This window comes from Mirounga leonina, unplaced genomic scaffold (genome assembly GCF_011800145.1).
Source record: "Mirounga leonina isolate KUSES-001 unplaced genomic scaffold, KU_Mleo_1.0 Mir_418, whole genome shotgun sequence".
Taxonomy (NCBI): Eukaryota; Metazoa; Chordata; class Mammalia; order Carnivora; family Phocidae; genus Mirounga; species Mirounga leonina.
The window spans coordinates 20,159,952-20,232,040 of NW_023270739.1; the positions used below are offsets into that span (position 1 = coordinate 20,159,952).

The window sequence follows — 72,089 nt, forward strand, 5'->3', positions numbered from 1 at the left end:
GAGATAATCCTGTTTAAAAGAACGGGTGCATCAGCTGTGAACCACTTTCCTGGCTTTTTCTAATCCTCATAGACCTTCGCTACTCCAACCGAGTTCTTACAATAGGAAATCTCAATGACACAAAATGTTATGGAGGTTTAGGTTAAAACAACATTATATCATTTTAGGAACTTAATCCCCCCTATTGTCTGTGATTATGCCATTCATCTCATTGTTTCTATCCATAATGTTCACTGCGTTCAAAAGTTATTGATTTGGAGGAAGCAAATGTTAACCATATTGGAATAGCAGCAGAAAGACTTAAATTCATTACTTTGTTCACTTGATAAGTATATATTGAGTGCCCATTACGTACCAGATACTAGGAGGGGAGAGATGCAAAGTCAAAGAAAAAAAGAGAGTCTCTCTCATGAGCATAACACTCTCTTCCGAAAATGATGTCCAGAATATAATAAAATAATATCTTAAACCTCCACTTTCAGCTTTTCTTATCAATGTCATTAAATTTTAGTGAAGATCAGAAATGTGTTGAGCCAAATTTTAACCAAAATTTCAACAATTTTTTCTATTATTTGGACACGTAAAGGCTTTAAAATTCACAATCCCATTAAGTGGCTCATTTTTTAAATTTTGAGAATATGAAATTTGACTGTCATATTTTAAAATGAAAATATTCAGAGTATCTAGTCTCCCATGACTAGGAATAAAGCCATGAGAAAGTTTAAACGGGCTTATTAAAAATATACATTGCTATGCATTCATTTGTTTCCAAAATGTTATTTCATTATGTTTAAAAACTGCTATTAACACACACAACGAATGGCATTGGTTAAACAAGCAAACACAAATTTTTGCTTTATTTTTGCCATGGTACAGTGGTCTGGCTGACCACAGAGGGAAGTAAAGAACCTCAGTGTAAGTCCCAATTATACCGCAAATCGATGGCTTTGGTATTCTAGCGGTGGTATGACGCAGCACAAACAGCCCAAACTTCACCTTCCGCATCATTTTTGAGAAACCTTCCTCTCTCTCTGTATTCCAAGGAAGCACACAGCCACGTACACAGGGGCACATGCTCCTCCTCATCAATATCCAAGTTCATTAATTAGCAATATGTGATGGCTCTGGGAAACTCCCCAGAGCCTGAATATTCAATCAAGCAAAGTAAATCACAGTAAAAAGAAAACACAGGTATGACAGTCAATGGCCAGACTGGCACTGAGGAATAGCACATAATTTTAAGACATGCTGGTCTTTCTAAATGTTGTAAAAAGCCCCAATTACTTTGACAAAAGTCAAGACCCCAGCCTTCCTTCTCCCTGCTTTGAGCATTTCTTGAAACTGAAATAGCACCTCTACTTCTTCTATAACTATGCTTGCTTTTTTTCACTCCCATAACTAGGTTGACACAATAGAATAAAGCAGAGCAATGGCTTTTATTGTTGAGCAAAATAAATCCAATGCTACACGATATCAAATGTTCAATTGACATTTGTTAACAAACAGTTATTCTGAAAACTGATAAAGATTAGGCACAATGACAGACAAACCATTGCTTTATATTCTATTCTCTGTATCGAAATCCATTTCATTATATTTCTGAATTTCCAGATTTGGAAAAAAACCCCAAAGCATTCAGAGAATATGCTGTAAATGCTCAAGATGCATATGGATCTTTTTAGGAATCATTTCGGTCACAAAACAAAAAGGAACCCACAAGCCATCAAACAAAAATCTTACTAAGAAAGCCCAGGTGTGGAATTATGAAAAGACAAACAAACAAACAAACATACCTTTGGCTGAACAAGTTCACGATTTCTCATCTTGCCTACACAGCTTTGCCATTCCACCTCGAGTAAAAGTCAACTCCGTGTCCTTTGTGATCTTTGTGACAATGCCATCGTATCACTGGCAAATTTTTCAATTAAACTTTGCAGACATAGGAGCAACTTTGTTAATTATGATATTAGCCAGCTGGAGGGCACAATCAGTCAACCGCTGTAAGCAAGCCAAAGAGACATCTAATCATTGCAACCAGAGCAGATAAATTTTGTTCCTTTCTCATACATGTCACAGATTCTATCCCTTCTGACCCTCTCCTCAGCCATCGACTGTCAAATTTAGATTCTGCGAGCTCCCAGCTTCCCTTTATCCCTGCCTTAGATCTGAAACTCCTGGTTATCAGGAAGACACGCGTCACCAGCTGTCTCGGAGCAGGAAAGCAATCAGGTGAATACTACTTATTATCTTGCATTGCTTTCTGAGGAGTGACAAGATTGATTTGGGACCTAGAATACATTCAGATCTCAGACATGTAGTTCCTAGGGTTTTGAGTTCAAACAGTAGGCTATGTGTAAAGTTGCAACAGAGAGTACTTCAATCCCAGTGTCAAGGATATGGGATATTAGAAATTTCAGGAGAATTAAAAAAAAAAATCCATTAGAGTTCCTTTTTCAGGTGCTTTTGCATTTTCTTTTCCACATCTGTGCTACCTTGGTAATGTCTATCGACAGACCGTTACCCAGCAGAGCAAGCTTCATGGCTAAGTAGCCTTAAGTTAACCCGTGGAAACAGTATTCTGACATTATGAAGTTGTCTCCATCTATCCCCTTTTCATCAACAAGAGTACTCTATAAATTCCCATTCCTGCAACTTATCCTCACATAAAAGTTCAAATCATACTTATAGAGAATAACGTGAGAAACTAATTTGGGCATTGCAGTTAAGAATAACTTACACAACTTTAGACAAAGAGACAGACATCTTTACAACCTAATACAAATTTTCCCTTCAAAAAAAATCTACTCAAATCATATAGAAGTGTGATTGATTGAAATGTATATTCGTAACACGCATAATAACATTCCTATAAAATGACGTTACAGTATTTTTTAAAGTGAAACGTTCAGCTGACCAGTGAAGGGTTTGATCTGCATGGTAAGCCATTAAACCAATGTAATATTTACTAAACAATTATTTTTCCCCATTGAAATGTTTCAACATCAGTGAAGTAAAAACGTTTACACAGCAGACTTTTAAAAAGAGTAATATGGGGCGGCTGGGTGGCTCAGTCATTAAGCATCTGCCTTCGGCTCAAGTCATAATCTCAGGGTCCTGGGGTTGAGCCCCACATCGGGCTCCCTGCTTGGCAGGAAGCCTGCTTCTCTCTCTCCCACTCCCCCTGCTTGTGTTCCCTCTCTCGCTGTGCCTCTCTCTGTCAAACAAATAAATAAAATCTTTTAAAAAGAGTAATATATAATACGATAATAAAATTATACTTATCAACAAATTAGGTCTTTCTGGGATGGAAGAATTTGGTGAAAAGTTAAAATGCAGTTTTGAATTATATTTTAAATAGGAATTCTATATATTTGGTTCCCTAAAAGGAACAAAATGGTTCTCTACCTGTGAAAATTGCAGGTAGAGTGCACTGTATTAATAAATCACGGTATGTATCCTAAATTTACATTTTATTTCCACTTGAGGATGTTCCTGTAATGGAAGATCCAAAGTCCCTGCACTTGGCTTATTTAACAGGAAGTGCTGAAAAGATAAATGTATTTAGATGAAATCTAAGCTATATACAACAGGGATAAGATGATGTAGGGATCCCCAAAACTACAGAGCAAGATACTTTCATTCTAGGAAGATGAAAGCATTTCTTAAATCCTACTAGAACAGAGATGGGAGGCGAAAGAGATGGTTTCAGGAATTCTCAGAACTTATATCTGTGTATATGTCTCTCTGAAAGTAAAATATTCTTTATCCTTCGTGTCTGGGGCTGCATTTAAGAAATACGTCAGAGTCCGTGAAAGCAAAAGAACAAAGGATCCAGAAATATTAGAGGCTGAGGTGGGCTGCTGCAGAGTCTCAAGGACAAAAAAAAAACAACAACCCACAAAAACCCTTAGACGTGACCTTCAGTAATGCTCTGTTAGGAAATGAGCCGGCTGTCACCTTCACCATCACAGGCTTGGTGACCATCATGGGGCCTGGCACACGGTAGTTTCTCAAGAAATGCATGTTGATGAAGAATGAATGCTTTTGTTGCACATACCATCCTTCCCAAAGCCCAATTTATCCATCTTAGAAATTAAGGAATACCAAAAAATCCTTCTTTAGGCCTTGTGTCAGTTACTATACATCAATGATCATATATTCATTCAAAATTGTATCTTTAAAAGTACCAAAAAAAAAAAAAAAAAAAAAAAACAGTTCAGACCTACAAAGAGTTCGAGATACAATTTTTCTTAAGATTCCAAAATAAGTGTTTCAATGTAGCTCACTATTTGCTCCCATGAAAATAATTCTAACTCAGAAAGTTCACATGAGTCAAAAGTTTTTTATTCTTTGACTGAAAGACGTTTTCCTAGGAAATTCAGAGAGGATAAAATATACCACTTATACTGAGTTTTTCATTGCAGTATTATCTATGAGAGAAAATGAAGACAATCTAATATTCCCAAAGAGGGAAATTACTAAATAAATTAGTGGTACACAGTCATTGTGTGAGAATGGGGATGATAGAGAAAATTAACTTCTTACGACTATAGTTAACGAAAAAAGCGGAGTACAGGACTGTACATATACTGATTACTGAGTACATCTGGACAAAGATCGGATAGAGAAATGCCCAAAGAGGAAATATTGTTCTGCGGGACAAGAAAGTGTTTTCTTCTTGCACAGCAGGTTGCTTTGACACCATTATAACTGTTCATCTCAAAAAGTCTGCATAGAAGCCCCCATCTGGGAAATGGGAACAACAAGAATCATATCGTCCTGATAGAGCTCTGGTATTAAATCCGATAATGTGTAGAAAACCTGTTGCATCTTTCTTGACCTGCAGTAAACGCTTGTTACATATCTTTGTTCTTATCTTTACTATAACCCCCATATAAATAATCCTGACACATCGATCTATACCACGTCTTTTATTTTTTTCTATGAAACATCACCAAAGTGTTACTGAATTAAATGGTGCAATCTGAAACAAAGAAAACTCAACAGGCACAGAAATAGAGCCTAGGTGGTAAGACAGATTTATAAAATAATAATGACAAGAATAATTTTAGGTGTACAACATATGGATTCGTTAATTCTGTATGTTACTCCATTCTCACCAAGGGTGCAGTCACCATCTGTCACCACACAAACGAATATAACACTGTATGTCAAATATACATCAATAAAAAACTAATGGCAACAACAATAATAATAATGAATAGATAAATGTGACTTCAGTTACAAATTATACTTTGCATAAGACCTAAGACCTTTATTATTTTATAAGACCGACAGGTCTTAAGAAGCGGGCCCCTGTTCCGACTTAGGTCGTGCCAATAAAGAAGCAGGACTGCTGGAAAAACTGAAGTGGAAATAGGAGAATCTGACCTGGAGGAATCAACAACACCTCGAGGACTCTCAGTGCTCTTCCTTTTCTTTTCCAAAGCTGTGCCTGCTGATTTCTGCTCCCTGTGGGCACACATTCTGACGCAGAGCAGAATCACCTAAGCTGCTCTTTCTCTAGGGCCTGCTAGTGTCACACCTTGCGATGGGTTGTTTATTATATAAATGCAATGCAGGGGTGTGGACTTTTGCACAGACGGAAACAGTCATTGAGAACAAGGCAATCTGGACTTGGAAACACACTGTCCGTGGAGAAGCTTGGACAGGCATCTACTGTGCATCCACACAGACCACTAAATCCTACTTAGGCATTTATCCAAGTACCACGAACCAGCTTCTGCTGGCCCTTGCAACAGCCCTTCCTAGACCCTCTGGTCACTTGAATATGTTTAATTAAATCTCACACGTATATTTATTTCCTTTCTGCCTTCTGGCCCACTGGCTGTAGAAGCAAACGCCTCATCTCCCTTCTCTGTTGTGCCGTGGTCTCAGGAGTCAGACAGCCTGCTTCCATCCCATGCCTGCATCCTCACTTACCAGCTAAGGGATTTTGGGCGTTATCAAAACTCATTAAGACTCTGTTAAAAAAGTAACACCACCCTGTAATGCTATTGTGAAGGTTAAATTATACATGTCAGTTGCTTAGCATACAGTAGGTATTCAATAAATGCTCTGTTATTGCTGAAGTAACAGTGGCATCACTGGGAAGCACCACAGCTCAGCAGTGGGAGCAAGAGATCCACAATAAAGCTTCTTGGGTGAATTTAGATCCTGTTTTCTCACTTCAATGATGAATAGCAACAAACAGTAATAGTAACAATAGTAATAATAACTTCCTCATAGAGTTATGAGTTAAATGACTACTACAAAGTACTCACCACATAGTAAATAATGTTTGCAAGTATTATTATTCTGCCTACTATGCTAATTGGTTATTTCTTCCCCTTTATGTAACTAGTATATAATAAAAACGTAAGGACTTTAAATGTGAAGACCTGAGGATACATATATTAATGTATGTCCATATTCATGTTTATTGCAGCACCATTTGCAACAGCAAAAGCCTGCGAACGATCCAAAAAGTCACCAAAGGTAACTGGTTAGAGAAAGTTACATCTGTACTGTGGAATGCCAGGCAGCCATTAAAATGAATGAAGAAGTACTGATATGAAATCATTTCTATGATCCATCTTAAGGGAAAGAAAAATGGTGCAGAACAGTGTATTGTATGTTATCATTTTGTTTAATAAAGATTTGCACATAATATTTAGAGACTCTGAAAGATCTACAAGAAATCACTAACAGTGGTTGCTTCAGTAGGGAACATGGTGCTTGAGGGACAGGAATGGAAGAACTCTCTTCCTCGCTTTACGATGGAGTTATGTTTTGATAAACCCACTGAAAATTGAAAATATCATAAGTCGAAAATACATCTAATATACTTCATCTACCAAATACCATAGATTAGCCTCGCCTACCTTAACCACACTCAAATCACTTGTATTAGTCTACCATTGGGCAAAACCGTCCAATACAAAGCCTACTTTATAATAAAGTGTTGAATATCTTGTGTAATTTACTGAATACTGTACAGAAAGTGAAAAACAGAATGGTTGTATAGATACAGAACGGCTAAGGGTCGTAAGTGTATGGGTTGTTCACCATCAGTGGCTGACTTGGAGCTGCTGTCCAGCATCAGGAGAGATGATTTTACCATTTTTCTTTAGCCCAGGAAAAGATCAAAATTCAGAATTCAAATTACGGTTTCTACTGAATGTGTATCACTTTTGCACTACCATAAAATAAAAAAATTCTAAGTTGAACCATGGTAAGTCAGGGGCTGTCTGTATATTCTTTGCTACTGTATGAATTTGTGTTCTATATATGTAGCTCTTTTAAAAACATTAAATTTAACAACTTAAAAAAAGTCATTATCTCAACTTGTCAATGAAGTCTGTTTCAGTTTCTTTATAAAAAAGTAGAGACACCCTCCACTTCCCATGCTAGTAGACATGATTCACTAGCTTGCCTGCCCAGTTGATCTGCAGGACACACAGTGCCATGTTTTTTTGCTTTTTTAAGATTTGATTTTATTATTTATAAATTTTTTAGAGAGAGAGTGTGTGTGTTAGCGTGAGCAGGGTGGGGGGGTGCCGTGAGGCCGAGGGAGAGAGAATCTTAAGCAGGCTCCATACCCAGCATGGAGCCCGACATGAGGCTCGATCTCATGACCCTGAAATCATGACCTGAGCTGAAGTCAAGAGGTGGACACTGAACTGACTGAGCCACCCAAGCGCCCCTAAAGATTTTATTTTATTTTTAAATATTTTATTTATTTGTCAGAGAGAGAGCACAAGCAGGGGGAGTGTCAGCCAGAGCAGGCAAGGGAGAAGCAGGCTCCCCACTGAGCAAGGAGCCCGATGCAGGACTCGATCCCAGGACCCTGGGATCATGACCCAAGCCGAAGGCAGCTGCCTAACTGACTGAGCCACTGAGGCACCCCTAAAGATTTTATTTTTAAGTAATCTCTATACCCAACGTGGGGCTCGAACTTAACAACCCAGAGGTCAAGAGTTGCAACTACGGACTGAGCTAGCCAGGCGCCCCCAAAGTGTTGTTTGTTTGCATCATAACATGACCTTTTCCTTTCAACTCTCATTTCAATGCTATTTCAGTAGCATTTGTTGCATGAGTTAATTTTCCACACCCAGTAAATGCCAAAATGTCGATATTCCAGCAGCCTCTCCTTTCTCAAAGGATGTCTTCCTTATAAAACATTAACACAGCACATGGGAGACAAACTGTATTCCTACATTCTGGATGATTCTAGAATCATTTCAAGTAAGGAGTCCTCTTCATGTTACAAATGGACAAATGTTTGTCTTCAGACAGGCAGTTGGCTCTCAAGGCTAGGTTCTCTAGTTGCCAGCAGAATGCCCAGAGCTAAGGGTGTCCAATGGGGCAAAAGTTGCAACTCCCGGCATAGTGTAAACTCTACACTGATAACCTGAAAGTTTGGTATGGGCTTCAAACAAGACTGCTCTTGTCTTTTCAGATATGCAGATTTGAGAACTCATTGCTAATTATAAATGTTATTTATTTATTTTATTTTTTTTTAAGATTTTACTTATTTATTTGACAGAGAGAGACAGCGAGAGAGGGAACACAAGCAGGGGGAGTGGGGGAGGGAGAAGCAGGCCTCCCGCGGAGCAGGGAGCCCAATGTGGGGCTCGATCTCAGGACCCTGGGATCATGACCTGAGCTGAAGGCAGACGCTTAACGACTGAGCCACCCAGGCGCCCCTATAAATGTTATTTAAACAAATATCAATTGATACTTTCATAGGAAGCTTTCATGTGTCGTGTTTCCTCCTTACATGGAATAGTCTCTCCTACTTTTAAAAGGCGCACTACCAGTCGCAGATGTTAGCCATCAGAACGCTTGGATTTACAACAGGTTGAAAGGCAGACTGTGGCCTCTACTGCCTGTCTATAAAGCAGTACTGAACTCATAGGGAAAAGATGATGGTGAAACGGGTTAGTTGATGTGCTAGACACAATGGCCAGCACTTGGGAGCACTTAATAACGGGTGTTCTCATCAGCAGCAACATCACTGTCGTCATCACTAATTTTAAACACCATTAGATGGTCAATTGCTGCACTAGGATATGAAAAACTGCTGGTTCTTGCCACTTGCTAACTTTTCTTTTCCAGAGTAAATGTTATCCATGAAATGAACATAAGTCCATACAGCAATTGGTAATACTCATCCTATATGCCAGTCCTCAAACTTTTATGATCATGTAAATCACTGAGGGATCTTGTTAAAATGCAGATTTTGATTCAGTAGGTTTGTGTGGAGCCTGACATTCCACATTTCTGACAGGTTCTGGAGGGACCCTGCACTGCTGGCCTACCCCGGGGTAAGAATGACAAAGTTGGTAATAAACACAATGAATATTAAACTACATATTTATGTGTGCAACCAAGTAATATTTTTTTCTTCTCTCTTTCATGCTTCTCTCTCTGCATTTACATTTTTCAGTCTTCAAATAAAATGTAGGTGTGCAATAAAAGTACAACTAGGTTCCTCTCTACGCTGACTCCTGCTGGATACAAGGCAAGGGGAAAAAAATCAATTATATCATTCATAAAGGAAGAGTCACATTTATAAAAAAAATTTTTTTTAAGGGAAAAGGTCAAAATTTAAACCTTGAGGTTTTTTTTTTTTTTTTAAGTAGGCTCCATACCCAGCATAGAGCCCAACGAGGGGCTTGAACTCATGACCCTAAGATCAAGACCTGAGGTGAGATCAAGAGTTGGATGCTTAATTAACTGAGCTACCCAGGTGCCCCTAACCTTGAGATATTTTAAAAGAGTGAGTGATAATTGTAATTTCCTTTCTTACCACAACCCAAGCCATTGTTTATATTTATTCTGTTTGACCCCAAAATAAAATACTAACAAAATCCTTTTTTTGAGATCTCTATGCTTCTCTTGTGTAACTAAACATTTACATCAGTTTCTTAAAACAACTACTTAAAGCTAAATGGTTTAATCAGTAAGACTATTGTACCCTCAGTAAGCTGATATGACCTACTCTTAACAATTCTAGAAATATTTGCTAAGTTTTCATTATCATTTCTATTGCTATGAGTTAGTTCTCTTGATTTGCTTGAGGATAACTGGTGAAAAAAAAAAATAGAATTTGAATATGGTAAGACAATACTCTAAATTCTAAAACCCAGCATCCAGACAAATGCTAACAAGGGGTTATATGGTCCAACTCAGGTTTGTTTTTGTTTTTCGGGCTTTTTTTTTTTCAAATTGAGATCCATGGTAAGAAAATATTAACAGCAGAGCTAAATAGCACACACACACTCAGAAAATTTTTGAAAAAATGTGTTCATGAAACAATATTGACTACATTCAGTGTGCTCTGATAATTCTATTCTTTTTATTTTAATATTATTAAAATTATTAAATTATTAATTTTTAATGCTGGCAATGACCTATTCCATTGATTTCATAGCCCACTGATGGGTCATCCAAACTTCCAACCTTGGAAAAGGAACTTTCTCTGGAAGTTCATGGGTACAAGTATTCAAGAACTGAGGCCACGACCAAAGGCCTGGTCAGAGAGGGCATTTTAGTGGCAGTTAATAGTGAGAAACCATATTTCCACCAATACATTCAATACAAATGTTTTCTCCCCTCCCTTGTCTGGAGGATAATGTAAGAAAATCACCTTCACGATTAGGAAGAATAATGGTGTTTAAGTGAATTACCCAATTACTATTAGGAAGTAATAAGGAAGCAAGTGAAGGATGAATATGGGTCAGAATTGATGAATACAAGGGAATGTGCAGGGAGCAATTTAGCTTTTAAATACATTCGAATATAGTGAGCTGCCTTGACCTGGTAGTCACGTCAGTGGACCAAATGGACATTATTCTAACATTACACTGGAACTTTTTTAAAGGACTGGCAAATCACAAGAAGAGCATGGGAACAGAATGAAATTTTGGTTTGTGTTGATCTCTCTTATGTGGGAAAGGCCAAATTGTACCATTCAGAAGTTCAAGCAGCACTGAATTGTTATCAACTATGAGTACAGGCATTTTCTCTTCAATTTTATAGAAGGAAGACAGCAATCAGGTGTGTGAGATAAGAAACTATAGTCAATGAAGTCATGGAACCTAACTGAAGTATATGAAGCCACATGTCAATGCCTGGGTACTGGCTAGATCTTTTCTTACCAATGGAAACACAAGCAAGCAAACAAAGAGAAAGAACACCCCAGTTGGTAGCAAGACAGACAAACTGGTTAGAGGGGAGCATTGCTATCTTTAGTGGGTCTCAGAGTAGTTCTGTGTGAAGAAGGACTGGGTAACCTTTCGTATTTCCTCCTGCACAGTTATTTTCAGATTCCATATGGGGAGTACAAAAATAGTGAAGAAAAATCTCCCTAGTTCAGAGTTGGGTACCATGCAGAGGCTTAAGGATACTTTTCAGTGGAAGAGAGTTATTTTTAAAACAGCAAGATTGTAGAGAGATGATCAGAGATCATATTCCCTATATATTTTATCCCTAAATGTATCTAAGGAAGATGTTTATTCTGACAATTCACTAATAGTTATTAGTATGTTTAGTGTATATATGTTGGGATAAAGATATGTTTAACAAGCTAGAAGGCCATATCATAATATTCTTCCTCTCAGAGAAAGACCTTTTCATAACTCTCTCAAGGGCCTCTGGCTCTTATTAAACATCAGCTTTTTGCTCTCAGCCGAAATTATTCTGACAGCTTTGACATTATATTATCATTACAAGATAGTGGTATACTTAAAGATAAATGAGGACTCATGGAGAATTAAAAATAAAAAGAATACATACAAGTCTCCAAAATACCAGGTTAGAATATCAAAGGTTACTCAGATAAAAATTTGATATTTTCTCATTCAATTAATCATACCTTTCTATGGGTAAGCAAACAACCCATGCTGTTCCGTCAACAACCCTCCATTTCCATCTCACACAAAAACATACATCTCATTTCAAAGATTTGTTTAAAAGAAATGATGATATTTTAACATCCTAGAAAGATTGCTCAATGTGGATTAGTTCTAATTCCAACTGATTTTCTCTGTAACTCAGCCTCCCTCACTCTCATCAAAAAAAGAAATATTCCCAGCAGGATCCTTTAGTTACATAGTAGATTTTTCTAAGAAGATTGTACGCCTTTTGCTCTTATATAGTCTATTAATAAGATATTGCGCCACTATACAATTTACTAAATTGCAAGATCAGTCATTCTTACTTTCTATGCAAATCTGATCCTACAAAGCACTTGCACATTCATACACACATGGTTAAATACTCTCAAATCTGGTGGTCCCTTACAGAGTTACATAATTAAATCATTTTGGGGATTTTTTTCAAGAAAGTTTAGTATGACCAAAAAAAAAAAAAGTTCAAAATGAAAAGTGAAGTTTGTACCTGAGTTTTAAATGGTGATCTTTATTTGTTTATTTGTATAATTATCCATTTATTTTGAGAGTACCAACCAGCTAGAACGGGAGTTTGGAAGACTATGTATTAAGAGGAAAGATGAAACAGATGCAATACACAGTTAAGATCAAAGAGCCCCATCAATTCATTCGGAGAGTCAAAATCCAGCTGAGCCTCAGAGCCCTGTCTGCATAATGAGAAAGGTTGACTAAAACATAAGGATTAAACAGATGAGCTGTCTCCTGCAGAGGCGTGGGAGGGAAGCCCCACTGAGACACTTGTAAAGACACTTGGAAGTGCACACCTGCTCTTCCGCAGTCAAACATACAGAAGACCAGCCTGGCCAAAGACGTTCCACTAATGTACTAAATTGCTAGTTTTAAGAAAAAGGAATATATGTCCTAAGAATGTCTTTTTTTATTTGTCAAGATACTTTCAGTCCAGGAAAATGACAAATTAATAAATCGCCTCCATCTTTCCAAGGTGACGTATCAAGGGCTTGCTTTTCAAAATCGAGAAGAAATAGAGTGCGTATTTTCCTATGTCATGAAACAGTGTTAGGGAGATGCCTACCTCATGACCAATTTCTTTCCAATAAATGGTGCTTTTCTTGAGACCATCCTGAGTAACACTGGTAAATATATGCTAATTCTATTTTTCATTCTCAGGAAATTATCATTTTTAGTAGTATATCCCAATTTTTATGAACACCATGCCAGGTTATAATCAGAGCTATGTTAAATTACACAATTCAGTTCAATATAGCAAGAATACAGCACAGATATCAAATGCACTTAAGGTTCTGGGACCGTGACAAATGGTACATTTATTCTAATGACTTCACCACAATGTTATGTTGTAGCTACTGATAAGAAATTATTCTGAACATAAATACAATTTTCTTTTAAGAAAGCTAAGTACACTGGGCTTTTAGACCCTACTGGGAAAAGATCATATGGAGTTATAACATTAGACTTCAAATAAAATTTAAAAACTTTATCTTTGGTATGGATTAACTTTCTCAAGCACCCCAGCATGTATGGTGATTTAAACATGCAATTAATATATCCAAATATATGGTAAGCATCAGCTTTTGTTTAATTCACCAAAACAAGCAATCCAATTTGCAGTGAGAGCAAGAGTCTCTCAGGAATAGAACGAGTCAAAAAATGTCAGGAAGTGGTTCCGTGGGGTTGAAGCGCAGTCTTTGACCTGCTCCCTAGTAGTCTAATTACATGATCATTCACTCAACCAACCAACCAACCAACCAAGCAACCAAGGTTTTTACAGTGTTGATTACATGTAAGATGCTATGAGGGATACAGAGAATTACACGTGAACCATAAGTAACAATACTAAACCGTAAGTGTCAAATGTGTGACGTGAATAAATACTGTAGAAGCAGAACCTTGTGGGATTAAGAGCTGGAGGTCTTCATTTAAGAGGTGGGATTTGGCTTAGGACAAGAGGGATGAGGTGAAAAGGAGGGAACTGGTTTCTGGGGGAAGTACAGAGAAGAATGTAGAATCTACTTGGAGAGAGAGAGAAAACATTCCATTTGGTTAGGAGATATAGAAACATATGTACGAGGTTAAAAAGGAAAGAAAGGCAGGTGCCTGGTAGCTCAGTGGGTTAAGCCTCCGACTCTTGGTTTCGTCTCAGGTCATAATCTCAGGGTTGTGAGATGGAGTCCCATGTAGGGCTCCCCACTCAGCAGGGAGCCTGCTTGAGATTCTCTCTCCCTCTATCTCTGCCCCTCCCCTCTCTCTCTAAAATAAATAATCTTTAAAAAGATAAAACAAAATAAAAGGGAAAGAAAGGTAATTATGTGGAACCTTTGCTGGTACACAAACCACTTTCCCCCAGTCTTTCCCTATGTGTTCTCTACATGTAGTCTAGAGAATCACATTGCATTTCTATTAAAAACTCATGATCTGACCCACTCCAGACATTGTGGATCAGAATCTTCAGAGATGAGAAGTGAGAAACTGGATCTTTGAACAAGCTCACAAATTATATTATTTTTAAGCTCTTAGAGGCAACAGGGAACCTTTAAAGTTTTTGGGAAGAAGTGAACTGAAGACTATGTTAGAAGGACTTTGGGAAGGGAGGATTGGAGGACAAGAAGAAACTCTGAGCAGGAAGTCCAAATCAGAAGTTTGGTTTTTTTTTAAGATTTATTTTATTTATTTATTTTAGAGAGAGTGCACATGAGCATGAGCAGAGTTGGGGGGGGGGGGCAGAGGGAGAGGATCTCAAGCAGACACTGCCTTGAGTGTGGAGCTGACCTGGGGACCTGGGGATGATCTCAGGACCCTGAGATCATGACCTTGAGCTGAAATCAAGAGTTGGACGCTTAACCAACTGAGCCTCCCAGGCATCCCCAAATCAGAACTTCTTGTTTTAATCTAGATGTGTGGTAAGAATAATCACCTTAGCTCCAAATAAACACCAACATTTCCATTTCTCTCAAAACCAGAAGCCTTTAATCCCAGATCTCATCAGAATTTCCTACATATTAATATTCCAATGTTTTTAAAAATGATTTTTTAAAAAAGATTTTATTTATTTATTTGAGAGACAGAGAGTGAGAGCATGGCGGGGGAGGGAGAGGGAGAGAGAATCTGAAGCCAGAGTCTGCACTGAGCACAGAGTCTGATGTGGGGCTCGATCCCACAACCGAGAGATCATGACCTGAGCCGAAACAAAGAGTTGGACGCTTAACGCTGAGCCACCCAGGCGCCCCTAAAAATGACTTTGAAGTTCAAATTATTTCAGTAAGACATTACTGACACCTTTAAAAAACCTTTTAAAAGTACACTAATCTACTGCTGATCGCTCTACTTCAAGTGCCCATTTTCAGAAGGTCTCACTCAAGTCTGACTCTTCAGATAAATCAGTATTTGTTTTGTTAATCCTTGGAGAAGTCAGCAAATAATCTATTAATGCTATCATATTGGTCAAAAATTAAGACAATAAATAATATTCAGTGCTGGTGAAGGTTCTGAGAAAAGAGGACTATTAATATCTGTTTATGAGTGTTTAAATTTATACACCTATTCAAGGGGCAATTGGTAATGCCTAACAAAAATTTAAATGTCTACACTCTTTAACCACAACAAAAGTACTGCTAGAAGTCTAGCTTAGAAAAGTACCTACAAAAGTGTATAAGGATAGATAGTGCGTGTACACACACATGCTTATATAATCATTAATTTACAGAAAAAATGTGGAAATAATTTACAAGAACCGCAGAAAGGGAATAATTACATCAAGATACATATATATTACAGAAAATGGCACAGTTAGAGTCACAAATTCTGAAACTCTATGTGTGGTTATGGAATAATGTTCAAGATAAATAACTTAAAAACCAAATTATAGAAAAATATGTATAGAATAATCCAATTTTTAATGAAAAAAGCAATGTGTGTTAATAAGTGTATTTATGTATGTTTCTTTGTTTATAGAAAGAGCTCATAAGGGTGCCTAGGTGGCTCAGTCAGCTAAGCATCTGCCTTTTGGCTCAGGTCATGATCCCCGGGGTCCTGGTATCGAGTGGCTCTTTCTGAAATAAATAAATAAAATCTTTAAAAAAAAATCTCATTAACAGTAGTGGGATGGAGGAATAGTACAAGAAATAAAGGCTAGGGTTTTCCCTCTTTAATTTATATATGTCTGTATCACTTATTTCCTTAAATAATAAGCAAAGATTCTTCTGTAACTTAGAAAAAATACCTTAAAATTTATCTTTGAAGTCGCTACAAAAATGAACATAGTGTTTGCAAAATCTATTAAATACTTGCCAAGGATTTTAAATAACTTCTGAAAGTGACACTTCAGAAGTGTCACTTTTGAAGATGGTGTAGAGGGGGAACTGGCTTCCTTTCATTTTGATTAATTAATTCTCAAAATTTAATGGACTTGCAGCCTTTAAAAATCATTCAGAAACGTTAACAATTTATGTATTGACTTCTACTTTATAAAAGCCTTTTCCATTTTAATTATTCTATCAATCTTCCCATCTGATGGAGGAAAACTTTATATTTGCATTTTAAAAGAGGAGAGTCTGAAATAGATACACATAATTAGAGCTTATAGTCTAAATTATGTAATTATGCTACTTGATCATTCATTAGATACACCTCATGAGCGCACCTTCACTCATTCTCTGCTTTAGCACTACTATTAGATACTTGGTTCCCACAAAATACATAACTTATAATATGTGGGAATGCTGAATATGAACACTAGTTTTCATTTAAGTTTAATAGCAATCTGTTTTCAAAATGCTTCCAAATGATGTTGTTTAATTTACCAACTTCATACTATATAAAAGATGGGTTTTTCCCTACACCAATATAGCAATTTTTAAAAATTAACATAAAGCTAATTTTATTTTTTAAAAGTCAGAAAATGTCTTTTCACTCTTAAACATTAGAGAAAATTCTTAAACATTATGGAAAAAAAACATAACTTCATCATGAAATTCTCTACAGTTGAGTAAGATTTATGTATTTCCCAGATCTCATTTTTCAAGTTTTTAGCAATTGGTTTTAATTGGAATTCTAGCTCCTTCCAATTCTAAGAAATATGAAAGGAAAAATAAAATATACAATAGTTGTGGAGTAAATTAAATTACATTTTCACATATTTAATAGCACCAGTGGAACGCATATATCCTTTGCTGACTGTGTATGTTACAGCAAAAGGAATGACTTTACCAAGCCTCTTCAGATAGGAAATAAGGAGAAGACTATTAACTGCAGAGTTTCCTAGAGTTCGATGGTAATTAGCAAGTCTTACAGCTGTTATTCTACTTAAATTACTTTTAAAGTCATGTTTTACAAATGGAGAGAATACTTCAGTAAACATTAAGTTCTTCAGCAAAAGTACCCTTTTCCATAAATGTAAAATTAGGAAGTTCAATAAGATGGCAAAAATAACATAAAATGTCCTCTCTAGATGTATGACCAAAGGACACAGTCAACCACTGTTGGAATAGTTTCTTCATCATTTAAGCATAAATACAATTGGAGTTTTCTCCACTGTCTGGATCAATGACCCAGGACTTTTAGAAACAGTTCAAATACAAAATTATACTCAGGGTGATAGAGAACATCTAGGAAGGACCAAAAATAATTTACCAACAAGGAGCTCATAGAAGAGACAAAGCATATACCTGTGAAACAATTAGAAAATATTTTTCAAATGTTTGAGTGTAACTATGTGTAATACAGTCATAGAATAAGAGGTTGAGCTACAGAAACATCCATAATTTCTCTGGTACTTCTCAAATCCTCAGATATGGTCATTTTTCCTCCTAAGTGTAATAAACATGTAAGCACAGATCTCAGAATATGCATTTATTTTCAGCTTCCCCAATGCTAGTTTCCCTGCATCCACCTCACCCCAGGACTTATCACCTGGTAGCCATGTAAGAATTCCACAAATGAGAGGCAAAAATAGTCAAGTTCCATGACTTTTACTTCTTTCTGCTATCAAGAAAACTTGTTTATTCATTTAACAAATACGGTTGAGCTCTACTATGTGCCGGATACTATGTTTGGTACGATGCTGGGTGATGGGGGAAAGAAGATGAACAAATGGATAAGGTCCCTAAATAGACATGAACTGGCTTTCTTGTTTTTTAAAGCCCCCTCTCCCCCCAAAAGTAATCCAATTATCTTTCCTAGCAATGTCTCCCAGGTCCACCATAGCTTATTTCAACACCTTAAAATACTTACCCTTTGTTTCTTACTTCTGTTTGCTCTAAAAACCGTAGTAGGTAGCCTTTACATGTGCTAGGCTTAGGACATGAGTGCGTGGTTTTTGTCTGTTTCCAAAATACCTTTTAGGTCATAAGGTGAAAGCTATTGAACAGCAAGACAGAACAATACAAACATATTAACATTTGTTCTAGTTTAGGCCTAACTATAAAAAGCTTAGAATGAAAAGGAAACTGGCTCAATTTTAAATTTAGGCTACACAGGTCGTATCAGAAACATAAACTGCTCCCCATAGACTTCTTAATATTTCCAGTTTAGGTGATGTTGATCAAGATTTACTTTTGTCCTGACTTAATTGAAAAGCGTCTTGCAATGTGAATACTATCAGGCAACACTCCAGGTGTGCCAGGGGTTAATGTCATAGCTTTAGATTTGAAAATCATTACTATTAACTTTTCTAAAGGTTTCACAAACCAGCATCTCCAAAGTATTGAAATTCGTCTCAATTCTTCACAGTGATGGTGCAGCTATAGAAATTTTTCTTTTTCTCAAAATACTTTGACTTCATCAGCAACAGGTGAATTCATTAGCTTCATTATTAATTCAAATTATTTTTTCATTTTTGTAAGCTCCAAGGTTGTCTCACTAAGATCAGCTCTCTCTGTGTTCTATAAAATGTAATCAATCGCTATTATAGTCATGAAAATGGTATTTGTCACTTTGCTGAGAAAAAAAAAAATCAATATATCATCCAAGTCTGAACAGGCATTTAATGCAATGAATTGAAGACTGTTATAGAAATTTAGCTAGCCAGGAGTTTAGGACAAGATAATCGAAATCCAGAAAAGTCACAGAAGGTTGGCCAATGAAATACATAGATGTGCCATAGAAATTAATATTTGGGCAGTAGAATAACCTGTCATCTCCAATGCTGATAAGAAAATGGATTTAGACAGGCAGATCTCCAAGTGGTCACCATTTTAAAAAACAAAAGTGAAATCCATACACCAAGAAAACATTTCTTGAATATGGCTGGTAAATAGGATAGGCTTCATTCTCATTTCCTATAAAATGTATCAGGTAGAGGGATGCTTTTAGACCTGCATGAAGGTAAAAAACCTTCAAGGTCAGAAACCTGTAGGGATATTGCTATTGGACATATTTTGGCTCTGAGCTGTATGGGGCTATTCTCGGTTGCAGTGGTTAACTAGAGAATGCAATGGTGTTACAGAATTAGAGAACCCAAAGCACATCTTGCCAGTCTCCTGCTCGGACAGGACCTGGGATCCTGTTCTTCCAGCTTCTCTTGTGTTACCTCCAGCAAAGAGGAAGCTTGCCCCTTGACGACCTCCTATCTGTAGAATAACTCTTCTGAACAGAAAATTCTCTGTCTTGAGCTGAAATCTGTTTCTTAAAAAATTGCCATTCTTTGGTTCTAATCCTATATTTGGAACAACATAAGGTCAGTCTGTTGCCTTTCTTTTGCAGCAGTCCCTTAGATGCTTGAGGTCAGCTATCATTTCTTCTGGACTTTTTCTTTTCTGAACAGCCTATCTAGTTCCTTAACTCATTTCTCCTACTACAGCAACTTACTGTATGCATGGTTATCAGAAAATTCATGGTGAATTCAGAAAATCCTTCCCAAGATACTCCAATTTATCAATATCCCTTTTAATTTGTGCCACCAAAAGTAAACATAAGAAAACAAGTATGTTCAATAAGCATAAAATCCATTAGAGCCCTGATTTACTATGGTTGCCAACTGTAATATAAAAGTGAATTCCTTCTTTCTTTCTCACAGTAGCTTCACTAGATCTGTTTTGGGTTGAATTTATGATCAATTAGAGCAGAAGCTCTAGGGAGGCAGGAATTCTTGTCTGTTTTGTAAACTGTTCCACCTTCAGCACTGAGCACTTGTCTGCACTCAATAAATATTTGGTGAATAAATGTAGGAATAAAAGAGTCATTTAAAGCTGCTAGATCTTTGCTGATTGCACTGTTAACAAGCCATGTCCCTTCCATTCTATACTCATGAAACTGATTTAAAAAGTCCAAATATAGGGCTTTGTATCGGCTGCATATTTTCTTGGATTAGATCAAGGGTTTGCAATATCTAAAACTATAACCAAGTGCATATGCATGAACAAAATGTGACTGTAAAACAATAGCTTTCATTAACTGGTCTATGAGACTTGATGGATTCAAAGCCATTTGGGCATTATCATGGCCTATAGTTTTCAACTACAAAGTAAACATCTCTGTATGTTAATTTCACTTTTTAATCCTGTTATAAGTCATTATTTCATTATTCTTCAAATGATAGTCACCATGTCCTACATGAGACAACTGAGGCATTGCAAAATTAATAACTTGCCTTGGTTCCTACCAGAGTAAATTCCAAGATCAAGATTCATATTCAGATCTCTCAGGACCAAATCCTATGTTTTCCACCATTCCATGCTGCCTGTTTTATAAAATTGAAAGATGACATGAAAGGGAAAATAATGGCAAGGAATTTCTAAAAAGAGATACTCTGTAATAATCTTATCTTCCTGATAGGGAGGAGAAGTACCATTCCAAAGAGTTTATTATAAAAGTTCCCAGTGGAAAATCATTTTTTCTTAAGATATTTTCCCTTCTCTGCTCTATAGTCTCTAACAATGAGAGATTAAAATGCTAAAAGAAATTTTGAAATTTAAATCAATTTTTGAATTTTCACTCCTACAACTGAAGAAACTGGTAGAGGTAGAAAACCATTAAAAAAAAAATTTAGGAGAGGAGAAACAAGATCATGGGCTCCATGTGAATAAACTGTGCTTGCACAATGGCAAATCATCTACTAAATGCAACTTTAAAAAATTGTGCATGAAAAAGAAATTAGCACTTCTACTTGTTTGATGAAAATGAGCCAAAAGAAACTAGTGGTAAATTGAATTTAAAAAATGCTGACCATTTTGGTGGGTGTCACATATAGAGTGAACATACATGACAAATGTTTGTATCACCAGTTGTCCAGAAGTAACTCCCTGTGTGCTAAAAGATCAAGGCAATTTGACCAATGAATTAAAGCAACTGCCAATTTAACAGAAATATTCCCCTCAAATAGGCTAACTAACATTCTACTGAGACAAACTGGATAATCACTTGTTCGAATAATGGCATTATAACCATACAATGTACCAACCTTCTTAACTATATTGAAAATTCAATTTCTTATTAAATAAAAGCACATGATGGTTCATCTTCATTTGCAACAAATCTGTGGATGCTTAATTCATTTCATGACTTGCTCAATTACAAAGTAAATAAGCGACTCATAGAAATCACTTATTAGGTGGCAACAATGAAAACCAAAGATCTTCTTTTCTCTATGGGCTTAAACTGCCCCTCTCTGGTTTTCATGAATAGAATTTTTTAATGCCATCTATTGTTGGCATTTTCTGTAAATGTTGCTTATAGAAGTTTAACCGTAACTTTCACCAAAATTACAAAGTTGCTTCATTTCTGAGGTCACTGAACAAAGCAAGTTAATTAAAATTATTCCTTTGTATTTAACAAAGATTGCAACATTTTAAGAGATAAGTTACACTAAGTCTTCTGTAAATATGTCTCCTCCATTGTTAAGTCTCAGCGTATAAATGTGCTTAGGTTAACTGATCTAACTGTGCTAATTAACTTACTCAACAAACCTTTATTAACCACCCACTATGTGTCAAACACTATGCTACATCATGAGGATTTGAAGCAATAAGGCACAATTCCTTTTCTTCGGGTAGGTACAGTCTAGTGGGTAAGACATAAACATGAGCATAAAATTTCACTGTGGTGGGGTAAAAATAGCATTACAGAGAATTCAGTTCACAGATGTCACCGGTACCCAGAAATGTGACTATCACACAGTAGGCACTCAACAGATATTTGAGGACTAGATGAACAACTGAATGAATCTCAGCTGCATTAGAAATACAGAAGAGGCACCTACATCAAGCACATGTGCTGCAGACTGGAGTGATGGATAAGGAGATGTTTGACTCTACTTTCATGTTTCCAGAATGTTTTGACCTCATTTGGGGAGGAGAAAAGGAGAGGGATCGAGAGAAGATAGAGCCATCTTAACTGTCTCTCTAAGAGGATTTTATTATAAGGTGATTTCTCCTACATGGCAGGCTCTGAGTCTGAACCTTGGAGGAAAGCACAGTTATTTTCATGCTGATCATACTGAAGCCCTAAGTTATAAAGTGACATCTTTGGATTTAAGTGGTTGAGAGCAGAACCGGGCCATCAAGTTCAATATATAGTTCACTATGTCACACCCCAGAGAACATATTAATGAAAGAAGCTTTTTATACTTGAAGGCAGACTTCAACACATTTCTGTGACAGTAAATTAAAGATCTGAATTAAGACACCAACAGAATAGAGTAACTCTAGTATCAGCTGTATGCCTACAATAGAGTCTTTACAAATAAATTTATAATTATCCCTTCTCAAAGGTCTATCTTTATTCTCTCCTACTAACTAGAATGTAAGTGAGAATTCAAGCAATTACAAAGATAGCTATCAGGGGCCCTGCTGATATCTCAAAGGATGACCATGATGTCTACTATTGGAAAGGTCAAGGTCAAGCAACATTTTGGATTTGATCTCGAATGTCCAGACTCACAGGTTGGATTTTGGTCAATTGAAATCCGGCATATGCAGTCTTGGGTTTTTGCATGGGAATTAATGTAATGCTTATAACTGAAAATGAAATCATTCAACCATCTTAAGTCAAACACAAAATAATAAAGAAACATACTGGCCTTGGAAAAAAAAAAAAGTAATAATGGTCTCCTGGTTAAGATTCTATTCAAAGGATGAACTTTCTAAGAACTCATTTTACTATAAAAACCCAAGAAAATTAAGCCAAGGTTTCCTCCACTTATGCGACCTTACACAACGATGAATCTAGTGAAGAGAAGCTGATTCCTGTCTAAATATTTGTCTTCTTTTAAAGCTGACTTAGAATACATTAAGTTTTTCTGCCTAAACTTCCAAGATTGTAGTAAAAAACAAAAGCAATGTTATGTCTCGATTATTTAGTGTCTGCCACCCTACATTATCTGCATTATCACTTTCAGACTTTTATATTTTGCTCCACCGTCCTTCTGTCATATCCCTGGATTAATTTCTAACTTGGAGTAATTTAATTAATAGATTTTCCCTGTTCCTGCTCCAAAGCTATTCAATGATGCTGAAAAACTTTTACCACTGGGCAGATTGATGCCATTACAAGGGGATGCCTTCAGAAACTCCTTCATTTGCACCAATGCATCTCTCTGACCTAGTCCTCAAGAGAGCTCTTACAAATCTTTGCTACTCTTGTCTTGTCCACCCTCAGCTGACTACCCTGCTTCCTACTTCCTAAAGAATAAAAGAGCCCAAGAGGTGTAAATATCTTCATTTTATCAATAGACAATCATCCTTAGCTTCTTTCCTCCTCTCTTGGAGGAGAGAGGTATACATTGTTCTTTCGAAGGTCTCTCCTCCAGGTGGATTAACTTCTTCTACCTCATGGAGTTGCTCCATGAGGTAACCAGCTTGGCTTCTGCTTCTCTCTTTCATTATAAACATCTTTCCCTACAAATGTGCTCAATTATTTTGCTTTTTCAAAAGCTTTCCTTTGATCCTACCACTGCTTGTAGCTACCATCCTATTCCCCTCCTTTCCTTCAACACCCAATGTGTAGAAAACGTAGGCTGCTGGCTATCACTCTTACCCTTCTCAAGTCATGTTCATTATTCCATCCATTGTAATAAGGCTTACATTCCCACTAATTCAGTCTTTCTGAGATGACCATAAACTTATTTCCAACCAAAGGCTGGATCCTTAATATTCATACTGCCTGGCAGCTTAGTGAAATTCGGAAAAAATAAGACTCCCTTCTGCTCAAAATCCACTCTTTTTGTCTTTTTTTTTTTTGCCTTGGCTCCCACTGTGTCATTCTTCCCCAAGGTTCCCTTGCTTCACCTATATGTTTTGATTGACTCTCCCACCCTATTCATCCTTTCAGTGTGAGCTAGTTTGCTAAGTTTGCCTTGGCGGCACTCTTCAATGCTTTCCCTCATTCTCCTGGATTAGAGGTTGAAGGGAAAGGTGCTCTATATAAATACTACCTCTTCTATTCAGCCAACATTCGCCTGCCTCACAGGGTACTCAAAAGGTGTTTCATTCATATAAATGAAACCATCACAACTCTTTTTACTAACTCAGAAATGTTTATTGAATCTAGCCTCTTCATTCTCATTGCCATGCATAAAATCAGCTCCTCATTATTTGGAGGGCTAGAAAACTACAAAATCTTCCTTATCCTTCCCTTCTTGTTCCTCCTTATAGCCAGTATGTATATTTTTTCCATGACTGATAGAGTTAGCCATCTCCAAAAAATAATAATGGGGCATTTCAAATCAAATAAAAAAATAATAACGGGGCATTTCAAAGCCCATTTAAAAAACAAGAGTGCAATCATATACCCTGGTTGGTCATTTTTTACAAAATTAAAAATTCAGATTCCTTTCCTTTGTATTCAAAGCTCATCACAATCTGGCCTCATCGTATCTTTCTAATTCATTGTTGACCTCTCCTCCTTCATATGTACATCTACCCAAAGCCTCACTGTATTGATTTTCCACCGTAATTGTGGGCCAACTTTGCAGGTGTTATATTCTCTGCCTAGAATGATTTCCCCCATATCTTCATTCTGCAGCCTTTAGCAATGAGCCTGAATATCATCTTTTTAGGTAAAACCTTTCCCAGTTACCCCACAGAGTTACTAACGAAATCTTCTTTAATTTTTTGTGTGGCAATTTATCCATTCTCCCATCACTCAGACTTCACAGTGAAGTCCTTAATGACAGAGAATTTATTTCACTCGTCTCTGTATCTCCAGAACCTGACACAGTGCCTAGGAAATAGGAAGTAGTCAGTACATATAAAATTGATAATTTTGATACATACATGTTTTACATTAATCACTGAAAATTAATGATGGGCATTCAGATAGGGAAAGAAACTCACCACTGTTTTCATTTCAACATGTCTATCACGTTAGACACAAAGGCTACCTTTACAAATTAGCTAAACAGGTCATAAAGGAAGTCGATTTTCAAGCCATTTTATAAAGCTATATTTATGGGATAAATTTGGACAGCTAATGAGATAGCCTGTTAACTAATACATTCCTGTGAATTATAATATAAAATCTTACATGGTCATGTGTGTTTATATTTTCCCGTCTATCTGACATATATTAAGAATATAATGTATTGTTAAACGCACTTACTATAAATAGTTTAATGGCTACTTCTATTAAAATAAATGGTTTTTCAATAATAAAATGGCTTCATATATATATAGAAATCAATAAATATTTTAAATGACTCACACCTTCATGTCTTTTTTTTTTTTTTTTAAAGATTTTATTTATTTATTTGAGAGAGAGAGAATGAGAGACAGAGAGCATGAGAGGGAGGAGGGTCAGAGGGAGAAGCAGACTCCCTGCCCAGCTGGGAGCCCGATGCGGGACTCGATCCAGGGACTCCAGGATCATGACCTGAGCCGAAGGCAGTCGCTTAACCAACTGAGCCACCCAGGCGCCCCTCACACCTTCATGTCTTAAATATATTGTGTATTTATCCTCTTGGCAATGTATAAGAAAATAAACTGCTTTTCAGATATTTATACCTGAGCATTTTCTCTCCATCCTGTTTGAAAATTTACAAATCAAATTTTGATTTTTTTATTTTTTTGCAATAAGAATGATACAAGTGGAAGTTTTCCTGAATTTGTTTTAAACACTCTGTCATGGCAGTGATACCAAAAATTAAATCCAGCTCCAAAAATTTTCTTTGGATTATATTGAAAACTCTGGAAGAATAAAAATAAAAGTGATTTTGGTAAAGCAGAAGCCACCCATGTATTGTCCGCTCTATTATCAATATGCATCCACAACTACATACATCTTATTAGTTAATGGAGAAGAAGAATAAGAGAGTAGTGCAGGGCATTGTAACCACCTATATTTATGGTTTTCATGAAAGAAACCATTTGCAATTCACAGTAAAAAGCCTGAAGTATTCATTACTGCAGAAGACAAGTGTTGCTCTCAGTGAGTTTTCACTGTAAACCTTTTCCGTCTTTGTTGTCATAACCGAGCATCTGCTACTCTACAGTAGGAGAAGTCTAAACACAGCCCCATGCAGCTGTCAAGTTCTGTTGAAACTTTTGTCAAAACCCAAATTCTTTGCAAGCATTCATTTGAGATTTTTATTCCTCACTGGTTACCAAGGCATTCCTAACAGTTGCTATGCACACTTGTGATCCTGTAGCATAATCATAGGAGTTAAGTATTAATATTTTTCTAATTGAGTACCTAAAGGGAAACCATCCCATTGATTTTTGCCTCAGAAACCTCTGAATAATTTGCACGCATCTGACAACTAAATTTCACCTGTTTCAAAGTATGAATCCCAGACAGAAATTAGACCTAGTATTTTCCAATTAAAATACTTTCATAGGCCATCAACAGCAAAGTGAAATAAAAGTGAACATAACATGAAGATTAAAATGAGAGGCTCTCAAATGGGGGTGACCAAGGTTTCCAGGAAGGTAATCCTTTTTATATTACTTCCTTTAACACTTCCTTCTCCAATCATAGAGAACAAGTCTAAGAATCATTAATTCCATTTCCAAAGAGTAGAACTCAGTAGAACAAGAACTAAAAAGAAATCACTCATTTTCCTTATCCTCATATCCTGGATATAAAACAAATTGAAGTCTGAAACCCTATGTATTAGGATACCCAAGATATGGTGAAAATAAATATGGAAACAAATATGTGACCCCCTTTTAATGCTTGTAATTTTCTCTAAGAACTTTTCATGTTTCTAAAAAGGAATGCAATACTCAGAGTCCTCCTTTATTGGTAATACAAAAGCCAAAGATAAAAGCTGAGGTTTTATGATATCACACCCATTACATACGCAGGTTATTGTGCTAATAACACTTTTAGGATGATATTTTAATGTTATGATGAAAATGCTGAGATAAAATAAGAAGTGTATTTTAGGAAATGCAGTCATTAAAGTTGGGATTAAACCTAGTCATTAAAGTGTGTGTCTTTGCATTCTTAATCAGGTATTTACATCTTTCAGTTGGCTTGAGATTTAATATAGTTTAATAAGACAGAGCCATAATAATAAATGATTAACAAGACCCACATTTCTTGCTCAGATTAAGAAAATTTCTGTAAGTCCGTGAAAAAAACCTGTAAACTCTGCAATTGTGTATTTGTGGTTTTAAAGAATGCTGGGAGTGGACAGCCAACAAAGTGGGTTCAGAAGGCTCAACGTGCACGGAAAAGAGCACAGAGCTGGCTTTTAGTAAGATGTAGAGAATGAGGAGTAGAACAGAAGGAAGGAATTAGGTGGGATGAGTGAAGACAAAGGGAAGACAAAGCAAGAGAAGGTAGGTGAAGTTTCTATTTGCACTGGATGCATGTGACGGGAGCCACCACTTGAAGTTCTTGAGCAAGGGAGTGGCATATTCAGTACAGAAGTCAGCAAGTAGGGCTCTGCGGGCTGCAGTGGGTTTTATAGAAGGGGAAAAAAAGATGGAAGAGTAAGCAAACGTCTTAGCAGTCCAGTGATAAGGACCATGAAGACTGCCATGTACATCATGCAGTATTCTACCCTAGCATCCTGTCTTTGTGCACCAGAGAATGTGGCTCACTTACATGACATTGATATTAATTTCAAATGATTAGCGATGTATTCACTCTCCGTTATTCATATGAACCCGACATCATAGTCCCTGGGTCAGAATTCACAGCTCTTTGGGGTGTGTGTGGAGGGGGACACTGTTTCACGTTGACCCACAAAGTGGGATTGTTGAGTATTTGAACTAGTCACCAACTAGGTTCACATAAACATTTGAATTTCCAGATTTAAAATTAGAAGGTCTTTAAAAATTTAGAAGTTAAAATTAGAAGACCTGGCATGGCTAGATCGGTATTCTTATATAACAACACAGTATTTTGATTTTCCGATACGGTGTGCCTTCTCCAGTTTGCCAGAGTCCCCACTGTTCTCTATCATTGCTCTGCTTGAGGTCCCTTCATTTTACTGTGTCCTTGCCTGGCTCATTTGAGTTTCTAGTCTTGGATCTAGATCTTCCAAAATGGATTTATATTTTGAGATATTTTCCCCCAAGGGTTTCCCTAGCCATGTAAACTAATAATAAACAAAACCTATCTTCATATATGGTTTATTGCTCCCAAAGAACTTCCCTAATACAATCCACAGGTCACCCAATGAGCGAGGCAAGGTATATATCCTTTCCACCATTTTACAGATGAAAGCAAGGAAACTGTAACAGATCAAGAGATACATGTAAGCTGACCCATGGCAAGTGTCTGAGTTGGCACCGGGTCTCAGGTTTTTTGTCCCCTGGTAATTGGTCTTCCCACTCCTGTGAGCTCCCAGGGCTATAACTCAATTCTTGTATCTAGGGTTTTAGCCAACAGGTCTATGTTATTATGACATCCAACCCTCTCTCTCCAACATTTGCTCAACATTTTTTCCCACTCCATCCTATCCTTGGATTCCAACCTCTGCCCAATCTCAGCCTCTCTTCACTGCTGGCTAGCTTCAATGGATTCTCAGTTCCCACCTGAAACCTCACTCTCTGAGGAAACTTCCCCAAACATACCCCACGACCTGGCTACATCTCTCCTTGTTAGTTACACCCATTGTGCCCTCTAATTACCCTGTTGTCACATGCTTAACACTAGATGATTATCTGTGTCCCTGTATGAGCCATAAGTGCTATAGGATTGGGAATAAGTGTTTCCCATTTTCTGCAGTGTCTCCAATCCTTAGAAGAACCATGCTGGTTGGTACATGTGAAGGCATGGTGTCAAGGTTTTGGTTTTGGCTTTAAAAATAGTGTTTTAATTGTGTCAGTCTATCTTAAATGAATAGCGACTGGTATTTACTGAGCGCTTACTATCAACTTCTTCGGATGTTCAGATGTCTTTATTCATATCAGAGCTGCAGGATTCTGGATGGGGATAGAATGTATGTTTGTACAAAAATAAGATACTGGGATTGACTCTTGCCACTTTTTTGTAGTATATAGGGATATGCTACCTTCATCCTTTAGCTGACATTGACTATAGTGGGGCCACTCCTTGCCAATGACCCTTAAATTCTGTGTGGCCCCACCCAGTATCTAGTTTGCAACTAAACATGGCCAGGCAGCCTATCCTGCTCACGTGGGCAATTTTTTCCTGCTGTTCAGTGTTATCTTTTCTCTTTGTTGGCCATGTCTAGTTTGCCAGTTAGCATTGCATGGTTACAATCTTTAATCTTTCAAGTGTTTTTTTTTTTTTTTTATAAGTACCATTCTTTTTCCCTAGAATTCTAAAAAGAGGGGGAGGAGGAGGAGGAAGAGGAGGAGGAAAAAAGAGGTATTTTAAAACATCTTCTAATCTCCCTACAGATTACTTACTTTCATTTTCTAAAACAAAAGCCCCCATTTTGTCAGGGGCTCCCATAGCTAAAATTGAGTAGGCATAGCTTATTTTTTTTAAAAAATTAAAAGCTATCTTAGATCCTTGAGGCAAGGATAGATCTTGTAGTCTCATAGATCCTTGAGGCAAGGCTAAAGTCTTATTTAATAGATAGGAGCTCATTAACTACTGATGAATTTTATCATAGGGAAAAAAGGAAATAAAACATCATCAGAAATGCTGAGTTTGTGAGACCAGAAGGCAGCTGCTGGTAGTCAGTATGGCAAAGACAGTAGGGAGATGTTGCGAGCATGAATAAAATTTTGCTTTTTTTTTTTTTTAAAGATTTTATTTATTTATTTTTGGGAGAGAGAGAGAGAGAGAGAATGAGCACGAATGGAAGAGGCAGAGGGAGAAGCAGGCTCCCCGCTGAGCAGAGAGCCCAATGCAGAACTTGATCCCAGGACCCTGGGATCATGACCTGAGCCGAAGGCAGATGCTTAACCGACTGAGCCACCCAGGCGCCCTAAAATTTTGCTTTTAACCACTCTAACTTTTAGCTATTGTCCAAACACAAGAAATGTGATGTGGAGAAGCAGAGAAATATATGAAATATTCCATAAAGATAGTAGTTCCATTGGGAGATCAAGTAAGAGTCCCCAGAAAACAGGTAATGGATGAAAAGAGTTCAAGGAAAACCACACTGTACAAATTGTATTTTCCATTACTAATTTTTTTTTTTTTTTTAAGTAGGCTCCATGCCCAGTGTGGGGCTTGAACTCACAACCTTGAAATCAAGAGTCGCATGCTCTACCGACAGCCAGCCAGGTGCCCCACCATTACTAAATTTTAAACTCTTATTTATTTTTCCAGCTCTATATTGTACATCACTTACGTTGTGAAGCAGTTTTCTGATTCCATAACTTGAGTTCATCACTTCCTCTACATCGATAGGCCAATCAGTCCCTTTGTTTATTATGGCAAGTGCTGCAATGTTCTAAATCTATTTCTGTATCCTGTGCCTCTCCAACCAGGCTGGAAATTCTTTGAAGGTAGAACCAAGTTGCCACAATTGTTTCCCCAAGATCTAGCAATCTCAGGACCTGGCACTTAGTGGGTACTCCATCAATGAATGATCAACGTTTAAATGATAATATTAAGTTTGAATAATGGATTAGATGCCAAGGCAGGGCATTGCTTAAGAAGAAGAATGGAGCTCCATTTGAATTTCAGGGGACTAGGTCGCCAGTGTAATGGTCAGCATTATAAGGGCTCCATTATAAGGGCAAACAAGAATCCTCTGTATTTTCTGCCATCGTTTTTACCTTCACTGAATGCAAAGAAAGTTCCATATTGACAAACTATTAACACTGGTAACACGATGATTGCTGCAAACAGGTCCTCTAAGGTAGCATCTCTTCCTTGAAGTTGAAGCCCAATTAAGATTAACCATAACCCACACTTGTGCCATGTAGATGCAGCATTCCAAACAGTAGTGATGTGCTTGGAGCGCTGGGCCAGGAATCTGGCAAAAACAGTTTTGTCTTGAAATCTGAGACATGATGTTGCTAAATAGAAATCAAAAATAGCGACTCTGACATTTTCCGTTTATTAAGCCTTTTTCTCTCCTCTATTTCCTGCAGACACTTCTACAGATGGATATGGAGATAGGCACCTGCTATAGATCCTGTTCTCCCTTGGGAACCATGTATTTGCTGTTTTTCATGGACATTCTATTTTAAAATTTGCTTTCAGGAATGCTGAAAAGGGGAAGCCACTCAGCTAACTTGCTCTGCCCAGAAGAGCACTAGCTACTGGGGGAACTAACTGGCTTGCTTTTGCTGGCTTTGTGTTATCATGCTTCTTTTCATTTCTTTAACCCACTCAGATGCAGCGGGAGAGAATATTATTAATCAACCCAACAATGAGCCTGTCCCCTGGAGAGAGAGTGATATACCTGTAACACAGTGGTATCTCCATTATCAAATAAACTAATTTATAGTGGCCTACATTTCTTGGTTCTGTAGGTTGTGAGATGATAGGCCTTCCAATAACAGACATATCCCATACAAAACTAATTCAATCTATGAGGGCATATTTTTAAGACATACTATTGAACTTTGGTGAGATAAAAAACACACACAAAAAAACAGGGGATGTGGTTTTTTTTTTTTTAGTTTCAACCTGGGTAATTTCATGTTTGTTGAATCTAATAATAAATGAGTTTGTGTTTTGTATGTTTTTTTAAATTTTATTTTTCCAGTAATTCGTTTTTATTATATTTTATGGAAGTATCAACCCACAACAGATTGTAATTTAAGAGGGGAGAAAAAAGGTCTTTTTTGAGAATGAGAGCACTCAGGACAGCAGTGTGGCATAGTGTGCAGAGTTAGGCTGGCCTGGATCATGTGCAAAATGCACCTATCGCATTTCAGGATCCTTGCAGAAATCCAGAAAACAATGGTTTGGTGTTAGAGAGCTGTTTCCTCAACTACGAAATGGACATATACCATTGCTGCAAAATTGTTGTAAGGATTAGATAATTGATAAGGTCTGCAACTCAGTGCCTATTTGGTGTCTAGCAAAAATCCAACGTTAGCAGTTATTATTATTGAAAGTATCTTGCACATAGTAGCTACTCAATAAATACTAGCTTTTATTTATTTCTCACTTATACAGAAGATTCTGAAATTGTTATTGCCTCACATGGCCACAGCCCAAACCTCTGAATGACCTGGGGGCATGGCAACCTGACCATGCCACATACAGATACTCTACAGAATGATCTGTATCCTTTGAGAAGCTGTTTGTGGATCTAGCCCATCAGTGTGGACCCCTTGTTTACCAGTGGACATTTCTCTTATATTTTCATTGAGAACACTCTTCTCTGGGCCATCTCTGATTTGCTGACAGAAGGCAACAGACAGTGAGACAAGGCACAGAAGAAGCGATTTCAGGTAATGAGGGAAAATGTCAAAGAGAGGTCATTTGATCTCTTATTTTACAAATTACTAAACATAATGTGTCTCTGCATGCCCTCTATTCAAAAAATTGCTTGAGGAGGTAGTTATAATGGGTAAAAAAGAAGACCAAAAAGCTTCTACGCTGCGTTTGACTTTAGAGAACACTTTGATTTGATTCCTCCAACCCTATGGCAGACCCTTTTATTCCCACTTCACTGACAAACTGAGGCTGAGAAATTAAATGTTTGTCCAAGCACATCTTGCTGGTGAAGACATACTCTAAACCTGAACCCAGCCCTTCAAACTCTTCAATAAGAGCATGGAGAGGCTAGGTGAAGTAGAGTGTTATATATATATAAAGAATATTTTAGGAGAATGTCTCAGCGTAATAGTTTGATGTGCAAACAACTTTACATCATGAATACAGGCCTTTGTGAAAGCAATACAATGGGCAACCGAGAATGTATATATGGATGGGGTGTACACAGAGAAAAATGGACGTACAGCCAAAAAGAAAGAAGAGTATTAGGAAAAAATGCTCAAAGGACTTAAGCTTGTGGTCTGAGGCATAACTAGATTCAAAACCCAGAGTCACAATTGAAAGAAAAAAAAGGAAAAGCTGACCGACATTTTTAAGTGGCCCCAGGCTTAGAGAGACAGCCTTTGAGGATGTCAGACAACCCCCAGGAGAGCTCCAGCAGGCACCTTCGGCAGCAGAACTAACCTCACCCCTTGGCCTAGTTAACCATTCCCACTCTGGGGAGAGCTCCAGAAGGCAAGGGAGAGATCACACTGTCAAATAAATTTCTCCAGCTGCAGCTGGCCGCCTGCAATCTCATCAGCTCAGTATTTGATCTTTGATAAGAGGTTAGTGACCTTTACAAGGGCAACACCCCAAATGTTCTCCGTCATCTAGACCTCTGTGTGGATAAATTTCAGGTCCTTGCTCGAAAGAGGTTTTACCAGGAAAGGCAAGAAGTGAGGCAGGGTACTGGGCATTCAAAGGGAATAAGGACAGAATGCACCTTCTCCATAAAACCTGGCAACACTGAAGGCAGATATTGCCTTTTCACGATGTTGTCTAAGATTAGCCATCATTCTTTGACTAATGCAGCATACAGAAAAATTGTGTATATTGGGTATGTGTGTATCTGCACAGACATGCAATAAGTAAGAAGAATACTAAAGACCACTGCTAATGTTTATTGACCTCCTACCATATGCCAAGCACTGTGCTTTATACTCGTTATTCCATGCAATCTTTACAGCAACCCAGTGGGGGTGGGTCTGATTACTTTCCTCATTTTATAGCTGAAGAAACAGGATTAGAAACTGTTTATACAGCTAGTAAGCAGTACAGCAGGAATTCAAACCAGTCAATCCAATTCCAGTTTAACTGCCACGTTTATGCACTAAACTTAAGCTTCAACGTTTTCATGGTATGACGCAGACACACACATGCATCAGTCAATACTGCAGACCCTACAGCAGAGAAGTCAGAGTCCCCATCCACTGAGTTTTTAATCTCCTGGTTTAACACATACCAAGTACACAAAAATTAGACAAGCAAGGAAAAAAATACAGCAGTTTATCTTCAGAAAAGATGGGAAACAAGGAGATTAAGAGTGAACATGGGGGTGGTCATGCTTTAGGTGGGGAAACAGGAAATGAAGAATTTTCTGTGTCTCTGAAAAACAGGAAGTAGAAAGGTAACCTTCTCACTCATGAAGGAATTCCTTTAAGTTCAACAAAAATTTACAGATTTGATGGGGCATTCTGCTAAATTCTGACAATGATCATCTAAAATATCTGGGTGGAAAAGTGTGCCTAGTATCAAGGAGTTACGGTAATTTACAATTCACATAGCTATTGCCAATTCATCTGTTTCACACCCCTGTGTATCTCTGTTCTGTGCTTTTCAGACTTGATTAAGAGTGTCTGGGATATGTGACAGTGTTGGGGGAGGGGGAGAGAAAGTACCTGGCACATAGCAGAAGCTCAATAAATGTTCTTTGAAAGAATCATGAAAGGGCAAACATGGCTCACTCATCTCAAATATCAGATGTACCCAACAGTAAACAAATTACAACTTTTTCTTTAATGAAACAATCATGATATATAATGAAATGGAATGTAAAATGTGAGCGAATTTCTTCAAATTAAAAATGGACTTGCTTTGGTACCTGTTTAGAGTAACACCTACACCCCCAGACTCTTAGGGAGTCCTTGTGGTTTCCCCTCCACCATTTTTATCACTTGGCTGAAAAATGTGTACAAGAAGTATATGCATGCAAATATGCGTGTGCATGTATTTAACCCGGACCATGGACCACTGCCTTTCATATTTAAAAATGAATCCACTTAAAGGAACTGCTATCTTCTTGTCATGTTAGAGAGAAATGGTACACCATTCCTTTTAGCTTATTAAGATAGTGTAGTGGGCCCCTGAGAACCATAGTAGTGAAGGGTAACTGTCTCCTTCCCTCACTCCTCACCACAACCATTATTCTATGATTCACATCTCATGCAATTATTTGAACAATAAACAAAAGAAGGGCATTTTATTCTCCAGCATTTTTCATTTCACAAATTAGAAAAGAAACACACATAAAAAAATCATCCCCCACCCTTTTCCCCCAACCATGACTATCCTGGGAAAGAGTTTTGAAACCAGAAAGCACCAAGTAAACAGAAGTGGGACCTCATGCTACTGGACATCCAGAAGGCCATTTGGTACACCAAAGTGCAGTGGAGGTCAGCTGCGTCGAGTGCCTGGAAGGATATGGCCATATCCATGGCACCGTCACTTTAGTAAAGGAAGTACACAGTCACTTTGAAAGAGTTGGAACTTACTGGTCCTGAACACTTCTTTACAAAACAAATGAGTAGCTGAGATTCCTCATGGACTCCAGAGACATTTATAAATAGGAAATCTTTGTCAAGTTGAAGCCTAATTGGCTAAAGAATTTGTCTAACTGCTAAACTAGAAGGGACCTCATACTCTTGAAAAGATTCGAGGTACAGTCGTGGTGTGGGTATCCATGGCCTTTCATCATTCTTTTTTGTTTGTTTGTTTTTGGGGTCTTTTTTTTTTGCTAAAATTTCAAAGACAAAGTTACTTAACTTTTCCACTGCACCTTCTATTAACTTCTGATAAGAAATATCCATAGGACAGTCATAGAACATAAAACAAACAAGAGTTCTACTCCATGGTAAGATGGTGTGAAAGAGGCTCTAACTACAGTGAAAGAGGCTCTGTAAGATTTAGCTCAATATATGCGCGTGGGCACCAGCTGGGGAGAACGCCGATTTATTCATAAAATGAGCTATGATATTATCACAATAATCTAACACATCTCAGAACTTTTTGTCTTCCTACTTTACATGTATATTACGTTCATCCCTCCTAGACAACTCTTGTATAGTGCTCTCAAGCTTCCTTAAGTATATATTCAGTATGAATGCAAACTGGTATTATTCATCCCAATTTCACCACTCACAAGGAAATCCCTCCAATGAGACCACTCCACAGTCTCCTGCTCCCCAGACAGAAGGCGGATGCCTCTCCTCACTCTGTCAGTTCCCTAAGTTCTCATCTGAGAAAAAGGCATCCAGCATGGCAGAGCGACAGGTCAAAAGGTCAAGGATCACTACAGTGACGTGCTTTAGGATATTTGCTTGATTAAGTGAGCTTCATAAAAATAAGGAGCTGTATACTTACCACTTAGGAAATAGTAATCAAATTAACAGAACAAAGTGAAATCAGTTCTCAAGTTCTTGTTCTTCTAGAAGCAAACAATGACATGCAACATGTACCCTTCGAGGAACTTCACATATACCTCGGTTTTACGGGAATTTTCACCCTGCACATGTAGTTTTTGCTAACCCGGGAGGTACTATTAAAGCTATTTGAAATTCTCCCACTGCATCATATTTAGGCAGTAGTAGGAAGTAGCCCAATAACATGCTGGGTTGAGGGGGGACACCCATTTGGGTTGACAAAATCCACCACCGTTAATCCTCGAAAGTGAACTTTCTGCATCCTATAATTAGGAGTTGCTGGGCATTTGATTAAATACTCCAGGCATTTGTTCCCCAACCTCCCTTTCGTCTCTCCCCGCAACTGGCAAACAAGAGAATTTAGAACAGAAGAACCTAAAGAAACAAAGTGTGTACTTTACTACGGAAATGCTTTTACCTGCCTTGCCTGCTGTGAATGAAATGGGCTGGGCTTTCAAAATGTTAGTCAGCTTAACTCCCAGTTGGTGGCACTGGAAAAATGTAGCCATACAGTCTTATTGCTCTGTTTCTGTTCTTTAACTGCCAACTGGAATACAGTGGACGAGTCGAAGGGGAACAAAAGAGAGATGGATCCAGAAAGAACATGAAGAATGACAACAAAGCAAGCAAAGAAAATGATAATGAGTCAAAGACACTGTGCTGGCCAAAGTTAGCAGCCCAGACTATTTTCACATTGAAGATAATTATGCTTCCATTAATTGCCACTTTTCCCCTGAAAAATTCATGATATTTTACAAACTACAAATTAGCTAGTGGAAATTCATCTTTGCAACATTTTAGGAAAAGTCATCCCATGTGCTTAACCCAAAGAGAGAATGTCTAGAGTCATGTTGCTCAGACATGGACAAGATATATTTTACATAGCGAAGGGGATTTTGGTATAAACAGAACGGGCAGTGATGTTGAAAACACTAATATTTTTGAACTACAAAGTGAGCACCTGGCCACTTTGATGGATTACAGGATAGGTACCAAATAAAGAGGAATAGATATTTCTGTATCCACAGGCACCTGGAACTTTCCATATGTCCAGTTCCTCCATCACTCTCCATGGTCTTTTGTACTTTTTTTCCTTCTCAGGCAGATGTTAAAGTATTACCACAGTAAACACAAGGCTGGCACTTACCACGAAATCTTTATTTCCCATTTTTAGCTCTAGAATACTTCCAAGTATGCCATTGTCTTTGGTTTGTGCATATTTAAGAATTCACACAACAAAAGTTAAACCCCCCCAAAGGTTAGAAAATAGTATGCCTTTCCCCCGTCAGAAGAATGATAATATTCATAATTTATTTTTATGTAAGTATGTCGTCTGATATACTGAGTTACAATTTTCCAAGCTGAGAAGGATAGAAAAACAGTCAAAATAATGTAATTTATACATAAATAAAATGCCTTATTAAATGGCTTAGCTTTCAATGCCTCAAATTGGTCACAGTTTAGAAAGTGTATATAAAGCTTTATATTACAGATTTCTGTGTCAAATTGACGAATACAAACTTTCTTGAGGGCTGGGATAATGTTAAATAAAATCAAATGTAATCTTATTTTATGGGACATGATAAAATCTTACCTCCTCAGATGGGACATCCAGAATGTCACATTTTCCCTGCGATTTTATTAATAAAGCAGCAGTTTTCTAATAGTTCTTCCTATGCAACCTTGTCTTTCTGGGTAGTCAGAGTCAGGGTATCAACTAGGTGATCCAAAGTTAGAATACAAATTACAAACAATTTTTTGTTGTTGTTTCAGCCAGTCTGAAAGTTCAGGAAAAGGAAAAAAAAAATGAAGAATTTTCTACTGGACAGCAGAAAGAAATGCTAACAATTAAGATAATTCTATACATTACCATGAACTTGCTAGCATTTTACATTTTAACTTTCTTATAATCAGTTTTTGATCCCACAAAGTATTAAAAGTTAAATTATATCTCCCCCCACCCCAGACATAGTCAAGTGGTAATTTGGCAATTTTCTCCTTTAAGACATGAATTATCTTCCTTGATCATCTACCCTGCTCAAATTCATTATAAAAATGACCAATTTACCATCCTACTTCACATGAGGAAAAGATAATACTACAGAAGGTGGGTCCCAGGATAGAGCAACCAAATGCTACCTGGGGAAAGATCAGCATGACAGAGCGTGTATGAGTAACTTAAATTTTCCAATCATTGGTTAGTTTATAAAACAATTGCTAGACTTGCCATTACGAGTTCCAAAAACATACACTTGGAAGCATGAGCCATTAGCATATGTCATTTTCTACTGGCAGAAGCCAGCTCACAATAAATCTCTTACCTTGTAGAGAGATGGAACAGCACAGGGCTCATAATAGGATGAGTGATGCATGAAATGTTCTTCAGCTCACTTTCCCTGGGATTTATACTTCCAAACCTAGGAACACCATTTGCCTGAATGGATGGAATGCTAAGCAATGCGATAAAACAACCAATGTGTTATGGATACCTTTTCAACTTTTCGAGATCTAGGAGAAACTGTGAAATCAGTAAACAAGTAAGCAAGTACGTGTCTAAAAATTATGGCACAAATTAGCTGGAAAAACACACAGTTCAAATAAGGAAGATTAGCAGTGAGCCCCTATTTTTAAGTAAGACTATGTAAATAATACGTTTTTCTTAGAAGCTGGAGGACTACTGCATGCCTGGCTATGGGGTTTAAGAGCGAGGTTGTTTTATATTGTACAAGGAAATCACTGGATCTTAATTTACAGACAAAATGTTGGTTAAATAGTCAGATTGCTTTCAAAAGCACTCGAAGGAATAAAGAAAAAGGTGAAACTAAGAAAATTATATGAGCAAAATCTTATAGGCTCAAATTCTCATTCCGTTTCCTCATTTAATTTTTTTTTTTTTTTAAATTGTCACTAACTTTTTTAAAGGCATAGTTTCAGATCAGACTTGTTTCTAATCTAAATTTAGCCTCCGTTCCTTGTGTCATATTTCTTCAGGCATGAGAAGGAAAATCAATGCCCCTACTCACCTTTGGAAGAATTTCACTGCCAAGTCTCCATGGTTCTATGGGATCCAATAATCCGTGGCTCAGTATTGATTTTTCTATGACACCTGTAGAAACAGCCTCTCCTTCCTTTCTAACAAAATATAGCAACAAGAATCGTGTAGTTTCTGAATGAATTAAACAGAGGCTATTAAGCGCAACTTCATCCTGCAGGAAAACGTGGGTTGTATTTTCTAAAAAATGTTACATTTGCTTGATATTTCTGAGCCATTTAACAACTTTTTAAAGATAATGTGAACACATACTTTTAAAGAGAATTTGAACGTAATTTCCTCAGGTATGTTGTAGCTAACTTGTGGATTATAAATAGCACTTATTTTTCTAAAGAAATCGACAAATGGTAAAAGACAAATTGGTAAACTTCAATCCCCAGTTTAAAAATATCTCCAAAATCAAAACCCCTTTTGCCTATGAAAAACCACATCATGCCTTTAACACCTAAAGTTCTGATAAAATAGAGGATGACCCTTTCAAGCAGCAGAGTAGAGTGGATCAAACCCTAGGAGAGAGAGTACGTTAAACTTTGGGGTGTATTTTATGGCACGAAAAGAGTTGGAAGATCAGGCAAGGGCCACCAACCTTCCCACTTTCCTTGAAAAACATAAATGCAAAAGCCAAACTAAACCAACCCCAAATCTGAGAAGTCGTGTTTCCAGCATTCTTCACACACCTGATTTACACCTCAAAGGCATGTGTCTCCCCCTGGGCAGACTTCTTTGGGCATGTCTGAATATATTCCCCACAGCCATCCCGCACGCTGAGTGGAGTCACTATAGTTGGCAACCCACTCCGTCACTCACTCCATCAGCCTGAGAATCTGCAAAATAAAAATGCAGTGTTAAAAAAAAATTCCTCTTACATTTGCTTTTCCCAGTAAAATCCTAGAGAAGAAAACACAAAGCAGGTTGTTTCTCACAATATATGTGACATCTTGGTTAAAAGTGACACAGCCACGTTGCACTGTGACAGGCTGAGTGTTAAGATCTGACAGATATAAGCCCACAAGAACAACCTTCCTGCCACATGTATTTAAGCTCATGGTAAAACCTTGATTTGATAGTCCCTTGATTAGCTTGAGCAACAGTGCATGCTACTGCCTTTCAAGTTCATTATAAGTTATGCTATTCCTCACATTACTGTCAATTTAAGCTCCTGTTTTACTAAAATGCAGGCATTTAAACTCATCAAACCTGTGCACATTTTTGAGTTAAGGAATTAGATCAATCCAAACTCCAGCTCAAGGGAGAAGTTCCATTGTTTATCAGGCCATGTCTACACTGGCTGAGCAAAGCGCTCTGTTCAGAAGGAGAAGCGCCTTTGGCAGCTAGAGTCTACATAGCTGACCCATGGACGCTCGGGTGGAGCTTCTTCACCTAATTACACAAGTGCAATGAAATTACTAAGCATTTGATGACCCATGACGACAAAAAAGCATGGCATGATTGTTGTTCTGATTTATTTACATGGTAGTCATTTAGCATTTAACTCAAAGTACCTATTGAAAAATAAGAATGCTTCTACTTCTTAGGCATGATGAGGATGGGCATTGAAACAGTTGATGACTCAACATTTCGTTTGACCCAAGTTGTATTCTTCCCAAACAAGACAGTGGTGGCATGATTTTAAAATGCAACATATTTTCCTAAGTGGTCTAGGTTAAGCTTTCACCTCTGATTTAATATTTGTGGGAAAAACCTTCAGAATTCAAGTAATTAAAAAGTTGATTTAGATCTCCCAGAAAAATGGGTCAAAATGGTAATTGATATTTTGCAGGAACTAGTTTCTACTCTTCCAACCTGCGCCACCAGGATTTAATAACAACTCTGGGTGCATTCTATTCTGGGGACACTTCAGTGCCCTCAGATCATCTTGAATGTTGAGATCTTTTCAACAATTTTTAGAATAAAAAGAGATTTAGCAGAAATGTTCTATTAACAGCTATAAAATTATAGGTTTCCCCCTCCATCCACCCAAACACACTCTACCCTGTGCAATAATAGAACGCTGATCACCTTTGGAATTTTGCCAGGCTTCCCCCATGGGTGAACTAGCTGAGTGGGACCAAACTGCCTTGAAGGAATGAAGCCTCTCTCACCCCAATGGAAGCCTTCAAAGGCTGTCACAGACCATCCATTCCAACTCTTTGAAGAAAGTGGGGGGAGGGGGAGGGGGGAGGATTTAAATGTGTGCAAGCATATCCAAACTGTGATCCATGAATTATACTTCTAGCAGTATCACCTCAGAATAAATTTTCTACGTCAAAGTCCAAACCCCAGTTTCCCTAATCCCTGGTCTTTGCAGGCAGGATGATCTCCCATTTTTGCCATCCCCATTTTCTGATTTTCAAGATTGTGATCAGTCTGTTGCTGTTTGATCATCGTTTAATTTATATGCCAAAGCCTTTTTTGCTGGGAGTAAATTCCACCTTCAGATTGCATCGTGGCAACACGTTAGTTGATCAACTTTACAAATTACCACTCAAATTCTAAAATTAAAACAAATCTAGGTGATCTAAGAATCGCTTTATTTAGCCAAGCCCGTCTAAAAGAAATCGAATCCAGTATCTCCTTTTCCCACATGAAAGCCCTAAGAATGTCTAAGTATAAAACCACCGTCAATGACTTGATCACAGTGTTTGAGCACCTCATGAGGAGGACATAAAGCAAACATCCTTATGGTGCTTACTATGTGTTAGGCATGGTTCTACAGGCCTTATGTACATGATCTCATTGAATCCCCATGACAACCCTATAAAGCAAGTACAGACAAGAAGAGGCCAGGGGCGTCTTGGTGGCTCAGTCGTTAAGCGTCTGCCTTCGGCTCAGGTCATGGTCCCAGGGAGGGAAGCGGAGTCCAAGAGGCAATGAGGAAGTTGCCCTGGGTCACGTGGGTAGGAAGTGGTGGAGCTAGGATTTGAATCCAGTTTGGCTCTGGAGTCCATGGTTTTACTTGGCCTCTCTCCTTGCCCTGCCATGCTAACCAAACTGCTGTCATTATGGACAGGGATTGATGTGCAAAGGTGATTCCTTTAAATTGGTGCTTTCTTTCCTACAGGAGTGGAATTAATTTGCCTGGAACTAAAAGCCAGGGCTCATTTTTCTGCTTCTTCCTCATAGGCATTTTCTTCCATATTGAGCCAACATCTATTCCTCTCAGAATAAGCTGGATATCCTCAGAAGCAAAATTGCTTCTCGCTGATCATCATCACTTCAGGATACCATTTACTCCTTTAAAACTTAAATCCTGGAAGATGCTTACCGAATGTGGAAAATATCAAATAAGGAAGAAAACTGTTAATTAAAGAAGGCCTCTGAGTAGAGCATGAACCTAATTGTTGCCTCATGGAATCGGGCCTCCTGAGGTCAGCTCCTGATGCTCCCTTTTACAAGCTGGACAGATTGTTTTTTCTCCCTAGGACTTAGTTTCCTCATCTATAAAATGGGAATAAAAATAGTACTATTGCTTAGGGTCGTGAGGATTAAATAAACTAATCCATGTAAAATAATTCAACCTAGCGCATGGCTCATAGCAAGCCCTCAATAAATACATGTTTTTGCTGTTACAACATTTAGTTTATCGCTGCAACTAAGCCTAGCTTTCAGCTGCCACTAAGCACTAACAGTTAAAAGCTTTTGTCATTTGGGTGTGAAAGTATTAATATGGATTTTAGGAAAATCGGTTGTAGTCACAGGAAATCCTTTCAGCCCACGGACAATTTGGCTTTAAAAATTCACTATGACAGGTCTCCACAAATAATTTCATTCCCCTCTATTTTGCAAGAGCACAGGCCAATCGCAGAATATGACAGAACTACTTAAAAAGTCATCAGAGATTACAATGTTGTCAGACACCCACTTCAAGAGCCAGGAGTAGATTTTTCTATATGGTAAGGTTTTAAGTAACTTAAAAGAATTGCTTGCTTAATTGTTTGTTTTTTATACCACAATCCAGATTTCTGCCCAGAGTTACCGGACTTGAAACTGACCTGGACAGTGGGGATGTGATTTTAACGATTGTGCAATTCAACAGTAAAACTGTGCAGGCGTTCAGCTTGTCTCTTTCTTTCTTTGCTCCTTTCCCTTCTCTATATTCTAAAAGCTTAGGCTTATGCTTAAACCCCAACTCTTTGAGGCCACATGGGTGATTTAGAAATGGCTGCTTAGGAACCTGAGATAGAAATTCCATTGCAGAGAGAGGGTAATGCAAGTACTAGAGGAAAAGGATTCGCTGAGTGCATGCTTGCACTGAGCTATTCGGTAAGTGTTATACAAAGAAAAAGGAACAGATTGAAATCTTTCTTCCTTCTGGTTCTAAAATGGACACCATCACCAGAGAGAGAGAAAGTGAGAAGCCCAGAGGCCCGGAGAACCATGGAGAAGCTATTCTGGGTAAAACACACTTTTGCCTGGATATTCCCAGGATGCACAGGACTGCTTTTTTATGGTTCAGGTGCCCTGGGACTTGAGAACCACTTTTTAGTCCCCAAGGGGCTAGTGGTGAGGAGAGGGTCTCATTTCCCAGTGCCTCAGAGATAGCATATTCCTTGGCAATTCAGAAGGGAAGGAAGTACAGATGTATGAAGCAGTACCCTAGTCAAGAATTAAATTTTGTAATAAAGAGGCCAATGTGCAGCCTCATCTGACATAAAGAAAGTAGACAGAAAACGAAATGGTGAAAAAAAGCACACACAATCTCAATTTTTAATCCTACATCTGTGCCCGTGAAAGCTTACTGCCATCAACATTCAGAGGGCATGGACTCATAAACTACCCAGGCCAGCCGACTTTCATTCTGAAATGAGATTTTAGCAATAATTAACCTTCGGTTTTCTAGACAAGCGTGGTGTGTCCCAGAAATACTCACTGGCCTAAAGTATCATCAAGTGACGGACAGTTCTAGGATTAGAACTCATGGAAGTAAGGTGGTTGAAAGTGTTAGAGAAGAAGTAAATTTCCTGATAGCAACTCAGTCATTAGAAGGAAAATGGAAAGGCCAGGAAACGCACAAGGACTTCTATTGGCAAGAGATGCCGCATCCTCCACCGGGAATGATCTACACAGACAACAGGGGCACAAAGAGGAGATCCTCTCTTTGGCACTCTGCCACCAAGAGGATGTGGAGAACAGGGGACGATGAGAAGCCAAACAGCACAATCTGGTTTCTTACTTGAGATGATGAGCCATCCATAGCAAAGGAAATAGACCATTTTAGCAACTTTGTGAGAAAGGTATTCCATGCTCAGGCTTTCTATCTGCAAGCATCATTAAGTCAGATGAGCACAGTACCAGGCACAAAATTATCCTCAACAAGCAAAATTCTTATTTTGTGACAGTCTTATTTTTTCTTATGGCCACATATTGCAGTCTTATTTAAGGCTGTTTAAATCCTTTAACCTGAGTGATTTTCAAAACGATTCTACGTATTTTGTATCAAATACAAATGCCAACAAATGACATTGATTCCCCAACACCAAATAATCTCCAAATGCCAAATGGAAAATTAACAAAAGAAAAAGAAAATGATCAGATTTATGAGTGGTCCTCACTGGCCACTCTGCAGACCTGCTGTCATGTCTCATTATCTTTTTTGAGGTCCCCGCACAAATTCGACCCAGGTGATTTGGTTCTTCACAAAATGAATGTGAATTAATTCTGATCATAAACTTTAATGAGACAACACTTCAGATGCTCTCAGATATTCCAAACACAAAACTTCTCTTTTTCTGTGGTAAAACTGGAAATTCTTTTCTTGGGAAACCTTGATTGTTTCACCTCTGCTGTTTTGACATAATGAACCACTTTGCGTATCAGTCAGGTCAGAGGGGACAGAACTGGAATCTCAAGCTTCCCGAATCTTTACCTCCATTGCACGGTTACATATTTCTCATTCCCTTTTGTTCACAAATTTTACAATTTCACAGAGTTACAAGCCATACAGCCTGACACCAAGCTTGATCTTGCCATTATGCTTGATTGTTTAAAATTACACTAGTCGCAGAATGTTGACAGAATTCCTTTCAATATTTTCTCTGCTGGTTTATTAAGTGGCAGTGTCAGACTTAAAGAAACGATGGTTTCTGGGGCCACTTGTTCAGTTCTTTGAAGACTGACATCGCATTAAAAAATGTCCCCCCCCCCCCGTCTTCTACTATTCTCTCTATCCTCAATATATTTGACGTGTCAGAAATAATTATAGGTGGCTTACTAAATACGGGAGACATCTCTCTTGAATATTTCAGAATGGATGAGTGCAGGATGGCTTCGTTATCAGCTTCATTCTGGTTGGAAATATGCATCCAGCATCAGCAACATCTCATGAGAAAGCAGAGGCCTGCCCTAATGTTTTAGATTTCTATTTCTGTGAATCCAGCCTAGGTACTGTTTGTTCCTTACAGATAATTATTAATGGCAAAGGCCTGTCTTCCTTAGAGGTGGCCCTCACCTTCTTGTGCCACTTTCCATATAAGCATGCTCAAGGCAGTGCCTTTTTGCTATATCACTTATTAATATCAGGACAGCTTGTTTAGAAACAGGTTTCTGATTAGAATGGGGGGCAGGCCCTTTATTTCAGAGCTCTCTCTTATTTCACCCTCTCTCCTTAGAATGGGGTACTGCCTGTTCTTTTCATCAAAGGCAGAAAACCTGTTTTGTGTCCAAGGTAAATGGAGAATGCCCACATCTATATTTCCTTTCAAAGCTTACTATTCTCCTCTATGGTAAAAAAAAAAAAGCTAACAAAGGATCCTGCTCTATCAGTCTTGGTTGTATCGTAGGATAAATAAAGTCATCTCTCTACAAAATGATGCATCCTATGCACCTCTTCAGGTGGATGGAAGGCAATCTAATACTGGGGACATCATCCCTTTTCACTGATAATCAGAATTACAGCAAATTTCTTAAATCTCTGATTTGTTGGTTGATATTAGCTCCCCTGACAAGCTCTCGAAAGAAACTCCACCAGAGGGGCTCATAAGTGGAGAGGCCCAGGGCCAGCTGAAACCTCCTGATGCAAATTCTGGGAGACAGGTTTCTGAGATGACCCTGAACTGAGGGACAAAGTTCTTGACTTGGACAGGTGGAACTGGGTTTCTTATCTACCACTTAGCCATGTGGCTTTGAGCAAACCGCCTAGGCTCCCTGAGGTTTATCTTATAAAACACCTTTTGAGGCTTATCTAATAAATTGGACAATGTATCTGACAGTGAAAGCATTGGTTCATAACAAAACATCATACAAATGCTTGGCATTATTTTGTCTCAAATAACGACCTGGGACTAATGAGGAAATAGGTCAAGATCATGGACATCAAACAGAAATCTAGGGGAAAACCCATATAGAACATAATCGTGTTTATTTGGCACTAAGAACAAGGCTTTCTTCTAAAGAAATATTACCATTACTTAAAATTTAATCTTATGTATATATCATATATACAGGTGACCAATTTTCAAGGAATGATAATGCAGTAAAATACTCGAACCCACATATAGAGAAGACATAAATGAACACTTCTTAATAATAAAGGAGGCATTTCATTGTCTTACTGCACCTAAGGGTCATAATTATGATTATCAGTGGCTAATTGACTAGAGAAATGGATGGAATCCAAATGACTCTATGATATAATGAGAATAAATTTTAGGCATTAATTCATGCTATCCATTTTGAATACTATCATAGGTCTCTATTGCAAAATAGTAGCACTACCTCAGTAATTCCAAGCTATCTGCCCTGAGCTTATTAGTGATTTGTATTCTCTCTAGGAGGATGTTAACCACAACAGAAATTTCCACATTCTAACACATCACCAACCATGTTGCCCCAACATAATGACTTTTGGGTGGTGCTGAAGCCTGGGAGGTTCACTTCTCTGAATCTGATGCACCAGGTTTGGAAAGAACACCAGGAAGTCACTGCAGGGGTGGGAAATAGGGAGGAAACAATAAACTCTGTCCTGACTCATGGATGGGACCGTCAAAAAGATGAAATGAGTTAAAATTTGAAGAAGACTTTGTAAGTTATATGGCACTAGACAAGTGTAAGATATAATTATTGCTCTTAATAGTCTTGCGCAGTTTACAACAGATGTTATATATAGCTTGAAAGGGAAGGGTTCTTTTTCAAATGATGGTATATTTATTCCTCCATCATCTAATTCTTGCTTTCTCAGCTCATCTCTCAGCCAACATGAGTGACATGTATAGTCTATTCTTGTTTTCTTCTGTTTTTGTCACAGTTTGACACAGTTGGAATAGATGGGAAGATCTTGCAGAGAACAGAGCTGCAAGTGAATTTGGAAATTTTAAAAATAGCTGTCTCTGAATAGTAAGGTATAAAGTTTTCTGTATGTAGAAGGTTAAAGATACTTCTTGTTAATACAGCTAAAAGCATGTAGCAATTATTGAAGGATGGTAGAAAATTCTGAAAGCTCAGCATTCACACAGTGTCTGTTAGGATGCCATTGTCACAAAAGACAGATACATGTCGTAATGATTTCCACTCTGAGCTTAGCGATCTGAATTGCATCCTTGAAATAAATAAATTTGCATATGTGCATGAGCATGCATGTGGAGGCATGGGTCCTTATGGTTGTATAATTATAAACATACACAGTTGTGCAAAAATATGCCACAGGAAGAACGCAGGACACATTTGGTAGAGTGCCATAAAACTCTACAAAGCTATTAACAGTCATCTGTAAATCAACTGAAAGTAAAACTAGATTAATCAAGTAGGTATTCATTTCTTCACACGGAAAGGGCTGTTTTCATCTCCTTAATTTATAAAACAAGTATCTTTGGAATACTGCTTATAGAGCTTAAGGGGGGGAAGGGAGAAAAGTATAACGGGGTTCTATAATGGACAGTTTTTTTCCTAAATAGAATGAGGGAGATTTACATTGGCTAGCATGGAGTGATTACTAGGTAGGTAGGTAGGTAGGTAGGTAGGTAGATAGATAAATAGATGATAGATAGATAGATAGATAGATAGATAGATAGATAGATAGATAGATAAATAGATACAGTGAGAAAGGACTAGTAGAACAGTAACCATAACATGGTCCTGAGTAGGTTTCACACACACAGACAAGTGTATGTATAGAAAAAGTGTAAAAAAGATGAAGATCAATCTGTTACCAGATGTTCTGTCTGGGAAGGGAAGTAGAACTGGGGAGGGAAGAGCAGTAAGAGGAGAGGGAGCTCCTTTTCCCTCTTTAAATTTCACTGTGATTACCATTGTTTTTATAATTAATTTTAAAAGAAATCATTAGTTTAAAGAAATACCAGTCATGGCACCTATACTTGAGGAATCCTGAATATAATTACAGGTCTTTTGTAATTGAGCCTACCACTTTTCATGTTGCTCACCGAGTTCTGCAGAGTAGATATTCTTACTCGATGTAAATAGCATCTCTCTGGCAGAGGGCCACTTATCTGTTATGAGTACTTCCAAAGCTCCACCCAGGACACTACGGCCATGATAACCTCAAACGTAAGGAGCCGAAAATACTAGGAAATCCATCCTGCTCCTCAGCCAACCTTCACAGCTAAAAGGGTTTTCCTTCTTGCTTTTAATGGGTCAGATATAAAGCACTAGAGAAAAAAAATCGTATCGTCCTTATTAAAGTCTTATCCATACATGCTGACCATATCACACTCCCCCAATCAGCCGTTTCAGAACACGGGCTCAGGTGGAAGCACACACACTTTGCCCACTGCCCATGGCATTGTTCTTTACACCATTATCAGTGCATTTAAGCTGGGACCCTTTGAAACAGCAGAGCACAAAGAACGAAGAGTCTTCAAGATTGGGTCTGATACCGTGTCTGCAACAGGAGCAACCTGACTCATGGGTTGGCACACAGGGCCTTAATTGCGCGTTCATTTGTTTGAAAATATGCCTGAACAATGATGCAGGCACTTCGATCATGGTGAGAGCATGACATAAATGATCATCTCTTCATTCCCCTCAAGAAACTTGTAACGGTCCAAGAAATAACTTCAGACAGAAAAGATCTTAAAAGTGATCTATCTCTTCTAACCTTTGAAGAATTTATCTATTTGTCTTTGATTATAAAATTTTACTCATTAGAGAAGTCAGCATTAATTTTTATGTCCATGACTTCAAAAGTCAAAATAAAAGAGTTCCGAGTTACATGAGGAGTTGGGAAAGCACGCAGTGGGCCAAATCCAGCCTGCCACCTGTTTGTGTAATTAGTTTCTTTGGAACACAGGCACGCTCATCTGTTTATGTATTATCTGTGGCTGCTTTTGAGCTACAACAGAAGAGGTGAGCAGACACAAGAGAGAATGTATTCACTGAAATCGGAAGGTGTACTAAAAAAACATAAAGTACTTATTTGTCTTCCATTTTGGCATGTTTTTTGGGGAATCTGTGTCTGTAGATATTCTAGGAGTGATTTTTTTAAGGAATGTGTGTGTTCCCTCTCTGCTACCAGGAAGAACAAAAAGAGATACTGAATAAACGGTATTGTAAAGCATCGGTAGAAGAAATATAAATTAGAAAATGGAAGCACTTTACAAGCCATGTTTTAAAATCTGAACTTTGCTACCACTTCATTCACGCCCAGCTGGGCCAAGTGCTGAAATCTGAATGTGTATGGTGCGGGTAGGAAGAAAGACCTGAATTAAGTGATTAGGAAAATAACGGAGCTTATTTAACCAGTCTTTGAAAATATTTATAATATTGTGAGAACTGCCCCCAATTCCTGAATGTCTCTTCCTGAAGAGAATCTGTCTAAAAAAAAATTGCTTAAGCTAAATTTTTGCAAAACATTTGCATGGCTGGAACTACATAGAGTACTGCCAAAGATGCTCCAATTTAATTATGCCCAGCAAGTTGGCTGGGCTTGTTTGGCACTTCATTAACAAAAAATAAACCTCACTCTTTTTCCTGAGAAAATAGCATTTTAGTATTTTTGGGGACGGCAAAGTTCAGTGCGCTACTTCTTGGTATGAAAAAAAAATGTATGTGGGTATATAAAGCTTTAAATTTTTCTCCTCTGGCATGGTAACTGACTACCCCAGAAAATCAATGTTTTAGACATGTGAGTGAAGACAGGTCATATAAAATTTACCTTTAAAAGTTTTTTTTAAAAAATCACAGAGACGCAATGCCACAAAGCAGCAAGAGAAAAGATCTGGAAATCGAGAAAATAGATTCTTGTGACACTTCTAAACTAGCGGGGGTGTTCTGTGCAAGCCAATAACTTAGTTTTTTTTAATTTCAGCTTCTTTTGGTGGTAAAATATAGGTAAAGTGTGGATGTTAAGAGAGAAAGTAAAATAAAGATAGTTGTATATTTGTGACTCGGTTACCGCTCAGAAGGAAGGAAAGGTACAATTAAATTAAAGGTAAATTACATACATATAACGCCTTACATGAAGAGCTTCCTGACTCAATTATCAGCAGTGGGACAGAGATCTCTCCAGTCCTGTAACAAGTTCTTATCCAGAGAATTCAGTCTGAATTTAGTTGAAAGGAGTAAGTTGCTAACAAGTTGCTAACAGCTGTCAATGGACTTCAGACTCACACCACAAACTAAAGAATGACACAACTCATGTGGTGAGTGGAACATGCACAGGACATTGGTAAGGCTAAGGAGTTGGGGTGGAGGGTAACACGGCACACAAAAGAAGGATTCTTAGAGGAGGTGACACATTTGTGTTCAGCAAAGGAGGCCTCAGATTGGGCCACGACAGAGGACACAGAAGTGACTTAGAGGCCAAGGAGACAGTCAAAGCCAAGAAATGATAGGGTTCCTAAGCAGAATTCCCAGCTCTTGTCTGTGTGGAAAGCAAAGTTTAAAACAGGAAATTGTTAGAGATAAGATGAGCAAGGCAGGATGCAGTGTATTTAAGGTTAGAACTCAAGTTGGGACTATTTTGGACTTTATCCAGCAGGGCAGGAACACACGGGGGTGTTTTAGGCCTGCACAAGGCAGTCCTGGCAATGGGTTCGACATGGGAGAAAACAGAAGTGGAAAAAGGAAACTGAAAATGAGTCTCCAGTGTCTAGTCCAGGTAGATGCGAGGATGTGGATCCACAGCATGCTACAGAAGAACTCAGAACGAGAAACCAGGTTAAGGGGGATGGTGATGAGGTCCCTTTGTGCATGTTGGGTTGGAGGGTGCCTCGTGGACATAGCAGGCAGTTGGATATCCTAGGAAAGGGATCTGAGCTACAAATAAAATTTGTGCGTCATTGTAAATCCTGACAGTGGATGAGAGTATGGGAGGGGAGCAATGGGCTGAGGATGAACCTCGTGGAAGAAGGAGGAAGAGAAGGCCATGATAGAGATAGGGAAGGAACAACCAGAGGAACTTCAAGAAGGAGAGACTGATCGATGTGGCCACATGTGCAGAGAGATTCAGGAGAGACTCAGAACATTCCTTAGGGTTTAGCAATTTAGGAACCATTAGTTCCGCTGTGAGCTGAAAGCAGGTGTCGGATGCTGGGGACTGGGAGGTGGAGGCAAGGAAATGCACAAAATACACACACAGCAAATTTTCAAGAGGTCTGAATGAGATGGTGAGTGGAGATACTGGCCTGAAGATGGACTGGAACCAGGACACAGGGGAGGAAATTTAAGATGCAAGAAACACGGGGATCCACTTGAACGGATGACTGTCTCTGGACTGAAGTGCCAGCCCCGACCACAGCAAACTCGGCTGTGGCTCCATCCGTGACGGTTCCACACACCTCTCCTCTTCCTCCGTCCTTTCTGTTCCACCACATTCACATTTGAGAAACTTTCTGGGCAGTGTGCCCTGGTCCCAGGATGGCAGGCTCTTTAGCAAGCAAAACCTGAAGATGGAGTCAGATTCGTAGCTTTTGTACGAAATCTCCTAGGAAATCAGAGGAAAGGTGATTGTTTTCTTAAATAACCACTATTTTTTTAAAAAAATCTCTTTAATTCTGACTTCAGTCCTGTCATTGCCAGAGTGCTTATCTAGTACTTTATCATAATGCTTTTGAGATAGATGTGCAAGTACATCATGAGACATCACACATGAGATCTGATTTGTTGGTAGATGGCAATTATAGGTGCAGTTAGTTTTCAACAGCACAGAAATTCCCACACTGGAAAAGGGACAGCACAGCAGCGTTAAGAGAGGGTCATCTGGATATGAACAGGTTTGAGCTTTCCCTAGCTCTGTCGCTACCTAGCTTCGTGACCTCACCAAAGCTCCTTCTCGAAGTTCAGCCTCTACTACAATGATGGAATGAGGGGCTTCCATTTAATGGTTTCCTCTTCCAGAATTTCCAACTAAAAGAAAACTGTGACTGACACTCCTGTTACATTTTCTAAGATTTAAGAAATTAAATCAAAATATATTTTGTGGCTACTGAAGCCAATACTGAGCAGGACCAAGGTCATAAAATTAAGGCATCTATCTTGGGAGAGAAACACCTACTGGTAATAATTAGGAAAGAGAGCTAGACACATAGCCTCTTCTTTTACCAAATGAAAAGCTCATTTGAATCTCACAATATTTTCCTTCCCTTTCAAAGTCCAGTAGCAAGTGTTTGATGACAAATCAAAGCAGGATTGTTCCAGTCACACTATACATGCCAGTGTCTCCAAAAACAAAGGCAGAATGACAATTTCTAGAGACAAATGATTCATTTCTGCTTCTGCTCTATTCACTAGGAGAACGTAACTGCAGTCAAGATTCAATCTGAGGTTCAGTAATACCAAGTCTATGCCTTTGGTTACCACACAGACAGCCGTTTCTCTGGAGTATCTCCCTAGATGGTGTCGAGTGACCTCAAAGAACTCTAGAGGGTGGGGATGAGGAAATTAAAAAGTGCTTTTAGTTTCACAGAAATTCAACTAATGCATATTTTGTGATCCTGGAGATAAAATGGAATAAAGCGTAGTGCAAAGAAATAATTTTCTCTTTCTTCTTCATTCCAGAGACAGAAGAAAAAACATGCAGTAAGTATGTTTGGTCCCTTTTCTAGGATTTGCTGGGACCCTGTTTATCCTTGGGCTTGCTCTTAGCTGTAATTTCAGCATCAGAGAAGCAAGACCTTCCAACACTTAACTCCTTCCTACCCTCTCCTGTTTCTGAGCCCTCCTTCACTGACCGTTGGGTTTTGTTGATGTACTTGGTATTTTATTGATTTCCTTCACCACTTCGTTTACCCCCTTTTCACATCCTATCTTCAGTCTCAGTCCAGGGCTTGGTCAGCGCCCACCTGGATTACTGTGGCCCCTTTTATCTGGTGCTCTGTTTTCTGAACTTAAGACTCTTCCTCTGCCTTTGTGTGGCTTCCAGACATCATACATAAGCTGACGGTCAATACACAGCAGAACCACTAGGGTTGTTTCCCACGCTTTTCCAAGGACCTCATCACTTCCTCTTCTTCCTTAGGTTTCCATGCTGACATTTTCCCTGGTAGGTTTTCCTAGCTTCACAGTCCCCTGTGGGCACCCCACCTGCCCTATCTGCTTTGTCTCCTAACCCTCTCTGGTCTGCCATATCCTTCTCAGGCAAGTCATCTCGATGCCCACATCATTCAGCCACTCCTCTTTCATTTCTGAGCCTTCTCCCAAAGTGTGCCCTAAGTGTGTGATGACGTCTTCTCCATCCCGCCTTCAGCAATGACTGGCTCTGGCCTTCTGTCAGAACTCTACCTTTGCTGGCAATATCTGGAAAGCAAATGGGCCTTAGCTGCAATTTCTCAAGCACACACTATTCTTCAGGGCCTTCCTCTTTTAATACCTAGAATTACCGTATTTGCATATTTCATGCCTTCATGACTTTAGTAGTATTTTCTCACGCCAAACTTATTATATTTATATATCCTTTATTAGACTGTAAACTCCCCAACTACAGGAATTATATAGCTATAAATCAACCTCTTCAAGGTTGTCCAGTCACCATTTTAAAAATGACTTTAATAGTGACAATAAAATAGAAAGTACTATCCTAATGTACCTGTTTTTCCACAAGGACATAAATGAACAAATCATCTTGGTAACTACATAGCTAGGCTCTATCAGCTCCCCAGTGGGCCTTGAAAGCACTAATCCTGTTTCTTACCTTGCTTTCTGTCCCGTGGAGCTAATCCAACCACAGACTTGCCTTTGAAGTCAACTGGAACATCATGCATGGGTGAGCTCCAGAGAGCACACAAAAGCAAGAAAAGAAAACTGACATGTTATTCTTAACCAAAGGGACTGTGCTATTTCCGTGTTTCCACACACACTTGGGCATCCCACAGACTTCAAGAGCCTGCAGATGAAGTAGAAGAAGCTGAAGTTAGCGGTGCCTTGTGAATGGGGAACAGGGCAGCAAATGAAGCACAGCAGAATAAAAGTCTTAAATTCCTAGTAAATAATTCCTCTTTTTTCTTTATCAAGAGCCATACAAATCACAAATACAAAACTCTTCAAGGTTATAAAACTCCTCCCTGAGAATGTCAAACTCTTCTGGAAATGGCAACCACTCTTCATCTGAGGCATCACAATCGCCTTGCAGGCTAGTATTAAATCCCATGCAACAGCCATTTACCCGGAATCTTTGCTGAAAAGGAGTTGTGCTCATCAAGATGAGAGCCTCATCACTATCTTCAAGAAGAAAGTATAAAGCAGCTCTCAGAGCATATAGCTCTCCACGACCACTTACAGAGAACACTCTCAAAGAGCAATGGTCTGCAATGCAGCAACACAGTGAAATCTAAATGACAGCTTTAATACTGCTTCTTGTAGTCAAGGGCTTAAAACCAAACGATGTTGGGAAACTAACTAAGTTCATTATGTACATGCCTTTTGACCCTGCAAGTCCTTTCCTAAAAAGAAATTCTGCAGAAATAAAAGAACCAACAAGAGGCCCCACTACTTAACAACTATGCATATTCTGGGGTGGATTTTCCTGACCTCTCTAAGTCTCAGTGTGGTAATTTGTAAGTCGTGGCTAATGATAGTTCTTGCCTTATAGCCCATGTGGGTATGATGCCTGGCATGCGGGAAATGGTCAAGAAATGTTAGTAAGGTGGGTATTATAGTCCTTACTTGGCAGAGGAAAAGAACTTTGTTTCAAAGATGCTAAGCAATTAGCCCAAGATAATGGCATGTCTTGAATTTGCATTGAATTTGTTTTGATTCCAAACACTATCACCTTCCTGCCTCAAAGGCTGCTACTTAACTTAGGGCCCTAAAGTGAACAAGAACAGGAGACATCAACTGAGGAAATGCTCCAAATGCCATCTGAATGATCATGCAAGGAGGTCTGAGTTCTCATAACCCTCTCTTCAATGTGTGTGCTCAGATATTAGAATATTAGACTTGCGAAAAACATCCAAGGCCCTCAAATCACAGGGGGCTGAGCTCAAACATAAAAATGACATAACCAGGTGATGTAGCCTGAAAAATGAACACAAACCTGAAAAGCTAACAGTCAGTTACTGACAAGATAGGGATTCACCATAGGTGCAAGAAAAAAGCTCTGTGCTCCTGGACATTGTCACAGTACTCCAATACTGATTTCACATTTAAATATTTTAAGAGGAAGCATAAGAATTTGTATTTGCCATCATAAGCACTATTAATCAAAATACTCTGGCTGCTTTTCTGGGGTAAAGACGTGGATGACAATGAGCAAGTTATGCCAAGGTTAAGTTGTCATGAATCAGCACTTGGAGGGGAACTAGAGAGGTGTCATCCCCAGAAACAGTGGACAAGGTGAGGATGCTATGCTGAAAAAGACTTACTCTTAGAGGTATGGCACTAAAATTAAATTTTAAGAAGACAATGGACATCGTGATCTAGCAAGTGAAACGGAGAATAGATGAACCCATAATTCAATAAAAACTTGATCTTTTTGTTTCTACTTATTGTCTTTGATCTCTTCTGATTCACAAATTTAGCCATATATCATATTCCCCACTGTAGAACGCTTTCATCTTCTTGAGTTTTTTGTTTCATTTTTCTTCAAATGGTGTAAGTCTAAATGTGTAGTTTTCTTTTTAATGTATAGTTTTAAAGGTAGAGATAGATAAAATGTATTTAAGTCTCTGAACTTCATGTTCCAAATCATCTACTGGGGGTGGGGGTAGGGAGAAATCCCACTGAAGAATTTCTCAACCATACCTTTTGAATTCCATGGAGTCTGAAAGTGCCTTCCGCAAATGGCTATCAAAAATGAAATGCAGCCTAGAGTAGACAGCAGGGAGAGGAGATCCTTATTTGGGGATACCAAAGACATTCACAAGTCACAGAGAGAAGGTGTGTAGTGTCTTTGCACTCTTTATCTGTTTAGACAGGTGGATGGTGAACCCTGCTTCCCAAAGACGCTGAGAACCAAGAGCTGCCACATCCTTAGAGAGGAATCTGCTCTCCGTTCTCTGAGAGGGTCTTATTAAGTATCTTTCTGTCTGATTCTCCCTCTGATGAATCTAGTATAAGTCTATTCACATATCAGGATACTCAGGAGAATTTGTCCTTTGCTGCACCCTCCCCCTATTCCCTTAATATTAGGGCATCTGTCCTCCTTGCTTATTGAATGCCACACACTGTCCATAGGAGATATCTGGTGGGAATGGGGCACTCATTTGTCTCCAATTCTTCCCTTCCCTGAGTAGAGAAGGTAGAAATGGTCAAGGCTCTTCTCTTTAGGTCTACAAAATACACACACCACAAGATAAAAGTAAGAATAATTAAACTATTTCTGGGCTTTTCTATGCTGAGATCTTAACCTAACTAGGGGCAAAAACATCAAGGTTTTTTTATTACAGCTTTAAATTTTTTTGGCTAGCTAATCTTTGCCTTACCTTGCATAAATGACAAATACATAAATACAAAGTTGTTTCTCCTTAAAATCCTAAAAGTTTATAATCGTGATAAGAACGAAGATTGAACTAATCCCAAAGCTCTTTGCCTAATGTTAGGTGTTGTTTGGGATAGTGTTTTTAGCTATGTGGGTGAATGGTGTAATATTTCCCCGAGAGAACAAAGCTCTGGGCAGGGCTTGACACACCTAAGGATGCTGTTAAAGGCAGCTTTGAAAAGTTTTCCATTGCACAGAATATGTTTGTCTGTCTTCTCAAGACAGCAAAGAAGTTGAAGCATTTCAAAAAACTTTTCAATTTTCATTTGTGTCCAAATTTTAGAAGAATATCATGAAGTACAATTAGGGCAATGGTAAACTCCACGCCCCCCCCCCCCCACATACATAGTTTATTATAAACCTTCAATAAAGTACTTGTAAATTTTGGACACTTAATTACTAACCATGTAACACAGTTAATTTTTTTTAAGTCTTCATGAAATGAAAATCTTTTTGCTGATGAAATAAATTGAAAATTGTAACAACCATTTTCAGGAACTAGTCTTTATTCTGAATGTTCTCATTACTGTTCTCACAACAAATAGTCTGAAATAATATTCTGAGCCAAAAAGCTATATGTTTGATTGTTTATGCTGCTTTCTACCTGTGAGGGAACAGCTTCTCCCTTCACAGAACTGAAGTATGATTGCTAAAGTAATTTTATTATATTATCCAATTAATTCTTTAAAGTTCTTTTTCTCTCTTCAATTATACAATAGTTGATGAGGGAAACATCGTATTTTTCCCTTTTATAAAATCCTCCTCAGTGCCTTTATTTATTTATTTTCTTTTTTAAGATTTTATTTACTTATTTATTTTTTTTATTATGTTATGTTAGTCACCATATAGTACATCATTAGTTTTTGATGTAGTGCTCCATGATTCATTGTTTGTGTATAATACCCAGGGCTCCTCAGTGCCTTTAGCAACACTGGTCAGACAAGATAATTAAGGGGGAAAAAGCCAATTGAAAAATTGAGTTAATAAATGATTTGAAGTCTTCCCAAATTTATGATAATAATCATGATTATTAAGCAAAGAAGATACGATTTTCATTAGAAAGGTCATATACTGTACCAATTTTAACTCAACTTAGAATGGAAAAAATAAAGCCCCCAAACTACATAGAAATTCTGAACTCTTTAAAATATTCTAGATCAGAACTTCTTTGCCCTATGTACTGACATTTCCTATTGTATTTACCTAACCAAAAAATAAATACTACCAAAGAGATAAGTGACTGAAGGAGGTTAAGGTATTCATAACTATCAGAAAGCCAGTGAGTAACAATGAATTGAAGTGGGTTAGACTGGATCGCATTGCACCACACTGAATTAGCAGGATTAAAATAAAATGAGGACTAAGCTCTGGATTCAAATCCTGCCAGCACTTTGAAAGCACCAGGCTTAAAAAATAGATCTCAATCTTGAAGATGATATGCTGCCTGTTTATAGAGATAATCCTATTCTTCTACCATTTGCCTACTTGTCAAAACTATTTCTCTGGACTGATGAGAAGCACAAAATCTGAAGGGAAGCAACGTGAATTTCCTGTTTCCATTATGTAAGTACATACTTCCTAGGTGACTACTTGAAAGTTAGACCATTCTCCTATTTACTTAAAAATTAAAATTAAAAGCTGCTAATGTGAAACTATTCTTGTAAATGTCACCAAATGGAATTTATTTTAAAGATCAACAGCCCCGTCATACAACATGCCTAAAAATGGAATGCTATTATTTGTGCGTCACGTATAGCCTTTTACATGTCATATCCATAGTGAGCCAACAAAACAGAGGACTCAAGAAACTTAAAAAAAAAATCTTTTGACTGAAACGAGTTATTAATTTAGCATGTTTTGAAATACCTTCTTTTTGTTTGTACATTCAAGTTGATATGCCATGTCCCCGATTTGCATGATATGAATTTGAGAAGAAGCAAAGGTTTTATTTTTGCAATGACAAAACACACAGTTAATTCAGAGAACACAGAATCTTCAACCAACTCAACTGATTGGGACTGCATGGAGAAAACTGGCTGATTAAATATTTCCCTTTCCAACTGCATGTGGTGTGTTCTTATGGCAAATCACAGGGGCTAAATATTGTTCGCCATTGTGCACCCAGGTGGCAGCGAGATACCAACAATTACACACTCTAGCTAAGTGCCAAGGTTCATGCCTGAAATCAGTGTCAAAATGAAAGGACCATAGAAAGTTAGGGTGAAAGGGGAGAAAAGCTCATCCTCAGCATTTTACTGATATCAGTGCAGGATGCAATAAGCACTTGGAGCATATTTTCATTTTTGGAACTCTCACGGACTGTTTAACTGCTACTATTACGACACAGACTGCAGAAATATTCCTTGTTTCCTAAAAGCAGGAGGTAGCTCGAAGTCTCATGGCCAACACTCCATCATCACTCATCTCAACTAGCAAGTAGGGATTCCCAAAGAATGGGGCTGCTTCAGCTGAGTATTCCCATAGGAATTAGAGGGTACACATGGGCTACCATGATCATGGGCTCAAGGTGCAACCTTTCTAGCTTGCTTTACCCAGGGAAATTAATACATATTACACATATATTATGTATTAGTAATACCTCCTTGAAGTAAGCCTATCGTCATAGCTATGTGTACAGGTCATGGCTCTTACAGTCAGTAAAACAGCTCCATAGCAGAGCTCAGGTATAGTAGTTGCTTTAAGAAATATCTATCTGAATTTTCCTATGAAATAAAATTTCTACCTTAAGCACCTGATTTGAGAACCCACACAAAATACAGACATATATATTTTTCTTGAGGAGTCAAGGCTACATTTTTTTTAACACAATTGAGTAAAAACATAAATAAAATTAACCGCAAGAGCTGCTTGTTGGTAGAGGAGAAGCTGCATTAGGATTTTGAATGCTGAATTTACCTTATATTGAAAAAAAATCTGACATAAAGTATTAACCAATAAAACTTTATGATGGTTAAGAGGATGTCTCTTTTGGGGGGGGGGCTGTCAGCAACTTCTGTGATACTAAATAATATCCCAAGGGAGAGAGAAATAATCATACAGAGTATAAAAAACAATACAACCAGCTTAGAGTCTGCTGCACCCTGGGCCTGAATAGTGTTGATAAACATAGACAAAGATAACACAACTGCCCTTTCTCTTAGAAACACCAGAAAGTTCACTCCATATTTAATGAATTAATGTTGATAAGAGTGACAGCTTTATTTATCTCAGAAAAGGCAAAAACATATACAAAAATAAAAATTATGTATATCTATACATTCCTTAATGGGATCTCTGACACTGATGAAATATTTAAAGATCTTTGAAGGCCTGGGGCTATAAATTTAGGAATACTATATCTCTTTCCCTGCTAATTTTCATCCTGTTGTCAGTCTCTCCTTTCTTTGCACCTCTCTTCCCCTCTTCCCAGCCTCAAATGTGTATTAACTGCATATTCTATGCCAGGCACTGTGCTAGGCTGTGGGGCTCTTGTTTCCATGCTTTCCAGTCCTTTTCCTCTTCTACTTTCTTCTCTTACTTTACTATTGGTTCCCTGAACTCTTTGCCAACATATCACCTTGACACATGTCCAAACACTTAAACAGCCAGGAAGCCAGGACACAGGAAATGTGTGAAATGTTACCTAGCCTCAAGTCCCTTTAGTTGTTGCAAACGTCATGTGTCGAATGATCAATGCAGATAAAAGAACTTTTGGATTTCATTTCCAAGACAGACTTTGTTGGCACCATGGGCTTTGACCCAGACACAGAAGGACGGGAAGTGTTGAGAAAGAAGTGGCAAAAGTGTTTCGGGGCAGGAATGATCAGAGGAGACACAAGGCAAACTTCATGGGGGCAATGAGCAGATCAGTCTTCTCATTTAGCAGATTCTTATTTTGAAATAGGTAATAATGCAGTTGGAAAGAAAGATTGAAGCCAAATAGTGAGAGGTCTAAAGAAGGTTTGAAATTAAATGTTTTATCCTACTGGCTCTGGGGAATCCATAGATGCAAAGGGAAATGGCAGAACGGACTATAAGGTGGCTGCATGCTCCTATTCTAAGGGCAGAGACTTGCCTGTTACATCCACGGCTTTATTCTAAACACTTTGAGGAGGCCTAGGACCTCATAAAAGCTCCATAATACTTGTTGAATGACTGGAAGCATGAATAGAGCCTAAAACACTTGGGTTTTAAGTCATCTCAGCTTCCTGCTAGCTCTGTGACCTTGAGGGAGTTAACTTCTCAAAACCTCCATTTCCTCTTCTACAAGCAGGGATAGTAACACTACCTTTCTCAGAATGTAATTGAAAGGATTAAATAAGAAAACAAAGGTAGAGGGTTTAGTACATTGGCATATAGAAACTAAATGTGCACCATTAATAATTAGAATAAGAGGTCCCTTAAAATAGTGTAAGCAGCATTAGAAGGAAGCACATGTAATAAAGCCAGTGTGGTATTTGCTGCATCATGAGCCTAAATAGTGAGGGGAAAAGGATGAATTTAGAACCCAGTTCTAAATACACATCAATAAGATAACTTCTTAAAACACATTCTGACGGCTTTGCCAATATAGTCTTCTAAATTGGCATATATGCCTAGAATATATTTTAAGCCCTTGAAAGGAGAGGCAAGTGAAGTACGAGTTCCAAAACGATATGGATTGTGATGTGATTAGCTGATCCATGTATGACTAACTGGCGAGACTCCTATAATCTGCAAAATCAGGCAAATCATGAATATTGAATTAATGGTGAATATTAAATAAAGAGCCACAAGAATAGTGTCTGGAACAGGGTAGGAACTGAACAAACATCTGTGGAATGAATGAATGAAAATTTTCTAAATCCTTATGGGAGAACATTTTAAAAATCATTTATTTGATTTCCACGTTTCAAATTTCTAGCAAATCAAATTCTTCTTCAAACATATCCTGAAGATCCAATATTTTCAAAGATGCCAGCAGTAAACTATGTTAAAACCCTTGAGATTGTGATAATTAATGGTACACCATATGTTCCTGACCATGGCGTGCTTGCTACCTTATCTTTCTTTCTCTAAGGAAATTCCTAGCCTGATGGTATATTTCAGGCTTTGCATTTGGACTGTGAATTTGATCATCAGAAAAATATAGGAATTTCAAAGATTTATAAATCACAATATGTTGTGCTTAAATAATGCCAAGTGACATTAAGAACATAAATTATGGCTCAGAGATGTTATTAAAAATGCAAAACAGTTCTGTTCACTATAGGGTATAGGATCATAAAGTCTAGCAACTTTACAAAGACTCAGGGCCATTATGATTCTATACGAGCCATCTCTTGATTAAAAAAAAAAGATTATAAAGACCATTGAGCAAACTACAATTTTCACATTTTAAAAATCTGACAAATTTTTCAATGCTTCAATTAATTATTAGTGAGTGACAGAGTGTGTACTTTTCTGAAATCATTCTGGGATCCTTTAAACAAAAGTATCTGACTGATGGTAATGCAAATTAAAATCTGCTCTTGGATCACAGAGGTGATTAAACACAAAACTCCAGTTGATAAAACTTTACAATGTATCCTTGCCAACATGCTAGAAGAGTAACCTGGAGTGACACCTTCACCAGCTATCCAAGAGGGTCCCCCCCCCTGCCCGTTTTTCTTGTAACAAGTTTCCTAGCTGATGCTCAGTATAACTCTGAGGTTTGCCACTTGGTGGAAAATAAAGTAACGTAGCTTGAAGGAAAGACTTTATTGGATTATGCAAGTAACTTGCTACCACTGGGAAATACTATATCCCAATATCAAGCCCTTGCACAAAATCCCAAAGGCAACTCAAATCTTTCAGCACTTTATACACAATTTCTAATGAAATAAGTTTTCCACCCCCCAAACACAGACAGACAGGTCACACAAACAGCTTCAAAGTCAATATAACTGTCTAGATGACAGATAAGAAGAATGGCACACCAAAAAGACAAAAACCGAAATTACAGTAGGCAGAAAGAAACTAAGAGCAACCAATTACTCAGCAATACTGCTCTTTGGAAGGGAGTATTAATGACAAAAAGAAAGTAAACTTGGGGAAATTTAGTAAACACATTAGGAGAGGAGAATAAGCAGATACCAGCTAAAAAAATTGCACCGATGGCGTGTTAATTCAGCAATAATATAATACTCTGACTGGAAACATTCACAACAATCAAGTTCAATTGCATACAAATTTTCCTAATTAGTGTTTAGAACAATGCAGTTTGGAAGCTAATGGCTTTGTGTAACTTGCGCAGAAAAACTGATTTAAGATTTTCATTCTGACTTACATGAAAATTGATCTAATATGTCACAACTCCAGTTCCCAAAGGATTTGATTCTTTAAAAGCTACGTGATTAACTTCACTTGTGTCTACATCTCCCGAAAGAATTGAGGTGCAAAGATGTTCCTGGTAACATTCGCTGCAATTACATTAAGTTTCTATACATGCCTTTACCTATTCAGTACAGAAAGATAAAACAACTGCATATTTACATACATATATTTGATTCCTTAGTCCATTATTAAATTTAAAGGTACATGACATCTCAAAGCGAAGTAAAGTCAATTTTGTGATAGTGCATAGTATTGATTCTTTCTGTTTTCTCACCCTGCCCCTGATTTGCCTCTTTGTTTTCCCTCTTTACACCACAAACTATCATTTGTAATATTCCTCCCTTTTATATACACCTAATTCCTGTAAGGGAGTACCGAATTAAAATGGGAGGAATCTGGAAATACTCACTGGTTTATCTCAAGAGTTCAATCAATGCAGTTGCTTTAGCTGAGATAAATGCAGGAAGACTTTTCTGAAATAACTTTTACATAAGGATAAAATGATTTCTATGTCAGAAACAATTACCAGCCAACATTATTATCACCAGAAAATTGTAAGCTAGAATGAGCAATAAAAACATCGTATTTGGAATGAGATATTAGAGAATAGCTATTAAACTATTTTACTCAATTTCTATTATTTCTTAAAATGAAAGTCATCAAAATGTCATTATAGGCCTTTCCCCCAGATTCTTCAGAGACTGAATTTAATCATTTCAGGAAATTGGGCACTATCCAACATTCGCTTAAATCCTCTGAAATAATAGCAAAGCAAAACACAATGTAAAATTTATAAAACATTTTATATTGAGATATGTTCACATACACACAAAGATACATACCACAGACTGGGAAATATTTGCCTTCGGATACCTGGAATTAAACATTTCTTGTGAAATTAGCCACTTACATGAAGTATTACCTTCAAGAAGACCTGAAGTAAGAAACCCAAGTGAAGGAGCCACAATTTAGCTTTGCAAAACCCCAGTCTTCATCAAGCGCTAAGGTAGCAGTTAAAAAAATACCTTCAAAAATCAGTTTTTGGAAAATGACTTCCAGCCACAATTATTACCTGTACCATAGAGAATAGAACTTTTAACTGCTGCCCCACTAAAAAGAGCTAAACAGTTGAAGAAGTGCAATTAACACCAATAAAGGCATCCTTATGCCTTCTTTCGGAAAACTAGTGCTCTTTGAGGAATTGTCAAGCTGAAAGAAGACTTGCGACATCACCCAATCCCCGTTCTTATTTACCAGTTCTGGGAATAAAATCTACATGAAATAAAGGTTGCTTTTATTGATCCCCCAAATGATAAAGTCCTCTAAAAAGACAGACAAACAAACAAACATCTGCTCATTTTCAAGGCTGGAAAGGAAACATATGAAGTACCTGATGGTATTTTGTTAACAAAAGCTAGACAATCTTTAGAAAATGACTAACAATAAAATTCCCTAAGATAGTCTCTTCTTTAAACCTTTTATGGCTAGAGAGAATGGCTTAAATTTTAGTTGTATTTAGAGAGCAGTTTTCCAGTGTTACTGGCAAGAAATACATGGAATGGTTTGACAACTGCACTTTTAAAAAATGTTTAATTTTTACCTTTCCATTTGAGGACGATGCCACTTCTCGTGGAGCCCATTTTTCTTGAAGATACTCAGTTCTGGCCGACTTAGAATAAAAACCATTAGCATATCACTATTAAAAGAAAAAAAAAACCACTACACTACAAAGCTGCAATCTCTCGGAAAGAAGCTGACGGCGCTTATAAGCAATAAATGCCTTTCCCGATACCTATTTTGTCAGCAGCATCTGATTAGCAGACCGTATGCTGCCTGCAACATCAATTAAGCACTTTTTAAGGGAATGGGAAATGTATGAGGGCTCATCTGCCAAGCACGGCTGTATACTCCACAGCCTCTTAATCAGCACGGCGCCTTTCTTAACAAGGTTCTAGAATGCAAGGTCGTCCAGGGACCATTAAGTAGCAACAAGCAGAACATCTCTGGGAGTCGCCAATATTGGATACAACTTAACCTCAAAGAACCAGCATGAGAGCCAAGGTGACAGAGCCGCCTGTTTGTGCCTCAGCACTGGGCACTTGCGAAGCAGAGGCCAACCCGGGCGGAGAAACTCCTGACTCCCTGATGCCCCCAGCAGCAGCCAGGCATCCGGAGAGGGCCTGCTTCTCCTGCAGCCCCAACCAGAGAGAAAGTAAGGGAAGGAAAGGTTTACCCTCTCATCCTCCAGCCACCTAAAGCCGCGTCACCCGAATCACAAGTGAAATGCTAATGCACAAGAAAATACATGCCAATTTCCTCCACTTTGCTCCAAGTTTCAGAGGCCCCTCCGCAATAAAAGATAGCTGTTTGTGGAGGCTGCCTTGTTCCATACCATTAACTCAGAACAAAACATATTTTTAGTGGGACAGCGGTGTTTACTTGTAAGAGCTGATGAATTGTTCAGCACCATTTATCACTTGCAGACAAAGACGTTCAGCCACAATTTTGGACATAAATCAAGGTACATGCTCAAAAAAAAAAAAAAAAAAAAAAAAAAAAGACTGCTTAAGTCCCCCAAACCACAGAGATTGAGGTCAGACTGGCCATAGCAACCAAGAACAGGACTTGGGTCTCCAGAAGGACCTAGCAACCGATAAATGAGTTCAGATCTCTTTTCATCTCCACTGGTGTGAAAGCCAAAATTAAAAAGATTAGATCACCCTGCACCCATTACAAAAGGCGCCACAATGAAAAAGTCATTTCCAGCCTTTGAATCACATCAAATAAATAACATTCATCCCTGCTATAATGAACAACTTTCAAAGTAAATTGAATCTCCATAGTACTGCTTTCCCTGGCTGCACAGTATTTACATAACAATATATCACAGGAAGCTCAGAATGGGTCTTGTAAATGGGGAACTCCGGATAAAAAGCATCTTTAGCCCCGATTACTGTATACTCAGACTGCTTTTCAATCCCCTTCATTTAAACAATGTGTTGTATCAAGAACATAAACAATGTTTTTAAATTGTGGGAAATGAAAGTTTTCAGGACATTTTTAAATGTCTGGACTCACCCCTTCTGTGGGGCACTGAGAATGTAGAAATCACTTAACCTCCTAAATCCATGCCCCGGGTTCATTTTTGTGACAAAGAATTCTCATCTGTGGGTACACTTGCTTCTTTGTTCATGCCAGCAGTTTTTCATCCTAAATATCTCCTGAATTTTTATATATTATTTACGAGGAAAGCACACTTGCAGATCTTTTTTAGCATGTGGCTCATTCATTATTTGCCATTTCCTCGAAAGTATAAGGTATTCTCCGTTGCCAGAACAATTATGCCTCTGAAGTTTTAGCAGTATCTCCATACAATATATTCATTTTCTACAGGCTGGTTCTGACAAGATTTCTCCAGGTCATTAAAAAAAATTTTTTAGGACTAATAGCCCCACTACTTAGGTTTCCATAAACTATTGTACAATTCATGCATTTCAAGTGGAGTATGTTCAATTAAGACAGTTAAGTCCATGTTAAAAATATACCAGCTCTATCTTATCTTTTTGTGTCAGCTCACGTAGACATTACCATTCGAACTCCACAGGGAATCTCATTAATTTTTAAAACTCTCTGACCTCGGTACAGTTGAGCATAAAAATAATTTCAAATTAAGAATGAAAGAGCATCACTTGAATTCTACCCGGCCATATGCTCTACGTTGCACAAAACATTGCTAACTATCATCAAACAGAATTTTTTTCCAGATACGAATTTAAACAGCATGATAAATGTCACCAGACAGACATAAAAAGCAGCTCACCCTTCCGCCCAGCCCTGCTCACACCTCACCTCCGATGATTCTCGTAACACAAAGCCCTGAGAACACAGGTTTGCAGGCAAGTGACAGCACAGATGATACCCTCACGCAAATATTTTCCTACTGAGACTCTATCCCCGGGTCTCTCTCAGCCACAAGGATGCAAAAAATGCAAGAATCGGGGCATACACGTTTTCTTACCTAAAACTTGTCAGAAGGATGGTCCTTAGGTCCTTGTCATTGTTGTCACCTCCAGTGCCCCCTCTCGCCATCGTGGAAATTGGCTGCACTATGTTTATCGGTCTGTGCCTCAGGTACAGCTGTGACACTCATCTGCTTGCATAGAACCTACGAGGGGAAATAGGGAGGGAGAGAGAGAGGGAGAGAGTAAGGGAGAGGGAGGGAGTGGATGTGTGTGTGTATGTGTGTGTGCTTGTGTGTGTGTGTGAGAGAGAGAGAGAGAGAGAGAGAGAGACTGCTGACTTGAGACTAAGAACCTAAAACCTCCGGCCAAGACAAGCCTGAATAAAAATGATCAAAGCTCTGTCCTTCATCAAGAGAGTAGACAGATATTTTTTTTCTCCTCCACTGAAAAGTGGAACTGTCATTGGGGATTCTCACCAGGAAAGCGCAGAGAGAGGCAGACCTTCTCCAGAGTGTCAGTGCTGCCCAGCAGTCCGTGCAGAATACAGGTACCTATTGTTCCAGAGACAGATATGTAGCCAGCCAGTCAGACTCTGACAGATCTCAGCAAACCAGTGAGCCTGCCTTCATTTTAACTCCTTATTTACTAGTGCTTTTTGGTCAAATGCAAAGGTCTTCTCATCACTCAGGGGAAATAAATGGAGATGATGCAGATGAACTCCAGGCAGGAACTAATCCTGTATCTTTTACAAAGAGGGACTTTTCACTACTGTTATTGAAATGCTGAATTTAATGCAAAGATCTTATTTTTCTGGGAGGAAATGAAACATTAGATTAAATGGGGAAAGACTTAGCGAGTAAAAGAAAATCTTGACATCCAAGATGAATAGCACAGCCCATTTTAAAAGGAAGGCAGAAATTGGGGTTATTCAAAGCACCCTGAATATAAATATATATACTTTGGAACATGAATGGGGTTGCCTTAGCCAAAGGGGTTCCAGTCTTTTGCATAGGGGTGTGGCACATAGAACATATTCTGCTCAAAAAACTACCCTGGTAGACCTCTATTTTCCTAGGGGCTGGAATCTTTTGAACTCTCTCTAGACCTCATTGCTTTCTCAAGCAGCCCCTTCCCCCCCAAGAAAAACTGCCTTCCCCAAAACCGCACCAGTCTTTAAATTATCAGTATTTAAATTATGTCTAAGGCAGTAACACAAAATTAAAGGAGTTCAGAGAAAAATAACTTGTTCTATATTTTCCCTGATGGATTCTGAGATCCAGAGGGTATATCTGATTGTTTAAATTCTTGGATCTTTCTGGATTACAGTGGGTTTCTAACTTTCATCTTTGTATATTAATTAATTTTCTTCTAAGGAATGGAAGAAGGCAAAATGCCCTGCATTTGATTGTTTGGCACTGTTAGAAGGCGGAACATAGAAAAACAAGAGAAAAAGAAAAAAAAAAAAAAGAAAAAGTAGCTTCTCACTGAGTTAAAATAAGAGATGGACTTCTACTCCCCAAAAGACTTAATATACAAACAGTTCAGACTTTTTCCCAGAATGAACACCAATTTCATTAATTGTTACCATATACCTAAGAAACGCTGTGTATATTCTGATTTCCTAGGTGTGCTGCAGAGTCTATAAAATGGTTGTGAAATTCCTTTGTAAAACCCACACTCAAGCATCACTTTACAAAGCCAAAGGGTAAATACTCAGCACACTAGGGGGAGGTTTAACCATGCATGGCTGTTAATAGAAATGAGATATGAAGTATATATCTATGCACTGCCCAGCTGCTTCTTCTAAATATCTAGGGTTTATTTTATTTATTTAAAAAAATCATAATAAGGGATTTCTTCACGATGTTTCAAAACTCCACTTAAAACAAGAAAGAGGAAAGACTTAGGAAAGACAGTTCCCTCCTTTTTCTCGTCCTAAATTCCAGAATTTTGAAAGCAATTCAAGTCATGCTAATTTAACAAAAACTCTGTGCAATTAATAAAGGTTTTAGAAACTCTTGTAGAAGTTAAAATGGCTGGATTCGGTGACTTCTGAGAGTCCACCTTGTGTTTTGGACTTAGGGAGAGCTTCTATTATGCTCAGAAGGGAAAGGGTGTCAAAGACTAAACAGGGAGAGAAGTATACAAGGTTTCTTACTAAGCTCACCTTCACCTACGGGCAGCAACAAAACAAGACAATCTTGTAGCTTGTTTTTCCTAAGTGGGATAGACTGATTTTTTTTCAAACCTGTCTTAAAGAACATGCGAATCTTTGTAAGCTTCAGGGATAACCTAATTTATCATGACTATCTTAATAGCAAAATGGCAGAAGCCCATTCAGTGAAAGAAAGGAGGATAGATTATAGGTCCACGTATAGAACAAGCTGGATCAGAGCAAAGGTGACAGCTCCCATGCAAGGCTCCCATGACTGCCTCTAACACTGCAGTTTAAAAGGAGCATCTAAGCTCTCCCTCCTGAGCATGTGATAAGACTTAGGTGTAAGTACATTTAATTAGAGCATTACCCAGGCCCCATCCAGATGTCATTATCTTTTACGGTGTTTTTTTTCCCCTTTGATCCTTCTGTCCAACTTCTGTTGTCTTCAGAAAACCAAGCTTAGTGTGCCAAACAGATTTTAAATATTCAGCTCTTAACATGTCTGAATATAGACAGTTGTCACAGTCGGGGTCCATTATTTTCTGGAGACATGTGCAGAGGGTTATCAACATTAATGAGACTCATGCGCACATGTAAATAAAAAACAGAGGATACACTCCTGCAAAGTGTGTGTGTGTGTGTGTGTTATAAATAGATATCAGTATTTGTGCAAGGTATATATTTTTTGTTGTTGTTTCATGAGTAGAAGAAAAGATGACCTTTTTTCTCAATAACGTGTTTTGTGTTTTTTTTTTTTTTTTTTGGTGACATCCCTAGATGTTTTTGTCCCTAGAACACCCCTGAAGCCTATTACACAGTCCCGAGTTTATAATTCACACTTCAGTCCCCAATTTGCCAAATAATTCATGTCAAGCAGAAGTCCAACATAAAGTGCCAACTATTTCTTGAAAGGAAAAAAAAAAAACTGTTTCATGTGCTGGGTTTTTAAGAAATAAACACATGAGGGTAGGGGCACCACTCATTAATAAGTAACAAGGGGTAGGCTAATTCCCCTGGTACTCTGCTGGGCATTTATCTCTTTTCATCCACATAGCTTAAACTGAGAGACGTGAAGTCAGATTTTCCAGAAGGAATGTGGAAGGAAAACAGATTACTTTCTTTGTATTAAAGAATATTCCAATTTTTATAATTCCACCCCCCCAGGACTTGCTACAGACACCTTCAGTTACTCATTCACACAATAAACCTCACACTGATAAAACTTCTAAGAGACTCTCTGGGAACATTGCAGGTAACCCGACTCCAGCAAAGTTAAAAATAGTCTATGCACCAAATTAAACATTATCTAAGTTCTCCACACAGTTATTAAATACATAGAAGATCACCTGTGTGCATGACCTATAAATGGCTTGGATCACATATTAAAATTCTAATTAAAAGTTTTTGTCTTATCTCAGTTGGCCGATTCGAGATTAGAGAGTAAATGCTGGTTCAGAGTGAAAGCTCCTAAGGAATCGAGATTTCTGATGGTTGCCAGTTGGAAATGAATGGCAGTGTTACAAAGTATTTCTAATAGAAAGAAAAGAATACAAAACTATGAACAACTTCCAAGACCCCCTTTAGATGATGGGTATTTAATGCCATGAAGACATTGAACTTGACTTTCTTGAGAATTGGAGAGAAACATGAGAGGTGAGGTTGCTGTGGGGTGCGTGGAACGTATTAGCATGATTACATTCCAACCTGAAAGCTTAAAAATCTGATCATGAAACCTGGTTAATTAGAGAATTCATCACAAAATATAAAAGCTAAAGCTTTCAATATTTAAGAGCCAGGATGGGGTAAATGCTACTTACGTTTCCATTTAATCCACTGAATGAAACACTACTTCTGAGAGCCTTTCTCCGAAAAGTCAGTGAAAATCTAATGGAAACTATTAGGGGCTACTCTACATCACCCAAACACCTGCAATGTTTAATATTCGGCCATTTGATGATGAATAGAAGGAAAAGTAGGCACCGACCTCCAACAACCCCCTCCCTGCGATGCTATAATGTATACTTCAGAGAGTCTACCTGATTAACTTCCTGACATACAGTTTAAACTAGTTAAAGATTTGGTTTCAGAAAAACTCAATGACATCTTTCACTCACCCCTTGGTGAGCCATCAGATATTCTGAGGTAACAGTGGACTATTCTGCCTACCTTGTTCTATACTAGCTGCTGGAAGGCAACTCTGAGAACCCACAAAGGGAGAACAGAATGTTAATATTCTGAATAGTCACAAAGGGCAAGAATTTGCA

At 38.1% G+C, this 72,089-nt stretch overlaps 1 long non-coding RNA gene across 1 annotated transcript; it reads right to left on the bottom strand.

Moving 5' to 3' along the window:
* Window positions 1-1,947: 1,947 nt before the first annotated feature.
* On the bottom strand, window positions 1,948-38,826 carry LOC117998853. Its single transcript, XR_004676100.1, has 3 exons — window positions 38,758-38,826; window positions 38,031-38,214; window positions 1,948-1,998 (listed from the first exon to the last, which is right to left on the bottom strand). It is a non-coding gene; the product is annotated as an uncharacterized LOC117998853 (long non-coding RNA).
* Window positions 38,827-72,089: the final 33,263 nt, after the last annotated feature.